The sequence below is a fragment of the Chelonia mydas genome, chromosome 1 (assembly GCF_015237465.2).
Source record: "Chelonia mydas isolate rCheMyd1 chromosome 1, rCheMyd1.pri.v2, whole genome shotgun sequence".
Lineage (NCBI taxonomy): Eukaryota > Metazoa > Chordata > Testudines > Cheloniidae > Chelonia > Chelonia mydas.
The window spans coordinates 237,206,029-237,261,343 of NC_057849.1; the positions used below are offsets into that span (position 1 = coordinate 237,206,029).

At 42.7% G+C, this 55,315-nt stretch overlaps 1 protein-coding gene and 1 pseudogene across 3 annotated transcripts; both read left to right on the plus strand.

Annotated features, from left to right (window-relative positions):
• Window positions 1–11,215: 11,215 nt before the first annotated feature.
• LOC102946053 (aldo-keto reductase family 1 member C3) lies at window positions 11,216–30,297 on the plus strand. Of its 3 annotated transcripts, none has more exons than XM_037877408.2 (10): window positions 11,216–11,349; window positions 12,558–12,717; window positions 16,849–17,016; window positions 18,418–18,534; window positions 19,814–19,891; window positions 22,605–22,727; window positions 26,186–26,295; window positions 26,534–26,699; window positions 27,652–27,734; window positions 30,011–30,297. In XM_037877408.2, the coding sequence occupies exons 1-10, from the start codon at window positions 11,291–11,293 to the stop codon at window positions 30,048–30,050; spliced, it is 1,104 nt and encodes a 367-aa protein (XP_037733336.1). In that variant the 5' UTR covers window positions 11,216–11,290; the 3' UTR covers window positions 30,051–30,297. The 3 variants fall into 3 exon arrangements, with proteins under 3 accessions (XP_037733336.1, XP_043395701.1, XP_043395712.1); XM_043539766.1 differs by having other exon boundaries at window positions 11,266–11,324; XM_043539777.1 differs by lacking the exon at window positions 11,216–11,349 and adding an exon at window positions 11,380–11,395.
• Window positions 30,298–33,213: 2,916 nt separating this feature from the next.
• LOC102945824 lies at window positions 33,214–54,906 on the plus strand (annotated as a pseudogene).
• The last annotated feature ends 409 nt before the right edge of the window (window positions 54,907–55,315 follow it).

Consider the following 55,315-nt stretch of genomic DNA (forward strand, 5'->3'; position numbering starts at 1 on the left):
AGTGACTGAGGAGTCCAGAGTCATCTTCGAACCTGAGGATCATTCATGGAGTTTGTGAGTGCACCATCATTTAGTTAGTCAGGGAATTTGTTCTGGGGACCCCCTACTCCCTGAACTGTGTCCTCAAGCCAGGGAGTAAGGGTTTGAGGATTTTATAACCTGCTGCATATTACACCTGTGGATGGATTTACCACCTTCTCCCACTTGTGAGTCCTTTGGGCTGTACTGAACCCAGTCAGCCACGCTGCTAAACCACTGCAGAGAAGAATTTTGTGGTTCTAGGTCATCAAGGGCCCCAGCAAAGTGTGCGTACCAACGGGACCCTAATTTTACATTTTGCTACATCAAGTCACGGGTATTTGCCGTGTGGGCACTGGTGACCCTAAAAATAGTGTTTTACCCTGTTATGTTGTATTTTTCTCCTGTTTAATATAATTATTGTGTTATTTCTTAGAAGTCTCCAACTATCTGGCAAGTAAGTGGGGATTAGTCTGTAGTTAGAATTTTCCGCCCAAGCTGCCCTGATGACCCTGCCAGGAAGCAATAAGGTGGGTGGAGGCACCGCCAAATAATTTCATAGGAAAAAAAGAAAGAAGATACACCCCGCTGAGTGGGTGGCGGGATCCAAAAGAACCCAGACCTGTCCATCAAAACCTGTAAGCGGATTGGCATTAAAGGAGGTAACCAGCTGGAGAGGGGGCGCTACACACACATCATTTGGAACAGGAAATATGCAATCAGGCAGCAGCAGAGGCAGGAAAAAAAGCAAATACAGTACAGAACTGTGTTAAACATAAACTACTGAAAAAAGAGAGAATTTTAAAAAGAAAAAGATTTGACAAGGTAAGAAAACAATTTGTTTGTTTCATTGAAATTAAGATGCTTAAAAGCAGTATTTTTCATCTGCATAGTGAAGGTTCAAAGCTGTATTAAATCAATGTTCAGTTGTAAATTTTTGAAAGAACAACCATAACATTTTGTTCAGAGTTACAAACAGCCTCCTTTTCAAGGTGATCATAACTCTGAGGTTCTACTGTATTAGGAATAGAGTTTAGCAAACAATTGATTTTTTTTTAGTTCAGGGCCTTACCCAAAAAATCTGAAAGAAAATTCTGGTTTGATTAGAATGGAAAACACATTTTTTGAAAAAATTTCTTCAAATCAAAAATTCAAATTTGAATTGACCAAAATATATTAAGTCCATTCAGTTTTTGATGCATTTTGAGTTCACCAAAATGATTTCCCTCAAAGCAACATGATTTTGTTGGTTTTTCTTTGAATTAGGCAGTTTGAGGTGTGCACCCTTTTTGTGTGTGAGCATTTTTTAAAAAAAAAAGTCAACTTTTTGATTTGAAAAGCTTTTATTTAAAATAAAATGTTTCAAATGAGAGAATTTTCAACTGAAACCATTCACTGAATTTGACCTGGATTCAACAAATAGTTTTGGGCTCCGAAAAATGCATTTTTCAATGAAAAACTAATTCATCAAAAAATCTTCACCTAGCTCTACTTAAGAGTATCTTACTCCCAAGAACCTCACCCATGCGCCCCCCAAATATATTACAGTACGAAAAACAAATTCAAAATGATTTGCCCTGCTGGAGAATATAGATCCATCTTTAAGAATTTTTTGAAAAAAATTCTTACTATTGCCAGCACCAATTCAGACCCTCAGCTGTTAGCAACGTTGGAAGCCATATCGTAACCCACCTGTCAGCTGCCACCATCCACATGTTCAACAAGGAAGGAGAGAATTTGGTGCTCTTTAACTTCCTGTCTGCATATAGTAACATAATATTAATCTGATGCAGATATTTGACTCGCACTTTGAGAGGATCAAATGCCCTCTCTATACCCATTGTGGTGGATCTGCGAGCGCTTTTTTATTTGTCCTGAGTCTTTGTTTGATTTATAATGGAAGAGAACAGCCAGATTTACAAGAGTATGTTCTGATAAACAAAGATTTATCAAGGTATTTTCCCTGTTAATCCATGACTGGTGTTCAGAAAAGATGTACGCTGTGAATATTAGTTTTTTCTTTTTGCCTCTCAGCAGAGATGAATCCAGATTCAGTGGTTCACTCTGAACCTGTCCTGGGTGGAATAAGATATTGAGTTGCAGGAAGTGGCAGAAACCAAGAAACATTGCTACCAAGGCTGTAAATTGCAGTTTAGAGTCACAGACTCATGTTGTGCTCAGGGCTTAAGTAAATGTGTTTGCTATTCTGGTATGCAGTATTATCCACTCTGAGAGCTCTCATGGGGATTGATGTCCCTCAGCCTACCATCCGGACTACTTGAGTTTGGATGCTTCTGTCCACAGGGAAGGAGACACATTGCTCTCCTCATTAAAATCCTGGGACCTTTGCGAGGCAACAGATTTGGTGAGGTTCAAGGTGTCCCTGATACGTCTCTGAAAGGATCCAAAACAGGTAAATCCAGGATACTTTGGACGCTGACAGCAGTTGAGAGGCTGTGTGTATCATCCTCTCAAAATCACCCGTTGGCTTTTCACAGAGCTGCATGAAGACTTCTGGGGTGAGCATGTATTGCTGGATTTGCTGTGATTCAGTGGGGCTAAGGACAATCCTCTTTGGTTCATAGACTGTGTGTGTATTGTCTACTCCATCTCTGAGCCAAGGACAGCATGGCCCTCCTCCTTTCCCTCCTGTACCTCAGAGGAACAAATGTAGCATACCAGTGCTGTGCTTCAGCCAGTAGCTAATGTGCCAACCAGCTAATGTGCACTTCCCAGTTTAGTGGCCAGCCCCTTAATGATTGCCTGGCTCTGTCCTTTGGAAGCATTCACTTTCTCTCTACTGAAGTGCTCCAGGGAATTTTGTTTCAAATATCCCCCAAGCAACCAAACATATGCTGAGACCCAATCAGTGCACACAGCAGGCCACACTCACCTCGAAAGCCTTGGCAAGTGCTGGCATTCAACTTTATTCTAAAACCAATTACCTCAGAAATCCCTTTTTAAGGTCTCTTTGAAGTTCCTAATTTAATTTGTTGTTAAAAATTATGGGTTTTGACTGGACATTCTGTGGAGTCTGTGCTTATTATGAAGAAATTTACCTCAAAATCTTTCTAAAGACTGACTGAGGTGCCAAACTTAATATGGTATCAAAAATTCCTGTGTCACATTGGGTTCTCTGAGGAGTCTGTGCATTTTAATTCCTTTTCTGAAAAAGCTTTACATCAGAAAATCTCTTCTGAAGCCTGTTTGAGGCTCCTATTTGAATATGGTGGAAATGCAGCAAGCTTCTCCATTGGGCTCACGGGTAAGAAATGTGCCATCAAACAAAGAAAATGGTCTTGTACAAGAGGCCAGGACTGTCTTTTCAGCAAGGCACTGCACAGCTGCAGCTTTGATTCAGAGAAGGTTTTGATGAAGAGCCAAGTCCCTCTTAGCCAGTCAGATTGCTTTAGGAATGGAATTTGGAGGGCACCATCTTCTCTGGCCCTGAAAGGACAGAGGGGCGAGTTCTGACATTCAGCCTGGGGAAGGAATGGCTTAACTTAGGCCAGGATAAGAATCATCTCCCCTTGAAGAGGGGTGTTTCTTACTGATCTCCCTGTGAAGAGCAGCCCAAAAAGGGAGAGCTACAGGAAGGCTCCGAAGAACCCAGTTAAGGGCCAGAGAGAACCTCACTTCACAGGGTCAGAAGGGCAATAACTACAGTTGAGAGCCACCAGCCCAGCACATATCATCCTTAAAGACTTTAGAATCCCTGATACGGTTCTTCTGCAGAAATATATGGGGCCACAGGCAGTAGAACCCATCTAGACCCAAGGAGTTCTTGTGATCAGTAGTTATTATGCATATTGTTAATAGTGTTATGCCCTAATGTTGTTCACCGAGTTGGGTGGTGTTTGGTTAATGAGACTGTTTACACTAATGTCTTTTCACTGAGTGTAAAGGTCCTTTTTAATGTCTCATCTGTGCATCATTCTTGGGTGAATGCCCACAAGGCAAATCACTTAACAAGTCTGACTCTGTTTAATTTCAGAATCAGTTTAATTTATTAATCACCAAAAGAAGAAACTCTACAAAACTTTTCTCTTTAATAAATTAAAGTTGATAGTGTGATTTTGGGGGGGATGTTTTTTTTTACTGGCCAAACTTCAGCCTGAAATAAACATTTAATGTCCAAGTGATATTAAGCTGCTATAACGTATTCATGAATTACCCAATACTGACTCCATTAATGCCAAAATAACTCTTTCCTGTTTCCTTTACTGTTTCTTGGAACTGAAGAACATCTGAAATCTGAGGGTGAGGATCTCAGCCAGAGATCAAGCAATGGAATTAACATGGTTTGCTGTTTCTACCTCAGCACTTCTTTTCAGTGAGACTCGGAAATCTCAAGAGCAAGAGAGGGAAAAGAGAGGTTACCAGTGCCAGCAGCAAGTCTTCTATAACTCTGCTTTTGGCCTTTTCTGTTTGTTTTCTTGAAGGCCTTGCTGTCTGTGAGTGGCCGCATTCCTTGGTCTAGGTGAGAGCATGAATATATTTCTGCCTCATGCAGTGTGTGAAAATTCCTTTCCCCCCAAGATATAGCCTCAAGGAGACATCCTGTAACTTCCTGCAGAGGTATGGTTTTGTGGCTTTATTCCACACAAATCATGCTATTAGTCCAGTTCATATCAATGAGGGCTGTTTTAGATCGTCCTCAAATGTTACCAATCAAACACATTCCCATTGTATCTCACATTGAAAAAGATGCACGCTATCTGTCCTTTCTGCTGACCCTGTAGCAAAAACAGTTTCACTTCTGCATCTATGCTTCCTGGGTTTAGCAGGGCTGTGAATGCAGAAATACCAGGATCTGACTGTGCTGCATGAGAAAATATATCCTATCAATCAAAGGAGACACCAGCTACTTAAGCAGTAGTGTTGACAGGCTCCCTTATTGGCAGAGGTGAAAGTAAGCTGGTACGGCATATCGGCAAGAGCCGGTAAGCTGTGCTGGACCGGACCAGCTTCCCCAGGCTGGGGCTCCCTGCAGTGGCCAGAGCCCCGGGCCCTTTAAATTGCCACCCAAGCCCTGCTGCCGGAGCCCTGGGGTAGTCGCGGCAGGGCTCCAGTGGTGATTTAAAGGGCCAGGGGCTCCCAGCTGCTGCTACCGCAGCGGAGCCCCAGGCCCTTTAAATCTTCGAGCCCTGGGTTCGTGGCAGCAGCCGGGAGCCCCTGGGACTCCGGCGATTTAAAGGGCCCAGAGCCCTGCTGGGGTAGTGGCAGCTGGAGCCCCGGGCCCTTTAAATCGCTCCTGAACCCTGGGGCTCCCAGCTGCCTCTGCAGCTGGTAGCTCCGGTGGTGATTTAAAGGGCTGGGGCTCCCAACTGCTGCTAGTGCAGCTGGAGCTCAGGGGCCTTTAAAGGCCCCACCTCTTCTGGTTGAGGCCACGCCCCCTGCTCAGGACTCCGGTGTACCGGTAAATCGTTGAAGTTACTTTCACTCCTGCTTATTGACGAAAGTGATGATGTCCATAACCCAAAGAAGAGGCTCCATTGCAGGAAAAGTAGGTGAAGTGCATTCTTTGAGGTTTTGTGAGGGTAAATTGATCAATGCCTGTGAGGTGCTCCGATACCAACGTGATGGCAGCCATATAAGTAACTAATGGCATAGTTGTGGACAAACTAAGTACGTTGTTATGTGGACTCCATTTTATACCTAGGCAGTGAAGAATGTCATTAATGCTGTTTGTCCTAGTATTTAGCAAGTCTATTATCTTTGTACATTAGTTTACATACAGTGTTGCGTACAACCACCTTACAGTATGACCCTTTTGATAAATAGGCAAAGATGGCGGCATTACAAAGATATTTTAGAAAAACTGTCCTTAGATGTTCAGCCTTGGAGAAAGAACAGATCTGGTGACATTCTATTTTGTTTAATTCTTGGCATATTTTTCACCACCCTGAGCTAGCCTGGAAGTCCGGGAACAATAAATGCTTGACTCTTAAGTTTGACTCTATTGATCTCCTCATTATCCACACTCCCTGTTCTCTAACAGTAAATATTTATATCCTAAAACATACTCCAGAAAACAAAGTCCAACTTCCTTCTTGAAGAATTAGCCTATGATGACTGACTGCTTTGAGGAACCCAAAAAACAAATGACAAACTAATGTATATAGTACAATACAATATTTTGAGGGGAAATTCTTCCTGTCCCGAGTTGGTAATCAGTTTATATTCTGCTTCATCTGGATTAATAGCCTTGTAGATTTAATTATTGCTAGTAAAACAATAGATGCTACCTGTTCTTTATACTATTTTGGAAATTATATTCCTTTAAGGTAAGCCATCCACTAAGGGCCTGATCCAAAGCCCATTGGAATCAATGGAGTTATTTTTATTGACTTCTTTGGGCTTTAATTCAGACCCTAAGGTGCCAAATATTTTAAACTTTCTCACATAAAATATCATGAATGCAGTAAAATAGAACAGGAAATTATTCTCACTGATGGTTTTTATTCCTAAATTAAAAGGTGATAGAAAAAACCTAATTGTCATTGTTTTATGGTTTGCATTCCTCATTGCCTCTCCAAATAATGTCTTATCCAAGACCATTTTTTGCACATGAACACAAACATTATATATTAAACCCAAGTGTGCGCTTTGATTCAAAGCTAACCCTAGTGCCTCAGAAAATTCAATAGTAGATATAACAAGTAGTTTATAAATCTTATCTTGGCTTACTATATTTAAGCCCATGTGTAGGCTTTTTTTAACTTAGATATATACTTTCTGAAAAGTGTTGAACTTATATTAGCCAAACTTTCACTTGAGTAGAAGGCTATAGAGGTATACAGTTCCTTGTGTAGATAAATTCTCCAACTTGGTTTGAAAATTTGCAATAACTAGTATCGGGAGAAGCAGAAACTTCAGTTCAGTTCAAGGTAGCTTTTGATTCAGGTGAAATGTCTTGTTACAATGGAGAAGAAATTTAATAAATAATTTAATCTTCAATAACTCTTAGGTGTTATCAGTAGGGAGAACTCTTCATAGTGAATGCCCTAGTGCAAACAAATGTACCTGGGAGTATAACAATGAGGGTTGGAACAGGACTTTGCAGGTCATCTATTCAGTTGTCCACTGTGTGGCAGGATTGAGTTAAATAAATCAAATTCTGCTCTACATTACTCTAACATAAATCCACAAGAAATGACTGCAACTGAGTTACTTTGGACTTAAACACGTGTAACTCTTATGGAGCATATGTAACACGTAAGCTCCCGTGTAATTCCTTCCCTTAGCATTGCTCAGCAGCTATTGGGCACAATGCAGAACTGAATCTTCTACATCCTAACATTCCTGTGGGGAAGTTTGCGTCTAGTTTCAAAATTGTCAACTGGCCCTTTTGTCTATAAATGGTGGAAACAAATTCCCAATTTCTGGAGAAGTTTGGATCCAAATCTGGAGCTGAATTTAGAGTTTGAATCATATGTGTGTTAAACGTAAATAATTCCAGCTGCATCCAAAATCCATTATTCTAGGTTCAATGTTTACTAAGAATAAACATCCCCTGTAACAGCCTTCTACTTTCTGTGCCTACAGACAGTTATAGGTATGACCCAATTCAGCTTTATATGTTTATAAATAAATGTTTCTTTGTTTATATATAAGCTTTATATAATGTTTGACAATTATTATATTCTGAGTCTATTTTACTTCCAAGTGAATAAAGCTATTGGTTATAAACTCTGCTGCAATGTACAGTATAGTTTACAGTATACAATATACAGTAGGGTTTATTATTATTGTATTTATTAGTTGTATTACCACAGTGTCAGGAGACCTTGTCATGGAGTAGAACCCCATTGCACTAGGTGCCATGCAAACACAAAAGAAAAAGGTGCTCCGTTTCTTATGAAGTACTAGACAAGAGACAACAGATGGATACAGGAAGACCATGGAGAACAAGGAAACAGTGTACCCCCCAGGCTGGGAGAATCGTGGCCAGCACTCTCAAGAGAAATCAAAGGGTGGTGGTGGTTAGTGACTCCCTTCTAAAGGGGACAGAGGCATCCATCTGCATGCCTGATCTGGTATGCTGGGAGGTGTGCTAACCCAGTGAGGTGGCTATAAACTAGGTCTGATGGGCAGGAGGCAAAAGTCCACAGGTGAGTCCAAAACACAGAGACCAGGGTGAAAGGTCAGAATCTAGGGGGAACATTGAAAATTGCAGCATGGACAAAGGAGAGACAAGAAAATGTAGTGGAGAAATCTAATAAACATTTTAGATGTCTGTATACTACTGCAGGAAGTATGGTGAATAAACAGGAAGAAGTAGAAATACTAGTGGATAATCACAAATACCTCGGGCCCTACTAAATTCATGGCCATGAAAACAGTGTCACGGACTGTGAAATCTGGTGTCGTTCCCCCCCCCCCCCCTTGCAAAATATGGTCTTTTGTGTGCTTTTACCCTATACTATACCAGAGACCAGCGTTACTCAAGTTGGGGATCCTGACCCAAAAGGGAGTTGCAGGGGGAGTCACAGGGTTATTTTAGGCGGGTTGCAGAATTGCCACCCTTATTTCTGCATTGCCTTCAGTGCTGGGTGGCTGGAAAGTGGAAGCTGTGTGACAGCACCAGCTCTGAAGGCAGCACCCCACCAGCAGCAAAGCAGAAGTAAGGGTAGCAACACCATACCCTGCCATCCTTACTTCTGCACTGCTGATGGCGGTGGCTCTGTCCTCAGAGCTGGGCTCCCTGCCAACAGCCACTGCTCTCTAGCTGTCCAGCTCTGAAGGCAGCGCCGCTGCCAGCAGCAGCACAGAAGTAAGGGTAACAGTACCGCAATCTCCCTTACAATAACCTTGTGACTCCAACCCCCCCAACTCCTTTTTGGGTCAGGACCCCTACAATTACAACACCATGAACATTCAGATTTAAGTAGCTCAAATTATGAAATTTACCATTTTTAAAATCCTATGACTCTGACCAAAATGGACCATGAATTTGGTAGGGCCCGATAAAGACGACATAATTGGCATCATAGAAACTTAGTGAAATAATTCACATGATGGAATATTGGCATAGAAGGGTACAGCTAGTTCAGGAAAGATGGGCTGGGAAAAAAGGGAGGAGATGTTGCCTTGTATATCAAAGATGTATACGCTTCCACTGAGGTTGAGACAAAAGTGGGAGGCAGACCTCTTGCTAGTCTCAGGATAAGGATAAAAAACGGGGGGAAGGGTGATGTCATGGTAGGGGTGTACTATAGACCAGATAACCAGGAAAAGGGGGTGGATGAGACTTTTTTAAAAAACTAATAAAATGGGTGGTGATGGGGGACTTCAACCCAACAGATGTCTGGTTAGAAAATAATACAGCAGGGCATAAATTATTCAGCAAGTTCTTGGTATGCACTGGAGACAGCTCATTATTACAGAAGGTGGAGAAAAAGAGTATGGAAGAGGCTATTTTGGATTTGATGCTGACAAACTGAGAGGAAGTAATTAAGAATCTAAAGGTGAAAGGCAGCTTAGGTGAAAGTAGAATGAAATGATAGAGTTAATGATTCTAAGGAATAGTAGGAGGGAAAACAGCAGAATAAAGACAAAGGTCTTCAAGAAGGCAGAGTTTATTACTCAGAAAATTGTTAGTTAAGAGCCCCTGGGAAGCAAGTCTGAGGGGAAAAGAGAGTTCAGGAGAGTTGGTAGTTTTTTTTAAAGGGACATTTTTAAAAGCACGAGCAAACTGTACCAATGCAGAGGAAGATAGGAAATGTGGTAGGAAGCCACCCTGGCTTAACCAGGAGATCTTCAATGACCTAAAACTTAAAAAAGAATTATACAAGAATAGGAAAATAGGTCAAATTACAAAGGATGAATATAAAAAAAAAACCTACAAGCATGTAGGAACAAAATTAGAAAGGTAAAGGCACAAAATTAGATTAAACTAGCTAGAATAAGAAAGCATTTTCTAAATACATGGGACGCAAGAGGAGGACTAGGGACAAGTTAGGCTCACTTTTAAATGAGGAGGGAAAGACAACGACAGAAAATGCAGCAATGGCCGAAGTGTTAAATACCCTTTTTGTTTCAGTTTTCACCAAAAAGTTAGCAATGATCAGCTGGCTAACATAGAGAACAACAGTGTAAATGGGATAGGCTCTGAGGCTAAAGAAGGAAAAGAACGTGTTAACAATTACTTTGACAAGTTAGATGTCTTCACGTCTCAGGGCTTGATGAAGTACATCCTAGAATGCTTAAGGAACTGGCTGAAGAGATCTCTAAGCCGTTAGCGATTATATTTGAGAACTCATGGAGGACAAAAGAGGTACCTGAGGACAGGAAAAGGGCAAATATAGTACCTATCTATAAAAAGGCAAATAAAGACAATCCAGGGAATTATCACTCATCTTAGCTTCGGTCCTGGGAAAGATAATGGAGCAAATAATCTGTAAGCACCTAGAAGATAATAAGTAACAGTCAATATACATTTGTCAAGAACAAACCATGTCAAACCAAGCTGTAGCCTTCTTTGACAGAGTAATAAACCTTGCAGATAACTGCTACTGCTTCCCCTATCAGTGGCTCACAATTGAGCTGGAAGGGCATTTAGAGTGGGGTCCTGGAAGAATCTGTCCTGGGTCTGGTTCTAATCAATATCTTTGTAAATGAATTAGATGGTGGCATAAAGGGTACATGTATAAAATTTGTGGACGATACCAAGCTGGGAGGGGTTGCAAGCACTTTGGAAGACAGGAATAAAATTCAAAATAATCTTGACAAACTGGAAAAATGGTTTGAATTAAATAGGATGAAATTCAATGAGGACAGATGGAAAGTACTACCCTTAGGAAGGAATAATCAATTGCACAAGTACAAAATGAAAAATGACTGCCTAGGCAGGAGTACTGCAGAAAAGGATCTGGAGATTATAGTGGATCACAAACGAAATATGGGTCAACAATATAATATTGTTGGGGAAAAAAAAAGCAAACATCATTCTGGGATTTATCAGCAGGAATGTTGTAAGCAAGACACAAGAAGTAATTGATAAGACTGATAAGACCTCAGCTGAAGTATTGTGTCAATTTCTGGACGTCACACTTCAAGAAGGATGTGGACAAATTGGAGAAAATCCTGAGGAACGCAACAACAGTGATTAAATGAAAGCCATGGGGGAGTGGCAAAAGGAGGATGGGGAGGGGAAATGTTACCAAGTATGCTTCTGCAGCTGCCCCTGCCAGCTACCTGGAGTTTATCTTCATTCCCACTTATAGAGGAGAAGAGTAAGCAGCCAGGCTGTACCAATGGATGCCTGTAGATGGGGAGTATCTCAGGAGTGGAGCAGCTCACAGGTGCTTTTGCAGCAGACCCTGCCAGGTAGCTGGGGTTCATTGTCACTCCCTGTTCAGGGGGAAGAGTAAGGGTACGTCTACACTGACTTTTAAAACCCACAGCAGTGAATCTGAGTCTGGGCCCAGAGACTCAGGTTTGTGCTACAATGCTAAAAACAGTAGTGTAGACATTCAGGCTCAGCCCCTGAGGCCTGAGCTCCAGCCCAAGCCACAATGTCTATCTTGCTGTTTATAGCGCCCAGCCCTTGTCTGTAGACCCAGGCTCTGAGAGCCCTGCAGCTTTTGCCGACTTATCCTGAGTGGCCTGGCTGTGCCACTGAATGCTATGGTCATGGGCTGTATTTAAAAAAATTTAGTAGAAAGCATTGCATGTCTGCTCTTTGAGAGACCTGCAGCATGTATTCCATTGTTCTAGCCATACAGTTGCACTTGGATATTTGTGGTCCACCCCAAGTATTCATTTAAAGATGTATATTAAAAAGGATCCTTTCACTATTCCTGATTTTTTTCTTCCACATAATAAAGAATCAGACCCACATTTCTTCTCCTTTTTGCATTACTGGGGTTATTCCAAGAAGAACACACTGCTCTGGGAGCCCAGAGCACACTGGTGAAGTCAAGAGATCTATATTGTACATTTTAAATAGAAATTCAGAACAACTTCTTTTATCATGGTTCTAGATTATTGGGAAGGAATTTGTAATGCAGTTATCGAGTCTTGTTACTGGTTTTGATAAAAGTTTCTTATCTTTATTCCCTGAGCCAATAGATCAGGGCCACTCAAGTTTGTAATTTATAGGAGCAATTAAACAGTAGGCAATTTTCTTGTACTATTTTCACAGGTAACTTAATTTTTATTTGCTTCTTCTGAGTGTAAAAATTTAGTAACATGTGATAAGTGTTCTAAAATGCTTTGTTAAAGGTTATAACAGTTTTCCTAATTATATTTTGCTGGAATGCTTTGCCTCCATTGTAGAGTGACTGTGAATTTGAAGGGAGATCTTTTGTACGCTTTTCTTCTGTGTCACATGGAAGCAATATTAAGTCAATAGAGTTTGAGGAAAGAGACCGATCTTTGAACCTGTTGATAGTGAGTTTTCTGAGAGCTTTGTCATTTTGCATTTATACTTTTTTTCCCTTTATGCCTGCTGCACCAAACTTGGCTACTCCTTTTGGTACACATCATAGAAAAATACAACTAAAATAGAAATTCCTACTGTTTTCTTTCTGAAGCTCTTGCTGGCTCATACAGCAGTGCTGCAAAATTTCAGCATTCAGAATAGAATCGAGGAAATACTGTAAAGAGATGGAATTTGAGAAGGACCACTGTATTAGGATGAATGATGGGAACAAAATTCCTGCAGTGGGTTTTGGTACCTATTCCCCTGATGCAGTAAGTAAATCTTTCATGGATTTCTTTGTCCTTAACCTGTTGATTAACATTGCTGGGCATGGCTATAACCATTACCTGTAGCACTCCAGAAAGGGCTGCAGGATGAGATCCCTGTATATCTAATTTATAAAACTATTGACAATGTCCGAAAAGTGCTTTGGAGGTTTGAATGAAAGATGATGCCTGTATATAAGCGTAAGAATATCATTCTGTAAGAAATTATTTTTGTTTTTTATTATTTGAGTGAATCTCATGCTGATTCATGACTCCTTGACCTAGCTTTGCCAAAACACCTGATCAATAGCAACCCCAACCACTCACACCTTGAACCCTGACATGCATCTATCAATCCACCAATGTCCTGGCCTCCAGCACCCAGTTATGCTTGTCCAGAGTCACTACGTAACTACCTGCGCACCTTTGCCCTGACCTACAGCTTTTCCAGTTTTCAGCCCATATGACTCTGCCAATGCATTTTGGTCCCAACTTGAGCTAAATGGAAACCAATTTCCTTTAAAGAGAAGTTAGTTATTTTTAGCCCTTGTAGTGCTGCTCACTGAATTACACTGAGGGAAGGAAAATGAGTACATTTCCTTTTTCACCCTTTTCAGCAGTCCTGCTACTTGCTGATTCCAGTGTGGAGGGGACTGGTCTAGTGGTCAGAGCAGGGGACTTGGAGTCAGAAGATCTGATTCTACCTCTGAGTCACTTATGTAACCTTTGGGCATCTTACTTGACTCTTTGTGTTTTAGTTTCCCCATTCTCTAAAAGGATGATAAATACTTGAATGAACCTTTCTGGGTTTAGTTCATAAGGATAAAATTTTCAAAAGCACCTAAGTGACTTAGAAGCCTACGTCTCATTGAAAGGCACTTGGAAATGGCACTGCTTTTGAAGATTTTATCCTAAGAGTTTGTAAAATTGCATTGGGCCTCTCGGATGGAAAGTGCTAAAAAGTTATTAAATTCTATAGTCTTTATGCATTTTTCACTCCTTATTCCTATCCATGACTCAGGGAGAATTAAGCCTGACTAAGTACTGTGTTTAAAAAAAAAAAAAGTAAGGGTCCCTCTGAAGAGGACAGCTGCGTGTGGCTCTTTTTCCTTCTACCTGGTACGTATAAGCCTTGTGGCACCATGACATGTATATTGTCCTAGGAATAAAGGTGAAGCATAGACATTTTCTGTAGAGCTCAGTGACTCAGCTCTTTCCAGTGAGTCCTACTAATCAGCAGAACTGATACAATCTTTCTTCTCCTCCTCCTCCTCCCAGAAAAGACCACCTCCTAAAATATGACTTTCCTACACACTGCAATCTGCGTCAACTGCAGCTGTTCACTCAGGCCTGTTTCTAAGTTATACTAAGGCACTTTAGGACCTCCACTCTAAAGTGGGTGTAATTTAAGGCCCCATCACACTGCCAGCAGAGGTGATGCATGGGATTTGAAAACCGCCTCCTGCCAGGAGCTGGTGGATTGGAAGCTGGTGGGAGCCGCCTGACCAGCTCGAGCCCTTGAGACTCTGCACTGTGGAAGCCGGCAGCCCTCCCTGCCCGTCTCCCTGAGCCAGGCCACCTATGTACAGCCAGGGGCTCCCCAGGCAGGGAGGGCGGCACAGATCCGAGCTGCATCCCTGATGCGCTCTCGCCTCTCTCCCAAAGGAGCCCGACGATGCAGCACGGAGCCCGGCTGCCATGAGGTACTCCCCAGGATGCTCGCTCACTGCTGCCCTGGTGCTCCTGGCTCTGCTGCTGCTCCTCAGCCCAGAAGCGACACATGGGTCAGTCAGATGCAACCCATCCCCCCCCCCAAAACTTTAAATGTTGTGCCCACCCACCATCAAGAGTTACGCATCATCTCTGACCGCCAGAGTGATGTAAAGGGCGTGACATTGCACTCCATATGTTTTATGGAAATATTCTTATGAGTGTGAATGTGATATAACTGGATTATGCTTTATGCAAAAAAGCTCTTGTAAGGTATCATAACAAAGTTTATAACATACTGAATATATTCATCCTATTTGTGTGCACGTATCATTCTTGTATCTGAAGCTAGAAATATGAAGTATAACTCTAAGGTCCTATTGTAATTATGCAAAGTGTGGGGCATTAATGGTGGTTTAGAATCTTGATGGCTCCCATTGATCAGAAACTATCAGTTGTAAGTGGCCTTAGTTACTTGAAAACCTTCCTGTGGTACGAGTGGGCCAGCCCATGGGGAATGGAGACAAGGGGTCTTACAGTGGCATGTGACCATGTTACCTGATGATGAAATCCATCTTAAGTGTGGTACTTTTCCATTTAGAAGGAGGGGTGGGGGACCCAGAGAGACAAAAGATCCCCACCTTGTGCCAAAGCTATAAAAGGGGGTGGAGCAGGACAAAGGGGCACCAGTCATGAGAGAACCCCTGCTTACCACCTGAGATGTCTTCTGAAACTAACAAGGACTCTACCAGGGGAAAGGATTGGGCCCAGACTAGGAAGCAGTCTAGTCTGTGAAAGAAGCTTATTGGAACATCTCTGAGAGTGAGATATTACCTCTAATCAGTTTCTTAATGGATTAGTCTTAGACTTGTGTGTTTTTGCTTTGTTTTGCTTGGTGACTTACTTTGTTCTGTCTGTTATTAGTTGAAACCACTTAAATCGTACTCTTTATACTTAATAAAATGACTTTTGTTTATTAATAAACCCGGAGTATGTGATTAATAGCTGGGGGAGCAAACAGCTGTGCATATCTCCCTATTGGTGTTATAGAGGACGAACAATTTACGCATTTAACCTGCATAAGCTTTATACAGTGTAAAATGGATTTATTTGGGGTTTGGATCTCACTGAGAGCTGGGTGTCTGGGTGGTGGAGACAGGTAACCTGCTGAGCTGTTTTTAATTAAAGTCTGTAGCTTTGAGGGCATGGTCCAGACCCGGGGTCTGTGTTGCAGTAGGGTAGCATGTCTGGCTCAACAAGGCAGGGTTCTGGAGTCCCAGGCTGGCAGGGAAAATGGGCTCAGAGGTAATTTCAGCACATCAGGTGACAGTCCCAAGGGGATCTCTGTGACCGAACCCATCACAAAAGGGCCTTAATGTAATGAGAATGTGGCCCACTTGTATTTATAAGGCCTGATTCTCCTTTCATACTAGGTTTTACGCCATTGTAACTTCATTGACTTCAATGAGAGCAGATTTCGGCCCACAAGCTAGATTCTCTTTGATAATGGGAGAAAAATTGTTCAACAAATCCCTAGCTGAAGCTTGAAAAATAAAATTTAAAAAAGGCAAATGGGAAATCAGAAACCTTCTGCCTCTACCAAATTTGGGAACTGGCTTTCTTTGCCTTCTCTAGTACTCCCCAAGAAGTTCATTAGCCCTTCACTTAGGTCTTGCTTATCATATTTTTTCTTTATCACACCAGATTTCTCCACTAGGAAGCATGGCTGTCGTCAGATTTTTTTTAATCATTAATCTCAACAGAGTCAATATGGACATAGCTGTAAGAAAGCTGAGTCATTATCAAGAACCAGCAGGGGTTCATAAAATCACAGTTCTCACCAAGCAGTTCTAATAGCTGCCTTTGTTACAACTACTCATGAAAGGAATGTGGTCCTGTCAAACCAAGAGTTCAAAACCATAATCAGGTTTGGCAAAATCATGAGTTTGACTTACAAATCATGAGATTCTTTTTAAATAGGCAATAGCTCAGCCAGACTGGGGGTTCTAATCCATAGTGAATGTTGATATTTGATTCTTACAGCTCCTGGTCTCAAGGTCCTGTACTAATTGTCCTTTGAATCTTGTAAAAAGGAAAGCTGAAATTATGGGCCTGATTCTCTGTTGCCCTGCATTTTAAGGAGTCATTTACTTCTGTGCACAGTGAGAGCAAAAAAACCTGCTATATCTGAATAGTAGCTTTTTACACCTACATTCCCTTTACTTTGTTGTGGTGTAAATGATAACACAAGATGCAGGGTAACAGAGGACCTGGCCCAGAATCCTTGAATTTCCTTTAAGGTAAATTCAAACTTCTAAATGTGCCACTCTACTCTGAAGTGTTTCTGGTGGGCATCAAAGCTCTAAATCACTGGCGTAAAATATCCCTAATCCAGAGATATTGACATCATACCTTCTTAACTGGTAGGTTCAAAAAAGTAAATGTGAGGAGGCTACAAAGGTGGCTATTGAAGTTGGCTTCCGCCATATTGATGGAGCCTTTGTATATGGGACTGAGGAGGAGGTTGGGCGAGCCATTCATGAGAAGATTGCAGATGGGACAGTCAAAAGAGAGGACATATTTTACACAGGAAAGGTAGGTGGGTTTTGTTTTAACACAGATATTTTTACTCTACTGCTTCCAGTGCTAATTTTTTTTCTAATTTATGAAGAATGGTGTAACCTACTCAAGGCCAGTATTGAAAGGATTCCCTGGGGGGGGGGGGTGTATTATTCACAGACTTGGGAAATTGCTTTCTATAAAAAATTACCGGCTCATCTCTACATGTGTGAATGCGAAGCTAAAACGGCCTCTTCATGCCCCTCAAAGTACAGATCACCAGACAGAACATTTTATTTTATTTAGCCACAATGAGCCTTTTTAAGCTTCCTGTGCACAATGGTGACTCTGCTTGATAGACCATTTCTGTTTCTTTTAAAGTGTAGATTTATTTTGAAAAGTGATTGTGTAAAAATGGCACCTTCTTATTCAACCAACCTGCTCCCTGTGTGCATTCACAGTTCTATCTGTGTCTTCAGTGGAAGAAAAATTAAGCTGTCACTCCTTTCAGCTCTACAGAGACAACATGACTAAGGGAGAGTAAGGTGGATTTTATTCCTCCTCAGGTCTCATCAACAAAATTGTTTACTAATTGCCAATCAGTTACACTTCCACAAGACAATTAAAAGGAAGAGATTATCACTGAGCAAGATTTTTAGATATTGGGGTTGCAAAGATGTCACAGAGAGCATAATTAGTTCTCTGGCGTCTTTATTGCTGGAGATGATGGACAAGAAGCGAAGAACCCAGCTTGATCCAGACTGAGTTTGTGGAACTGTCAGTTGGAAAAGCATCCTTTTACTTGTAAATGGGGCACATCTGTATTGACTGAGAGTCAATATTTAACACCAAACTCTCATTTTTACAGAGTCACTTTTCAGAGCAGAACCACACAGTACGTGGAGAATCCACGGCAAAAAAGGAGAAAGGGCTTCTTGGGGTGGGATTCTTTCCACATTAGAACTGACGTCTTGTTAGAAATGGCATTTGTATGAACTCCCATGTCCTGGTTCCCAGAGACAGACCAGAATTGTGTACAGGACTCAGTCACGTACCAAGGGACATCTTCCATTCCATTCTTCCAAGGGTCAGCTAGTTAAGTCAGACAACAGAGTGACTCCTAATAGCCAAGGAGAACAAATTTAGCCAAAAAGATTTTAACCTTGAAAGTGGCTTCACATAGGGTTCCTGTACTGATCAAATGCACTTCTGACATCCTGGCTGCATTTCAGCCCCTCGCCCTGCTTCTTCAGGAAACATTCACTTCTCACTCTCATGTGCATCTTTGCACACAACCACCTCACAACACAACCCTTCTGCTAAAAAGGCAAAGCCAATGGCATGTCATGAATAAAACAATTTAGAAAAGTGTTTTTTACAGAAAGAAGAGATGAGAAAACTTCTTCAGAAAAAACAGTTGTTTTTGAATCATTACAGCTTTGGAGTACCTTTCACCGTCCTGAACTTGTCCGAAGCTGCCTGGAACAATCACTGAAGAAACTTAAGTTTGACTATCTTGATCTCTTCATTATCCATAACCCTATGTCTCTAAAGGTAAACATTTCTTTAAAAAATATACACAGGAAAACAAATGTTTGGTAGCATATCCAGAGCAGAGCTGTTTTTTAAAAAAGACCCATAGTCCATCTAGTCGTATGTCCAGCCTACAAAAGTGGCCTATGATGGGTGCTCGAGGGGAAGGCAAAAGACAAAAGAAAAACTAATGCATGAGGCACACTCTATAATGCAAAAAATGTTTTGGGGGGGAACTCATATTGTGTCTCATTCGCAGCTGATATATAGTAATCATGTAGGTTAACAGTTTTATACTTTTCATTCTTGCTATTAAAACATCATATGCTACCTGGGTTCACACTAGGCCACTAAATATATATATATCTTAGTGCATTGGCAAATTTACAAACTGTCTGGGAAACTCTCTAAATTCTAATATACACTTAATGATCAAAAGCTAACTAATTACTCCGGAAACTCACCAGTAATCTATAAAACTAATCTGAGGTTACTGTGATTTCTTGTGGGGTTTTTTAATCAGCTATAACCTCTTTTAGTTCATTACGTCAAGCTTCTTTCTCTTTGTCAATGAATATGTCATTTCATGTGATACCATATCATGATTTATCTGTACTATCTCTAGGCCCTAATTGCTTTCCACATGCATGCTTTGTTTTCACGGCGTATAAACATGATTTCTTATGAAAATAGTGTTTCACTGAGCAAATTAATTTTCCAGTATTAACATTTATTGTCTTACTTACTCAAAATTATTTCGAGGCATCTAGGGTGAAATTTGCTCACGGAATACAAGGTACGCTCTATATTTCAGTCATGTATAGGCCTTTTACTCAAAAGTGGTGTGTAGATCAATTCTGTAGCTCAGTTTGACAATTTACGTTGTCTGCTCTTCCTCCAGAGAAGTAGAAAATTCAGTTCAGTTCAAAGTAGTTTTAATGCAGATGATACCGGTTTTGTTCTGGTGCTGCTGGAGTCTTCCATTAGGGACTTAAAAGAAAAGGAATTAATAAGATAAGATAACTCTTATTATCTTATTATCTTAGGTGTTACTGGTCAGGAAATTCTTGGTGACTGGGCAATGATCCAGCTCTCAGTCTCTCATCCAAATGTTTTTAGCTTGTGGGAATCCAAATGGTTTAGATAAAACCATTCTATTATTTTTACCAGCTTTAGAGTTCGACGCTTTGCCTCCCCCCCACTCCTCCTGGTTACAACTCCTTCCTTGGTCACAAAATAGTTAAAATCCACTTGTGTAAAACACATCATGACCAAGGGGGATTTTCCTTTTGTTTTTAAGCCTGGGCCAGATTTATCACCAATGGATGAAAACGGAAAACTCATTCTCGATATTGTAGATCTGCGTCAAACTTGGGAGGTGAGTGACATGAATAACACAGAGTTAATTAAGAGCCCATCCAGTTTCCTTAGGCAGCCACTCTGACTGTTACCCAGAGAGTGTTCAGAGTTCTATCTGCTTTTTTGTCGTATGACCTTTTTAGAGGGCTAGGGAGAATGTAATTGTTATGTTTGTGGGAGGCTGGGATTGTTAGTACGATATGTTGTTGAACTGCCTATTGATAAAATGCAGATTCACATCAGCAAGTAACTGTACACAAACTATATACAAACGGCACCATCACACTTAACAGGTCTGCCCCTTGTGTGTATTGAGCATCATTGCTTTAGTGACAAAAATAAGCTTGGCTGCTTTTTGCTCCAGTTAGCCCAGCAGCACCAACCAGCGGTGCTCCTTCTTGTGAATCATCAACAGGTTTTCTTACTAAAATCAAATCAGTGACACCCGCGTTAAGAAAATGATGTTGCTCAAGTGTCACTGAGGGTATAATCTGAAGATGTTGGGGCTGCAGAGGTGCAATTGAACCGTTCTTATTAGTATTGATGCCCAAGTTGGAAAGAGTCCAGCTCAACTGTCAGGCTTCAGTCAGATCTGCATACAGTTTTCATCCCACTTTAACTATTTCATTTAGGGGTGTGATTTTTTTTTTTTAACAAAACAGTTGAATTGGTGCAACCCCTAGAGGGTTTTACCAGTACAGTGGTACCTTGCACTGGGGTATTTTATTTCCCTACATTTATGGGAATAAACTATACCACTATAGGCTCCTTTATAGCAGCATGACTGTACCCACTGGGATAAATTATACCTTTCTGGCACACACACACACACACACACACCCCGCGGCAAGAAGGGGCATCTCTCTTGTCTCAGACATCCTTTTCTGGACAATTACATTACTATAGTTCTAGTTCCAAGTGCGGAGTATGGCCCTCTGCGTACACCTGATAGACAGCCTGTCCCCTTCTAGGGGTATAAAATAGACCAAATGAAGAAAAGGGCACAGTAATTCTGCAGCCCTCAAAAAAGGCCTTGTCCCTGCAGTCTCACACAGAGTGAAGGTTTACAGTCCCTTGGCAGCAGATCTGGACTACTTGTCCCCTATGTGCCCAAGCAACCAAGGCAAAGTCCCAGGGCTCCAAAAAGAGAAGTATAGAAAAGCCAGTCCTCTACTTTCTCAGAGGCCCCAGGAGGCCAATGTGCTCAAGCAATTTCCCCAGGAGACAACCCCTGCCCTCTGGGGAGCTCTAGCTGGGATCATGCCAGAGTCCTACTCAGACTGAGCCATTATCCTCCCTTTTAAGCACTTGCCGTTCGCCAGGCTTGACAAGCCTCATAGTTGCGGTGGATTGTGTGCAGAGAAGCTCTTTAACCCTTTCTGACTGCTGTGGGAGCTTCCCCATCATACTAGGAGAGGTCTACTACATCAGCATCAGACTGATATACAGTAGTTAAAGCAGCACAATGACTGTGCATAGACCAGACCTTCAATGAGTGTTCACTGAGACACAACAAACATGAAACCTCACATGTCATTTTTACAGAATCACTTTACAGATCAGAGCCACACCTGTTCTGAGGGCAGGGATATTGTCAAAGGCATTGTCAGGGACAGAATTGTAGTCTGGGCTTTCCAGGTGATGTTTTCCACAGAGGAGGAATGAAATATTCTGCCCTAGAGTCAGCCAAGATGAGGACTCCCTGAGATCCGTAATTCTTTTGCTAATGCTCTTTGAGTAGCTCAGCATTGCAGCTTATTAGTGGGCCAGCCAGTCAACACTGAAGAGCTAAGTTCAAAGTCTGCCACGCTTACCCACATTACAAAGTCCACCACTCAGTTTAATATCATTGGTGCGTCTATATCAAGAGAGGCCAGAAATGAAATACAAAGGGATATCAGGTCAGAATCGAGGTGCATTGGCAGAGCTTTGGGGGAGGTTAGCATAGCGTATACTCACATTATCCCTGGTTCTAATTGGTGCTATTGGTTCCTCATTTTCATAAGTACTAACTTAAGTCCCTCATTTAAAAAGAGAAAGCTAAAACTTCCCCTGTGATATGTGCCTTCCCTTCAGTGGACTCTAGCAAGCTTTTTCTATTAAATGTAAAAAGTAAACTGAGTTTACAGTATCTGTTTTCATAGCACTGCTTGTGATCTGAGACTCCAGTCATTTCCTGGTGTGTCTCAGACACCACAGTATGGGCACTATCAGTAAATACAGACATTCTAATGGTGACCACTGCACTTGTCCATCTCCTCCAGTATTTCTTGTGTTTCCCCCTTAATTTTCATTCTCCATTTTTTTGTGCTATAAAGCTCTTAAACTGGTGTTCGTAGTCCCATATTTATGTGGTACCCTTATTTCTGTATTGTTCACTAGCAGTGATTGGGTATCGTTATGTCTTTGAGTTCTTTGTGTATGAAGGACAAACTAGAGAGGAAGCTACGGGGAGAGGTGGTGGCTAGATAGTCTACTTTCTACTGGGGGAAAAGATGATTTTATTTCACAGTGGATTGGACAGAGATCTGATGCCTAAGTGAACGGTTGGAAAATAACTGTCTGTCTCTAAATCAGAGTTTCTTTCTAGAACAAATCAAACTGTGTATGTAGTAATATTTTGGTGGAATAATTTTATATTGAGTGGGCCCAGTTGAGGTTAATTTTTCTAGTCTCTCAGAAATTATACTACCAGTAGTGATAATAGAACTGGCCGTTGTTGTTTTCCCCAGGCCATGGAGGCATGTAAAGATGCAGGCTTGGTGAAGTCCATTGGAGTGTCCAACTTCAACCGCAGACAGCTAGAAATGATCCTGAACAAACCAGGGCTCAAGTACAAACCTGTTCTCAACCAGGTAAAATGCTGACCTTTGGGTGGAGACGTAAAAGTACTGAGTTAGACATAGGCGGCAAGTTATATGGGCCCGTGGTGTCCATGCTCCAACAATATTCATGAAGGTGGGCCCCGCTCCACCAATGTTTGCGCCTCAGGCCCCGCGCTTTGGGGGGCCCCATGGCTTGGCAATGTGGGGTGCTCTCACCTCGGGGGGCAGCTCCCCCGCCTCCCCACAAGAAGCTCCCCCCATCCCCTGCATCCCTGCATGCTGCAGAGTCTCAGTAGAGGCAGGGTAGCTCCGCTTGCTGCTTCCGTCCTCCCTCTCCCTGCAGCACTGACCGGGCTCCCGGAGCTGCCTGGCCGCGCCTCCACAGCAGGGACAGGGAGGGAGCCACAGGCAGCGGCTCTCAGCCCCGGGCAGAAAGAGAGCAGCAGGAATCTGTCACTGTCAGACAGGTTTCAGAGTAGCAGCTGTGTTAGTCTGTATCTGTAAAAAGAACAGGAGGACTTGTGGCACCTTAGAGATTAACAAATTTATTAGAGCATAAGCTTTCGTGAGCTACAGCTCACTTCATTGTCAGACAGAGACACACAGACACAGTTGTGGGGACAGACAGATGGAACCAGGGGCGGGGGAAAGGAGCAGTGATGGGCACCCTGGGGCTGGCATAAAATACAGAGTACAGAGGGGGCTTCCTGGGTGGGGGGGCTATAGCAACATCCCCCACCCCCCAGAGCAGATCCGGGCTGCAGCTGGCGCTATCGCTGCCCTCCACTCCACAGACACCCACACAACCCTCTGCCCCCCCGAAAAACCCCCACTGGCCCCTGTGCCCCGGTCACCCCTCTCCAGAGAGCCCACCTTTTGTGCCTCCACAGACAGCTCCCCTCCCCACTGCCTCCCCTGCTCCTGAGCTCCCTACCATCTCCCCCTTTGCCTCCCCTCCCCTCCCCACCCCAGCCCATTGGCCGGGAGGCTCCCAGCCTGTTGGCCACTGCAGCCAATGGGAGCTGCACCTGAGGCAGCGTGCCTGCTTGCAGATGCAGACCTGCCTGGCTGTGCATCCATAGCACCGGGAGGGGGAGCCACAGGTGAGCAAGCCCTGGTCGTCGTCATCGCAGGCACAGCAATTCTCTGGGTATTTAATTTCACTGAGGCAAGTAATTCAATCTACTCTTCCTTTCCAAACAGTTTGTGGCTTTTCCTGTAAGAAAACTTACAATTTCTTTGCAAAGAAGTCCAGTTATAGTTTTTTCACTTGAGAAGTATATTTTCGGGTGGTTCATAAGCTCATTTATTTTGTTAATCAGTTTCACAGGCAATTTTAAAAGTCACTTGAATTGTACCTGTTTTTTCCCATCAGTCCAAAAATACATGGAAGAAGTGCAGATTTTTATTTCTGTGGGCCAAACCACACTGTGCAGAAATGTAAATGTCAGAGCTAGAAAAGCTCTGCAAGGGTAACAGTCCCTTCAGGAAATTGTCATTCTTCTGGGCATTCCATTCTATTGTTCCCTCCAGTAGCGATAGTGACCAGTGTCTCCACCCACAGGGGAGATGCAGAAGACTGTGTCAACCCTGCAGCGACGCCAGGGCTGGAGCACCCACAGGGAAAAATTAGTTGGTGCTCTGCACCCACCAGCAGCCAAGCTCCCCCTTCCTTACCTCCTTCTCCCCCCGCGCCCCAGCGCTCTGTTTCCCCGCTCCTCCCTCTCCCTCCCCCTCCCAGTGCTTCCCCCCCACCCCTGCCACCTAACAGCTGTTTGGCAGCGCTTAAGACTTTCCAGGAGGGAGGGGGAGGAGCGGGGATGCGGCGTGCTCAGGGGAGGAGGCAGAGAGGAGGCGGGGCAGGGGCAGGAACTTGGGGGAAGGGGGTGGAATGCAGTGGGGACTTTGGGGAATGGTTGGAATGGGGACGGGGCGAGGGGGGTGCAGGGGCAGGGCTGGCGTGGGGTCGAGCACCCACTGGGAATAGAGGAAGTTGGCACCCCCACATACATAACAATAAAAAACTTCAAAACCAGACTCCAACAAGAGACTGCTGAATTGGAATTAATTTGCAAACTGGATACAATTAACTTAGGCTTGAATAAAGACTGGGAGTGGATGGGTCATTACACAAAGTAAAACTATTTCCCCATGTTTATCCCCTACCACCCCACACTGTTCCTCAGACGTTCTTGTCAACTGCTGGAAATGGCCCACCTTCATTATCACTACAAAAGGTCGTCCCCACCCCCCGCTCTCCTGCTGGTAATAGCTCACCTTAAGTGATCACTCTCGTTACAACATGTATGGTAACACCCATTGTTTCATGTTCTCTGTGTATATAAATCTTCCCACTGTATTTTCCACTGAATGCATCCGATGAAGTGAGCTGTAGCTCACGAAAGCTGATGCTCAAATAAATTTGTTATTCTCTAAGGTGCCACAAGTCCTCCTTTTCTTTATACTCAGAAATGTGGCTTTCAGGTAGTAGGCTCAGAGGGAGATGATTCAGATGGACTATGTTGTTTTCTTCTTCATTTGCCTACCCTTCACATAGATATCCAGGTGTATTCAGTACGTGCTGGATAAAGAGAAAGAACTGAATTATATATGATAAGCAAAATAACCCAGGATATGCACAGCATCCCATAGTCAGCTTTTGAAAGTAATTTTGCCTCTCGACTAATTTTTTTTCAAACTTGGCAAAGAACAAGTTCTGTATGGAGGATACTATATTGGTAGGAGGTAATTTTAAAGTTTTAAATCTAAACTGTTTTAAAATTCCATTATTAAAATATACAAGGGAAAAAATGTCTTATCTGGTGAAAAACACAGTTGGACAACTCAAAAATGATTGAACTGTTGTTGTTTGAATTCCCTCCCCCAACCCAAAAATCATTTGTGAGTTGAGACCAAGCATGAGAAATTTGGACCAAGAGACCACTTTCGGGGAAGTGGTCAGCCACTGAAAATAAGGGCTTAGAATGAGAGTGCCATCTTGTCCATAACTGGTCCCAGTACAAACCCCTAGAACATCCACTAGTAACACACTCAATCTCTCTCTCCAACTAATGGTCATTGCTTTAATGGCAGTATTAGTCCAGGTGATGATTTTGATCCATACCCTAGCTATGTAACAATACACGATGGGCCAAAACTAGTATCAAAACAATTTACTGAGGTTTCAGTGGGACTAGACACATAAGTAAGGCAAGCAGGACTTGGTCCTGACTATAAATCCTTATTAAGCCTACCCTCTCACAACATGTCTTGGCTTCTGTCCTTTACTACATAAACTGATACTTGGGATTTATCAGCTAAACTGCACCCCAGGATCACTTGCACTGCCCGGCTATATTGTAATTGAAGATATTTAATATTTTAGTATACTGTGTCGCGTTAACGTAATGTCTGATGTTACTTTTGTCTTACTGCTGCTGCTCATATGATCTGAAATCTCAATTCTGGGTTGCGGGTTGATTCTGCAGGTTGAATGTCACCCTTACCTCAACCAAAGCAAACTGCTGGCCTTCTGCAAATCCAAGGATATCCTCCTCGAAGCCTATTATGCTCTGGGCTCACAGAGAGACAAGATGTGGTAAGGAAAGAAACTGGACTGTGCTCCCATGTTTAGAACCTCAATAATGGGTTAGAGGGTACTTTCCCCTCCTTCCATCTTCAAAGTTTCTGACATTTATAAAGTTATACAATAAAAATGAGAGCTGGAAAAGACCTAGTAGTTTATTTTCAGATTGCACAGGCATTGTCCTCACTAGGTTGAGATGACTGCATTCCTGATCCCCAAAATGCTCCCTGTTTCTCTGTTTCCCTTGTAGGATAGACCAAAGCACCCCAGTTCTGCTGGAGGACCCAGTATTGGGTGCAATTGCCAAAAAATACAACCGAAGCCCCGCTCTAGTAGCCCTGCGCTACCAGCTGCAGCATGGTATCGTGGTCCTCTTCAAGAGCTTCACCAGAAAGCGTATTGAAGAAAACTTCCAGGTAAAACAGGAGTGCAGAGAGAAGAGGATGAGGGGGACACCTCCCTATGTGCAGATTTATATGGGATATTATGGAGGATTGAGAACTTTTGTGCCCTTGTACAGTATGGCACTGCAGGATCCTGCCTGAGAACTATCAGACATTGTGTAGCGCAGTTCTCAGGCAGGTTCTCTATTCTTAGAGAAGGCTTTTGCCACTTTAATATTTGAACTGTATAACTTGGCACCCACTAGAGAACAAATAATAATATGGGGAGAAAAAACCCTGGAGTCTTCCTTGTCTCTCCCAAAGGAAACATTCTGAGGGAGCAATTGATTTGTGGAGCACTTTTCCAAAATGCTACTCTTGACATCAGATGGGAATATAGGCCCCTCTGAGCTTTGGAAAGACAAATGATCTTCCAATAGGAGTGTGCTCCTTTCCTGCCTTCAGCCTTTTGCCTAGACCATGCGTCCTCTCCAAACTCTGCTCTGTCCTCCCCTGCCCATTTTAGTCCAGAATCTTAAACATCCCAGGTAAATCAGGGTATAGCATCCCTCGTTCTACTTTCCATACCCAAGGAACAAACCATACAATATCAGACTGACAGATTTATTCTAGATTAAAGGAAACACAAACCAAGAAAGAACATCTATGTGAGAGAGCACCGTGTGTATCTCCTCCGTAACATGCCATTTATGTCTCAAAATGGCAGCTGCCGCTACAGACAGCAGATTGCTAAAAGTTCAAAGGTGAAATACACAGAAATTAAAATCACAACAGTTACGTATCTAGATACCCTTCACCTCTGAAATATGTAAAATACAGTGGAAAGAGCAGACCCAGATTAATATACTTATTTCATTTCCTTTTCACTTAACATGGGGCTTCTGTTAATGCACATCCATCCCACTATTAGAAGGGCTGTGCCGAGCAGGAATAACCCAATGTTTTATCCTGTCTTCTGTGTCAGGTTTTCGACTTCCAGCTCTCTGAGGAGGACATGAAAACCATTGATGGGCTGAACAAAAACCTTCGCTACCTGAACTTAATACAGTGAGTCACAATACTTTGTATTTTAGAACTCTGTGGAGAGGCAGGAGAAAGGCAGCAGTGGTCACCCCACAAAGAAATAAGGTTTTGTGTTATACTGACCCTCGTGATCACAAAGGATGTACTTAGGATCCTAGCTCTTAGGACTGGAATGGAGTCATAGACTTTAAGCCCAGAAGGGATGACCAGATTCATAGAATATCAGGGTTGGAAGGGACCACAAGAGGTCATCTAGTCCAACCCCCTGCTCAAAGCAGGGCCAATCCCCAATTTTGCCCCAGAACCCTACATGGCCCCCTCAAGGATTGAACTCACAACCCTGGGTTTAGCAGGCCAATGCTCAAACCACTGAGCTATCCCTCCCCCCATTTAGTTTGACCTGTATATCGCAGGCTATCAACACCACCCAGCACCCACTTGCTCAACCCAACAACCAAAACCAGACCGAAGCATTACAGCCCACAGGAGACCAGGACACAAGGTGGGTGAGGTAATATCTTTTATTGGACCAACTTCTGTTGATAGAGAAACAAGCTTACACAGAGAGCTCTTCTTCATGTCTGGGAAACTTGTCACAACTAAATACAAGATGGAACAGATTGTTTGGTATAAGTAGTTAACACACATTTCAAGGGGCCATTCAAGGTTACACCCCTTTAACACCCCTCCATTCAGAGGGGGGAAAGAAAGGAGGGAAAGGCAGCTGGGGGGGTTGTTAGATTATAGATTGTTGTAATAATCTATAAATCCAGAGTCTCTTTTCAGTCCATGATTTTTAGTGACTTGTAAAGTTATGAAGTTAAGCTCCCAGGTTCATATTTTGAAAATGTTGTGCAGGTTTCCTTTGAGGATGAGGACTGATAGGGTGTTTTTGTATTATCATTTTCCTGTGTGAGTTCATTTGGGAATTTAGTGGTTGTCTGCTTTCACCCATAGAGTTCTTGTTATTAAGGATTTAGTGCACTGGATGAGGTTTACCACATGTTGTGATAGGCATGTGTAAGATCCGTGGATCTTGAAAGGTGTATAGTGGGGGAAAAGGGAGTTCAGCTCACCAGAAGCAAGCTCCCTACAGACTGGAGCCTGTCCCTCTCACCCACAGAAGTTGGTTCAATAGAAAATATTACCTCACCCACCTTGTCTCTCTAATATCCTGTGACCAACAAAACTACAACAAGATTGCACGCAGCAGACTAGAAAATTATGTGCCACAGGCAGTGAATAGGAGAGACCGACGTGCATCAGTGCCTGAGGCCCCCACAATGACAGGATTTGGCCCATTATCCCAACACATTCCTAGTAGGTTATCTCGTTTACCCTTGCTCCAGTTTCAAGGCAAAATAACAACTTCCCTTGAATGCCAATGTCATTGTGTCATCATCCTAATGGTTATAAACGTTTCCAATGTTCTGGAAAATCTAGGATCAGGTCAGGGCCCCTCTGGGGCATCTGTTGTGTTCCAGTGGTATCAACATAGGGATCTCCCTGGTGGTGAAGAGCCCACAGAGCAAGGTCCTGTGCCATACCATCCAAGATGTTGGCATAGAGGATTCGCTGAAGGCACTTCTGGGGAGAGAGTGTGGCCAGAGTGCTGCTGTGCTCCAGCAGTCCCCAGCTAGGAGAGAGCATCTTAGGAATTAGCCCAAGGATCAGAGAGTTGCAAACTTTTCATTTGTGAATACACCCCTCTCCCCCCCACCCCAGCTCTGCACAGTGCCACAGGGTGCAAGGAGTTCAGTTCTCAGCGGCATCCAAACAACCCTGATCTTTGCAGAAGTGTAGGTCTAGGTTAAACGTTCTTTGATCTGGGTGGCCTTTACATCTGCAATGGGCTAAACCAAAACACACCCAAATTTTGGATCCAGATCGGGATCTTAACTTTACAGTTTGGGCCTGTCTGTATTTTAAAGACAATTTTTCCCCGCTTCATAAAAGCCCACTATTATTTGTTCTAGCCTCACTGTTTACTGAGAATAATCACCTCTTGTAACAGCATTCTGCCATAGGCAGTCACAGATAGTTATGAGACCATTCTGTCATGTTTTCTCCAAGCTTTATTAAATTCCAGGTGAACACAGGTATTAGTTATAATAGACTGTGCTGTAATGTAAAGTCCTCTCAATAGAGTCTATACATTAGAGTACAGTGACGGGGCTAAAGAAAACCCTAAAATGGATAGATAGCATTCCATATCTGCTCTTTGAGATTCCTGCATTTTGCACTCAGATGTCCTAGTAATGCAATTACGTGGGGATATTTAATAAATATTTTCTTTTTAGACTTGTGGACCACCCTCAGTTTCCATTTAAAGATGAATAATGGAAAGAATACTTTCAATGTTCCTGATTTTATTTCACATGTGAGGAATCAGACACACATTTCATCTCCTTGCTCCATTCCAGTGATTAGTCCCAGAGAAGCGCCCTGTTCTGGAAGCCCAGCTTGTCCTGGTGATATCAAGAGATCTATATGGTACATTTAAACAGAAATTCAAAACAACTCGGTCTCTGAATGGAATGGTTCTGGATTGCTAATGGGGAAAAAATAAAGGTGTCTGTGTAATGCATTTATTGAGTCTAGTCTCTGTTCTTTGATAATTGTTTCTTTTCTTCATTCTCAGAGCCAGCAGACCCAGGCCCCTTAAAAATGCTCTGTGTGAGGTGCTGTAGGTCCGCAAAGTGTGGTTGGCTGAGCTAGCTTGACAAATGTTAGGGTCAGTCCACTTTGGTGGGCACTGATGTCACTCAGCAGCTTGCAGCAGCTTGACTACTCCCTCAGTCTCCATACCTCAGTAAATAAAAGTAATACTCAGGGTCTGTATTTGCTCACTGGCTCAAGCAGGAGCGAAGCAATGTTACAAGCTTCAAGAAAGAACTGGCAAAAACCGTTCAGTGGAGGACAATGGAGCTCTGCAAAGATACATCTGTGGGGATGAATGATGGGCACAGAATGATCAACGCACTTTTTACAGATTATTCCAGAGTAGGAAGTTTGTGTTTATTGTATGAAGTTTGGTGCTGTGCATGAAAATGAGCGACTGACAGCACTAAGATCTAGATAGTGAGGGTAGGCACTGTACAGTTTCCTCCACAGAGCTCTCCATCCCGGCATGCAGCACTTTCTGCAGTTCCAACAATGGGCCCCATGCAGTTCTGCAGTGCACTTCATCTCTGACTTGCCATCAGGTTAGCTGTTCCATTCATGGGCCCACAGCCTCTCTGCAACACACATCAGTCCTGACCTGCTGCTTGTTTTGCTATTCCAGTTCTTTCCTCATTTAACTGTCAATTTGTTCTATACCGGGTAGTTTTTATACACTTGCTAAGGATTTCTATACTGCGATATTTGGAAGGAAAAGGAGGCAACACAGCTTATTTTTGTTCATTCAGCTATTTGTTCACAGCTTGTTCTCTATTGCGTTATATCTTCTAAGTTCCTGTCTGACTATAAGAATATGTTTACAACTGCAGCTTCTATTGCTGTTTTTGGGAGTCCATTCCACACCTGAATTCCACATGCTGTGCTTAAAGGCGTGTCTACACAACTTTCAGATCCTTTCGGAGCTTTAGTTCATGTGCCATTGTTTTTCACCCTATTTATCTTGAGCAATTTTGTGGCGTCTGCTTTCTCTGGGCCGTTCAAAATGTTATACACCTCAATCAGGAGATATGTCCTCAGCACTACCCTGTATTTCTGGAAAAACCCTCCAACGATAACAGTAAGCTGATGATAGGTGAGTGTCACTTTTAATAAGCAGGCAGAAGAACTAGGTGATCTCATTTGTAACTTAATAACTACTTACAGTCTGCCAGCAGCAGCCTTTTTTCGCTAGCTCACTCACTCTCTGATTGTGTCGTACATGTTCTGTGCCAGATAAACAATAAATGTGCTGACGCCATTCAAAACTGTATTTGCTTCATGGGGTGAGCAAACAAAGACTGACCTTGAAAAGAATAGGGGACTTAGGTAATGCGATACAAAGCCTTTTATCTCTTTGTCACTCCCGGGTTCAGAGTCCACCCAACTTAGTAGTGACTAAGAATCACTGTGTTGTATTTATGGCTCTCTCACCCATAGATCCCAAGCACTTTGCAATGGAAGGTAAGTATCACCATCCTAATGTTATACATGGGGAAACTGCAGTAAAGAACTTGCCCATGGTCACCCATCAAGACCCAAATCCTGAAATCAGATCAGCATGGGCAGGCTCTTGAGCCCATGCAAAATCTCTTTGATGTCACACTCACTCATGTACATTTGGCTGCAGAATTAGCGACTGCTCCCTTTACTTTTTCAAAAAGAAAAGGAGTACTTGTGGCACCTTAGAGACTAACCAATTTATTTGAGCATGAGCTTTCGTGAGTGAGCTGTAGCTCACGAAAGCTCATGCTCAAATAAATTGGTTAGTCTCTAAGGTGCCACAAGTACTCCCTTTCTTTTTGCGAATACAGACTAACATGGCTGTTACTCTGAAACCTTTACTTTTTCAAGCAGTCCTTACTCGCTCAACTAGCCTCATGGACTTCAGTAATATTTCTTGTGTGAATAAGGTTTGCAAGAACAGGCCCTTCATTTTCAAATGCATTGCAGTCAATCAGTATGGGTCAAACCTTGAGCGCCTTACTCGATTGCTTGAAGGACTGAATTACAGAACTCTCATTGACTCAAATAAATAAGGACCTGAGGCCTTGACTCATTATGCAGATTATCAGTGCTCCAATGGTTCAACTTGTGATACTCTCTGCTGTACATCAAGGGCTGCTGAAATCAAGGGAGGTTGCACTGGTGTAAATGAGGACAGAACTTGCCCCCCCTCACACACACACACCCCCCACTTTTGGATAATTGCTGATTTAGTAACTTTTACAGAGTCCCTGTGTGGTTCCATATTTGTCTTTCAAGAGATTTCAAGAATAAATGTGTTCAGTTTACAACTGAAAAGATGTATTTACTGACTGCTAGCCCTGCAAAATTGACCTTCAACCTAAGAGGCAAGTTGTGTTCTTTTCTTCTTGGGTATCATCGTCAGTAAAAGGGTTGTGAAAGCCAAGTTCTGCTCTCAGTGACATCTGTGCCATCCCATTATCCTTAATGGGCTGACAGAGATTGGCCTATAGAATTTGATAGGGATTAAAGTAATAAAATTCTACAGAAATTCAACAGAGTTCTCTATACAGTCTCTAAAAGCTTTTTGAATGATCACTTTTCTGAAGCATTTTTAAACCAACTTGAGACCTTATTAGAGAATTACATCTGTTCTATAGACTCCTTTTAGATTGGTTTAAAAATTCTGTAGAACTATGGTCATTGTCTATTAAATTTTTTGGACTTTTCCATAATGGAAAATTTCCTTTTTTCACTAACGTAAGCAGAGGTGAGTGTGAATACACGCAGAGAAAGCATCTGAGTAAGAAGGTGACATTTTTACACAGTCACTTTTCATACTGGAACCACACTTTAAAATATCGTCCCTGAGCCAGACATGTTTGAGGCTTTTTGTCTTTCTGTTTTTAATTCATGGGTTCTAAAAAGTAAGTGTGAGGAGGCTGTAAAGATGGCTATTGAAGTTGGCTACCGCCATATAGATGGAGCCTATTTCTATGAGAATGAGGAGGAGGTTGGGCGAGCCATTCGAGAGAAGATTGCAGATGGAATGGTCAAGAGCGAAGAAATATTTTACACAGGAAAGGTAAGTTGGTTTTGTTCTAAATACCATCACTTGTTCATAGAATCATAGAATATCAGGGTTGGAAGGGACCTCAAGAGGTCATCTAGTCTAACCCCCTGCTCAAAGCAGGACCGATCCCCAATTAAATCATCCCAGACAGGGCTTTGTCAAGCCTGACCTTAAAAACTTCTAAGGAAGGAGATTCCACCACCTCCCTAGGTAACGCATACCAGTGTTTCACCACCCTCCTAGTGAAAAAGTTTTTCCTAATATCCAACCTAAACCTTCCCCATTATTCCTTGTCCTGTCATCCGCTACCACTGAGAATAGTCTAGCTCCATCCTCTTTGAAACCACCTTTCAGGTAGTTGAAAGCAGCTATCAAATCCCCCCTCATTCTTCCCTTCTGTAGACTAAACAATCCCAGTTCCTTCAGCCTCTCCTCATAAGTCATGTGTTCCAGTCCCCTAATCATTTTTGTTGCCCTCCGCTGGACTCTCTCCAAATTTTCCACATCCTTCTTGTAGTGTGGGGCCCAAAACTGGACACAGTACTCCAGATGAGGCCTCACCAATGTCGAATAGAGGGGAACGATCACGTCCCTCGATCTGCTGCTGTTCTCTGCTTCTTTCTGTGCTGCTTTTCAGCAGCAAGAAAACAGTGGCTTTAGTGAAGGGGTTAGTATAAGTTGTAGCAGGCTGACAGGATTTGCCTGAAACACCCTTCTTGTTACCAGGTGCTAATCCTGTGGGGAAAGTGTTATATGCATTTAGTGCCAGCTGGACCTTTAGCAGGCATGGTGCCTAGATACAGTTACCAGATAAAAACTACATTGAACTGAAATTAAGGGAGAGTAGATGGAGGAGTTAAGGGAGAGAGAGTACCTAAGGGTAAAAGCATTACAGGGATGCTGTGATTATCCCAAAATTAAGCATTACAGACCAGGAGTTAGAGATTTAAGGTTACACCTCAAAGAAATCCAGATACGTTAGGCTATGTAAATGCACAGGTTAGGCACCTAAACAATCTTAATTCCTCCACCCGTAATTATGTACGCAACAGCCATAGAATTAGGTTTAGTTCATTGTTTGTGGTCCCAGACTGCACTAATTTGATTTGAAAGACACATTAGATGTTTCCATTTTCTACCCTTGTCAAGGTTCCTTCCCACTCTGAACTCTAGGGTACAGATGTGAGGACCTGCATGAAAACCTCCTAAGCTTACTTTCACCAGCTTAGGTTAAAACTTCCCCAAGGTACAAACTATTTTACCTTTTGCCCTTGGACTTTCGCTGCCACCACCAAACGTCTAACCGGTATATTACTAGGAAAGAGTCCGTTTGGAAACGTCTTTCCCCCCAAAATCCTCCCAACCCTTACACTCCCTTTCCTGGGGAAAGCTTGATAAAAATCCTCACCAATTTGCATAGGTGACCACAGACCCAAACCCTTGGATCTTAAGAACAATGAAAAAGCAATCAGATTCTTAAAAGAAGAATTTTAATAGAAGTAAAAAGAATCACCTCTGTAAAATCAGGATGGTAAATACCTTACAGGGTAATCAGATTCAAAACATAGAGAATCCCTCTAGGCAAAACCTTAAGTTACAAAAAGACACAAAAACAGGAATCTACATTCCATTCAGCACAGCTTCTTTTCTCAGCCATTTAAAGGAATCAGTATCTAACGCATATCTAGCTAGATTACTTACTAAATTCTAAGACTCCATTCCTGTTCTGTCCCCGGCAAAAGCATCACACAGAGAGAGGGAGAGGCTTTGTTTCTCCCTCCCCCCAGCTTTTGAAAGTATCTTGTCTCCTCATTGGTCATTTTGGTCAGGTGCCAGCAAGTTTATCTTAGCTTCTTAACCCTTTACAGGTGAAAGGGTTTTTCCTCTGGCCAGGAGGGATTTTAAAGGTGTTTACCCTTCCCTTTATATTTATGACAAACCTCATGGTATGAATGTTCACTTTTCAATGCTGCAGGGTATGATGATGCAACATTAATTGTCAGGGCATCTATAGACTTTGTATATAGGTGTCATTTTTATTATTTAAATTTAAATAAAATAATGCATACTATGCTGTATATCCAGTGACATTTCATGCCTGAGGTATAGTAGAATAAAGTTATTTAGGGAATCAGCCTTCTCAACATACAAATCTGATGGCAATTGTTCTCTCTTCACTCTTCACAGCTTTGGAGCACATTTAACGCTCCTGAGATGATCCGCTCAGCCCTGGAAAAGTCACTGAAGAGCCTGCAGTTTGACTACATTGACCTCTGTATTATTCATACACCTCTATCTTTAAAGGTAAAAAAGAGTTCTGTCTTAACACTGCAAAATCTCATCCCCACAGTTCCCCTTTTGCTTTAAGACAAGACCGTATGTTAACTGCTTGATTCAGAGACACTGCTGTAAGGAACAAGGAGCTCTACAATACTAAACAATTTTCCTACGTATGTTTCTTCCAGATCAGATGTAAAATGGGCTTTCACTTATATTAGGGATGTGGAGATAATCAAGAGAACTAATGGACTGAACATCAGGTTTCAGAAAGAACTTTGCACTTAATAATAAAGGTTAAATGTGCTGTGAATATTGAGTTACTGACATGTCACAATAGCTTAATATTTCTAGAATTTCTCCAGAAAGCAACTCATGTAAAACATCAAACTGAAGGGAAGTTTATCTAACGAATTTTTTTTGTTTTTAAGTCGAGATGATTTACTCCCAGAGGATGGAAATGGAAAATAGATTTTTTTACAATGTAGACCTGTGTGCCACTGGAAAGGTGGGTATCATGTATGAGTATAACATTAAAACACATTTGCAAAACTGTCATGAAAACTTACCAGGCCAGGCACAAAATCTACTTACCCATGAGTGTATCAGAAAACAATAATGAGATCTATATTTCAGGGCATAAACTAAACTCTAATAGGGGTTTAGGAAGAAACTTTTCCTGGAGGTAGGTTATTTCATAACTGTCCACTGTGGGTTTCTTGTATCTTCCTCTGAAGCAGATGGTAGAGGTCACTCTTGAAAAGAGGACTAATTGGGCCACTAGTTTTCTCCAGTTTGGCAGTTCCTATGATCCCACTAACCCACAGAAAAATGTTACTCACCTGGGAGAATGGGAGCATGGAATATTGTAAGTCTATATTAAGATACAAGGCAGTGCTTTATTCGTCCAGTAATGATGGCTAAGGTGTGTTGCAAGAGTGCTTCCTGATGCTGTTTTTCTTAAAGAAACAAAGAACTTCTCTAAACACAAATGTTGTACTGCTTATTTCCCTTCTGGGGGAAATAACCTATATCTGATTCGCAGGTGCAGTCAGGTATTTCAATTTCTCAATTAATGCAGTTATAGGCACCAATCAATGTGCCTGCCTTTAACTACAGGCATGGACCTAGAGGCCATTTTGGACATGTAATGTAGAGATAATGATGTTGCAGGTCTTGAATCCAGACCCAGAACTCCCCACTAAGCTGCCATATTCGGGCCTCCACCCAATGGTTACTGAACCTAGGTGGGCTGAGAAACTACTAGGGCTATAGCACCAGCCAATGCACCACCCACGAGCTCTGATTGGAGGATTGCCCAGCTTCACCGATTGCCAGCAGGAGCAACAGGTAGTTTGTCTGAGCAACAAGATGGTTTCCTATTGTGGCTGCATTGGACCCTGCTTGAGCCTGCCTCCTGCACTCAACCCTGTTAATGATTCCTGCTCAGCTCCTGCTTTATCCTAGCCTTCGCGCCTACTCCTGCCATGCACCTGCTCCATGATTGATCCTTTCCTGCCCTTATGCCTCATCTCCAATCCCCAGTGACCAGTCTTGACTCTGACCCTGGCCTCATTATTTCTGACCCTGACTCCATCTTGACCCTTGTCTCTGGCATTTGGCATCTGACCTCGGCTCTGACCAGCAGCTTCAATTCCTGGTTCTGACTTGTCTCCTGGCTCTGGTAACTGGCAGTTGACTGGGAACTCCAAAGCCTGGGTTCAAGACCCGGGACATCACAGTAGTAAGGAAATCATAGTTATTTGAATTTTTACCCTTCTGGCTCTGATATATGTGATTGGCCTTCAGATAAGGAGTCCTGTATGTCCTTGTAACATTAATATTTAAAGTTTGTCAGGTTACCTAAAGGATCGTATTTTATTTCAAAGGAAGTTTTTTGATATTTTAATATAATTTATCTTCTTAAAGTAGAAATGCATTTAGATGCTCTGCTGAAAGGCATATTATAAATACCTAAATAAATGCAGCAGATAATAGATATTTGTGGGGGAGTTGTGTGACTGTCACTGTTTGTACAAACTGAAATCTCCATTTTTCTAATGCTTTAGGTTGAATGTCATCCTTACCTCAACCAAAGGAAATTGCTGGAGTTCTGCAAATCCAAAAATATTGTGCTGGTGGCTTTTAGTGCCTTGGGATCTCACAGAGAGGAGAGATGGTAAGGAAAGAAGCTGACTGCATCACACAGGGAAAAAGAGTCTCATCAGTAAAAGAATGCATCTGATTCTCCACTGCCTTGATCTTGTGTGGCCATTTATGCAGGTGGAAAGTGGGCATAGCATGCTACCAAATTGGCATGGCTGTGTTTTGCACCCATTTGGCATAGATATAAATGACCACACAAGGAGACAGGAAGTGGAGAATTTGGCCTAATATGTTTGCTAAATATCTAATGATAAATGAGTATCGCCTCCAAGAGGCTCAGTTCTCACTGATCCCGAGATCAGATACGCTCACTCCGCGTCTGTATTCCCTTGCAGGGTGGAAAGCTCTCCACTTCTGCTGGAGGATCCAGTACTGAACGCTCTGGCCAAAAAATACAACCGAAGCCCAGCTCTAGTAGCCCTGCACTACCTAATAAACATCTTAGATGTCTGTATTCTAATGCAAGAAGTATGGGGAATAAACAGGAAGAACTAGAAATACTAGTGAATAATCACAAATACGATATAATTGTCATCATGGAAATTTAGTGAGTGACTGGAATATTGGTATAGAAGGGTACAGCTTGTTCAGGAAGGACAGGCCTGAACAAAGGGAGGAGGTATTGCCTTCTATATCAAAGATGCATCCACTTCCGCTGAGGTTGAGACAGAAGTAGAAGTCAGACCAGTTTCTAGTCTCTGAGTAAGAATAAAAGGGATAAAAAACCAGGGTGATTTAATGGTAGGGGTCTGTCACAGGTCACCTAACCAGGAAGAAGGGATGGATGAGACTTTTTTAAAACAACTAACAAAATCATCCAAAATGCAGGAATTGGTAGTGATGGGGGACCTCAACTAACCAGACATCAGCTGGGAAAATAATACAGCAGGGCACTGATTCTTCAGCAAGTTCTTAGAATGCACTGGAGACAACTCATTATTACAGACAGTGGAGCAAGTGAGTAGGGGAGAGGCTATTCTGGATTTGATTCTGATAAAGAGGGAGGAAGTAGTTGAGAATCCAAAGGTGGAAGGCAGTTTGGGTGAAAGGGAGCATGGAATGGTAGAGTTTATCATTCTAAGGAATAGTAGGAGGGAAAACAGCAGAATAAAGACAAAGGACTTCAAGAAAGCAGACTTACCTACCAATTCTCTGCGTTTGCTAATATCCCATGGGAAGCAAGTCTCAAGGAAAAAGAGTTCGGGGGTATCAGTTTTTTAAAGAGACATTATTAAGGGCATGGGAGCAAATTATACCAGTGCAGAGGAAAGATAGAAAGTATGGTAAGAGGCCACCCTGGCTTAACCAAGAGATCTTCAGGTGCCTGAGTTATACAAGAAGTGGGAACTCGGTCAAATTACATAGGATGAATATAAAGAAAACCACAAGCATGTAGGGACAAAATCAGAAAGGTCAAGGCCCAAAACGAGATTAAAGTAGCTAGGGATATAAAAGGTACCAAGCAAGCATTTTACAAATACATGGGAAGCCAGAGAAAGGCCAGGGACAGGGGAGGCCCATTTCTAAATGACAAGGGAAACACAAGAACAGAAAACACTGCAATGTCCGAAGTGTTAAATACCCTTTTTGTTTCAGTTTTCACCAAAAAGATAGCAATGGTCAGACAACCATCCTAGAGAACAACAATGTAAATGGGGTAGGCTCTGAGGCTAAAGTAGGAAAATATCAAGTTAAGAATGACTTAGACAAGTTAGATGTCTTCAGTTCAGCTGGGCCTGATGAAATACATCCCAGAATACTTAAGGAACTGGGTGAAGAGATCTCTGAGCCATTAGCAATTTAGCTTTGAGAACTGGTGGAGGGAAGGACTGGAAAAAGGCAAATATAGTGTCACACCCGCACTGCCCCCCCACTCAGGGGGTTCCCTGGGAAGGCAGATCAGCACTGCATGTTGCTAACGCTGTTGCAAGCATCACAAAGCATTTTGGGGAGGGTCAAAGGTGTGAATGTGGAGTGGAAGATTCCTTTGCAGGCTGTGAGATGCCAAAGGGGGAGGGAGGAAGAGAGCAGAGAACTCAATACTTCATCTAGCTCAGTCAGAAGATAAGACCCTGGCCCCCAGTCCAAGGTCACGGAGCCCGACGAGAAGTCTACAGCTGTATTCATATTTTAGCCAACCCCAGCCAGCCATAAGAAAAGGAGAACTAAGCTGAGCAGATTGCAGAGATTGCAAAAACGAACGAGACAGTGAAGGCCAACAGAAGGGGTGGGGAATGAAGTTTCACGTTCCTGGAACCGATGTGTTTTGGGAAAGCTGAGGAGGCCACAGAGACCCAGTTTGGACTGCTACAAAGAGCACGGGGAACAGAGGTCACTGAACAAAACGTCCCCAAAAGAAACCAGGACTTAAAAACCTTTCTGATAGCTGAGGCAAATCAGAGATCAATAGCGGATGCTGGACGACCTGTGCGCACAGGACAGAACTCCCGTCCACCCCTCCCCCTCTTCTTCTTACGTTACAGCCAGGCCTGGCCAGCTTCAGGTAATGCGTGTGTGAGTATGAAAGTGGGTTAGGGCTTGGGGCACTAATGCTTTCTTCCTTCCTCTGAGTGACGTGGGAAACCCTGCCCCCAGCACTCTCTGCTGTTATTTTATTATTTTATCAATAAAGCTTTAAAACTCAGTTACGTGGTGTGCTCCGTCATCATCTCCCTAAAGATTCTGCGGATTCAGCATGATCACCTGACGCCCCAGACAGATTGGTAACATAAATCTGTCAGAATAGTACCTATCTATAAAGATGAATAAGGACAATCCATGGAATTATACACCATTCATCTTAACTTTGGTATCCAGAAAGATAATGGAGCAAATGATCAAGCAAGCAATCTGTAAGTACCTAGAAGATGATAAGTTAATAAGTAACAGTCAACAAGAAACCATGTCAAACCAACCTAATAGTTAACAAGCCTTGTGGATGGGGAAAGCCGTAGATGTCATATATCTCGACTTTAGAAAGTCTTTTGATAGTGTCTCACATGACCTCTTGAGCAAACAAGAGGTCAGTAGCCTAGATGAACTTACTATAAGGTGGGAGCACAAATGGTTGGAAAACCATACTCGTAGTGGATATCAATGGTGTTCTGGGCCAAGGTGTTTGAAGCACCGCAGGCCGGCAGAGGTACTCTGAGAAAACGCAGCTAAGCAGTGAGTTATTGGCTTTATTGAAGGTTAGTGACACACCCGCAACGGGGACCTCAAGCGTTGCTGTCACGGAGGCAAAGAACCCAGCACACCGGAGCTTTGCCTGGGATGGAGTCCAACAAAGGGGTAAACAGCAAGCCCTAATAAGCAGTACACAGAAACAGCTCATGAATATATAATTACGTACTTTTTTAAAGGGGCTTTCCGCTACCTGGCGACAGGCCATGCAAGGCAGACAAAACCGGCCTAAAACCGGTTACAGTAGGTTCTTCATGTTTTACAGTGACCGGGCGGCTTTGAGAAAGCGGAAGTTCCCTAGTTAGGCCATAACAAAGTCTTCTGCAGTCCCTTACAAATGGCTTACAATCAAGCTGGAAGGGCTTATCGAATGGGGTCCTGCAGAGTTTTATTTAGCCACAATGACCCTTTCTAAGCTTCCTGTGCACAATGGTGACTCTGCTTAAAAGTGTAGATTTATTTTAAAAAGTGATTGTATAAAAATGGCACCTTCTTATTCAACCAACCTGTTCCCTGTGTGCATTCACAGTCCTATCTACTTCAGTGGGGAAAAAATTATCACTCCTTTCAGCCCTACAGAGAGAACACAGCTAAGGGAGAGTGAAGTGGATTTTATTCCTCCTGGGGTCTCATCGACAAAATTGTTTACTAATTTCCAATCAATTACACTTGTACTACAAACCCATTAAAAGCAAGGGATTATCACTGAGAGCAAGATTTTAAGAGAGTGGGATTGAAAGCTGTCAAAGACCATAATTTGTTCTCCAGCATCTTTATTGCTTGATCCAGATTGAGTTTGTAGAGCTATCAGTTAGAAAAGCATCCTTTTATTTGTCAATGGGGCACATTTGTATTGAATCTCTGACAGTCAATATCGAACACCAAGTTCTCATTTTTACAGAGTCACTTTTCAGAGCAGAACCACACTTTAAATGGAGAACTGATGGCAAAAGAAGAAGGGTGTTCTTGGGGGGGATTCTTTCCACATTAGAACTGATGTCCTGTTAGAAATGGCATTTGTATGAACTCCCATCTCCTGGATCCCAGAGACAGACCAGAATTGTGTACAGAACTCAGTCACATACCAAGGGACATCTTCCATTCCATTCTTCCAATGGCCAACTAGTTAAGTCAGACAACAGAATGACTCCTAATAACCAAGGAGAACAAATTTAGCCAGAAAGATTTTAACGTTGAAAGTGGCCTCACATAGGGTTCCTGTACTGAGCAAGTGCATTTCTCACATCCTGGCTGCATTTTGGCCCCTCGCCCTGCTTCTTCAGGAAACATTCACTTCTTGCTCTCATGTGCATCTTTGCACACTGCCACCCCATAACACAACCCTTCTGCCAAAAAAGTAAAGCCAGTGGTATGCCATGAATGAGGCATTTTAGAAAAGTGTTTTTTACAGAGTCAGCCTTTGAGAAAGAAGAGAAAAGAGAGAACTTCTTTAGAAAGAACAGTTGTTTTTGAATCATTACAGCTTTAGAGTGCCTTTCACCATCCTGAACTTGTCCGAAGCTGCCTGGAACAATCACTGAAGAAACTTGAGTTTGACTATCTTGATCTTTTCATTATCCATACCCCTGTGTCTCTAAAGGTAAACATTTCTTTAAAAAATATACACAGGAAAACAAATGTTTAGTAGTATATCCACGGGCCAGAGCAGAGCCGTTCTGAAAAAAAGACCCATAGTCCATCTTGTCGTACGTCCAGTCTGCAGAAGTAGCCTTAGATGGGTGCTCGAGGGGAAGGCAAAAGACAAAAGAAAAACTAATGCATGAAGCACATTCTTTAATTCAGTGTTCATATACTCTGAAGACGTTGGGGCTGCAGAGGTGTAATTGAACTGTTCTTATTAGTGATGATGCACAAGTTGGAAAGAGTCCAGCCAGGGCTGGATTACCCAATAGGCAGACTAAGCACGTGCTTAGGGCACAAGCAAAGCAGGGGGCACCAAAAAAATGAGATTTTTTTTTAAAAAATTTGATATTTCAAAAAAAGCATCGAAGTAGTCATCATGGGAAAAATCAGAACTTTGTTAGACTTCCTTACAGTCCACTACACACTCTTCCCCCGTTTTTCTGTTCTTTTTATTACTTATCCCCACCTAAACCAGGGGGGCGTCCTACTAACATAGATCGAAATAATGCGAGGAAATCAGATCCTGTCATGTATTGCAATAAATTTATGTTTTATTATTGATATATTCTTCTGAGTTATACGTACATGATTCATTTTTTTCTTTCTTTTATATATACATTATATATATACATAAAAATAGTGTACATTGTGTAATTTGTTGGGTTTTTTTTAAGTTCAGATAACTGAGATAAGGGGCAGGATGAAACGTAACCCACTGAGTGGAGCACAGAAACGTAAACTTGCAGAAGAAAAGAAACAAAAAACTCGTGAAATTTTCCAAAATCTTCCAAAGCTGATATTTTTCAAAGCGAATCCATCATAAGCAACATCTTCTCTCAGTAGCACAGACGTTGTTCCAAAACCTGTAGGTGTTTCAGAGATTGACCCTTCTTCTATTGGTGAAACAAACACCATTCCAGAACATGTGGATGTGTCAGAGACTGTAACTGATCATCCTACTCCTGGTGGTAAAACAGACATTGTTCTAGAAGGTGTGGATGTGTCAGAGACTGAACCTGCTCATGCTGTAAAGAGTAGGAAAAAAGATCCTGGTATGTGGGTTGATTTCAGTACCGATGATGTAGCTTACTGGATAGATTGTGGACCAAATGACTGTCAACACCACACTGGGCCATTTGAGAAATCACGTTGGACTTTTACCAATGGCAAACAAACAAGATATTGTCCACAAAAAATATTTTTCGACATGAAAGTGAATGGTGAGAAATACACTTAAGAATGGCTACTGTATTCCCCATCAACAGGGTCTATGTACTGTTTTGTTTGCAAACTTTTGCATATAAACCTTCAACATCCCAGTTTGCTGCAGATGGATTTAGTGACTGGCGGAATACTGTTTTAATTGAACAACATGAAAATAGCACTGCTCACAGAGATTCAATGTTGATATATTTAAATTGAAGACAGGGCTTTGCATTGACACAAAAATTGGAAGAACAAATTAAAGGGGAGCATGAATACTGGCAATATGTCTTGCAGCGTGTTATAGCTGTTATTCAAACATTAACTGAATGTGGTCTGCCTTTCCAGGGATCCAATGACACATTTGGATCATTGCAGAATGGAAATTTCTTGAGATTGTTGGAGCTTGTGGCTCAGTTTGATCCATTTTTAGCAGGCCATATCTCAAAATATGGGAATGCTGGCAAAGGTAACCCATCATACTTATCCAAGACAATATGTGAACTCATTGGTCTAATGAGTGACAAAGTTCGTTCAGCTATTGTGGATGAAATAAGTACTGCTGGGTACTACAGTTTATCTGTCGACTCTACATCTGATCTTTCACATATTGATCAATTGAGTATTGTACTAAGATATGTGTCTCCCACAGATGGAAAACCAGTTGAACAATTTATAACATTCCTCAACATTCCTCACTTCCTTCACTGGTGAAGAAATGGCAAATCAAGTACTGCATTATCTGTGCCAAGTTTGCAAACTAGATTTCTCAAAGTGCAGAGGTCAGTCTTATGACAACGCTGCCAACGTGTCAGGGCGTTATCAAGGAACGCAGAAGAAGCTTTTAGAACAGAACAAATATGCCATATTCATACTATGTGCTGCACACTCTCTCAATCTTGTTGGCCGCGGTGCTGTTGATTGTTGTCCGGTGGCAGTAAGATTTTTTGCAACAGTCCAGTTACTTTATACATTTTTCTCTGCCTCAACACACCAATGGGCAGTTCTTAAAACATATTTGGGCAATGATCGTATGTTGAAATCTCTTTCTAATCCTCGCTGGGAGGCACATGCAGTGGCAACAAGTGCAATTCTGGAGTCCAACTCAAAGATTGTGGATGCATTAGAATGTGATTAGATTGTGGATGCATACAGCTGAAGACCAATCACAAAAGGGAGAAACTATACGAGAGGTGGAAAACATTGCAAACAAGATGCAAGAACTAGAGTCTGTATTCATGTTGACCATGTGGAATGAAATTTTACAACACTTTTACCACACAAGTCAAGCTCTCCAAGAAAAAGAATTGGATTTGAAAACACGTGCAGACCTCTGTCAATCATTAGCAGACCACTTACACACTTTGAGGAATGATTTTGAAAGATTTGAAGACATATCAAAAGATATCTTGCCTGATACTAACTACAAAGAAGCCCAGTCCCGCAAGTGAATCAGGAAAAAACAAGCAAATGATAGCAGTGCAACAGAAACAGCATAGAATCCTAGAGACAAATTTCGCATATCTACTTACTATGCTATAATCGATACACTTGAAGCTCATATGAAGAGGAGAGGTGAAGTGTACAGAGAAGTATCAAGTAGATTTTCTTTTCTAAATTATATGGACTTATCTGATGAACAGTATTCACGAGGTTCCCAAAAGCTAGTTGACTCATACCCTGTTGACTTCTGTGGAGAAGAACTGCAGTTCCACTGTTATATGTGCTGTGACAAAGCTCTGTCCTTGTCTCCATGGGTCCTGCGTTTCCTGGCGGATTTTTCCTAGCCTCAGAGGCTCACTGTGACCCTCCACATAACCCTTCTCTCTCTGGAGACAAGGGTCACAGTCTACTGAGCCATTTTCATCATAAGCCAGCGAGGGAGGTTAGGAGAAGCTATCCTCCCTTGCACAGTCTCTGTTGTCTCCCAGTCTCAGTGATTAATCGGGGGGGGGGGGAGGAAGAGGATGAAAAAAGGGTGGAGCCCAGGCCCGCCCTCTACTCTGGGCTCCAGCCCAGGGACCCTAATAGTATCAGCTATGGTAGCTGACCTTTTAGAGACATGACATGTACAATTCCCTGGGCTACTTCCCCACAGCAGCCCTCACTTCCTCAAGCTCCACTTCACCCTTACCTCAGGGTCTCCTTCCTTGTGCATGATATGGTGTATACTGCTCAGTCTCTCCAACAGCACAACTTCCTCCCACAGCTCCTGACATCTGCCCCCACCTGACTGACTGGGAGGCTTTTAACTAGTTACAGCCAGTCCCTGATTGGCTTCAGGTGTCTCAATCAACCTAGCATTCTCCCTGCCTTCTGGAAAGTTCTTAATTGGCCCCAGGTGTCTTAATTGACCTGAAGCAGCTGCCATTTAACTTATCCTGGTACCAGGGATTTGTTTAGCCTGGAGCTAATATATCTATCTCCCACTACTTTTCTATAGCCCTCTGGCCTTCCCCCATCACAGCACGCAAAGTTTAATGAAACAGGAAAAATGAAATTCAATCACATTGATCTTCATGACACAATATTGAAAGATGGAATACAATGTGTATTTCCAAATGAAGAGATCGCACTACGTATTTTTCTAACATTGATGATTTACTAATTGCTCCACAGTACGCTCTTTTTTTCTCAGCTGAAAAGAATAAAAAACCCTCAGAGAACAACGTGTCAGGACAGACTTGATTCACTTTCCCTATTGTGTATGGAAGCGGACATGCTTCGTCGAGTCAGTTTCAATGAACTTATCCATAATTTTGCAATCAGAAAATCTAGAAAGAAGCTATTTTAATTTCAGCATACATGTAAGTTTTGTGTCATTTCGAAAAATAAAATTGTATTTTACGGTATAGTATTGTTTTTATTTTGAATTACATATGGGGGGGCACCATAATCTTTTCAGTGCTTAGGTCTAAAGGTCTTAATCCAGCCCTGAGTCCAGCTCAACTGTCAGACTTCAGCCAGGTCTGCATATAGTTTTGGTCCCACTTTAACTATGTCAGTTAAGGGTGTGATTTCTTTAACAAAATAGTTGAATTAGTGCAACCCGTAGAGTGAAGGCAGTTATACCAGTACAGTGGTGCCTTATACTGGTGTGTTTTATTCCCCTAATTTTTGGGAATAAACTACACTGCTATAAGAACTTTTATACCAGCACAACTGTATCCACTGGGATAAGTGATACCTCTCTGGCACTACCCTGGAGCAAGAAAGGGCATCTCTCTCATCTCAGACATCCAAGTGAAGAAAAAAAACAAAATACTTCTGCAGCCCACAAAAAAGACTAGGTCCCTGAAGTCTCACACAGAGTGAAGATCGATACTTGGGTGCAGATCTGGGCTCTTTATCCCCTATGAGCCCAAGCAGCCAAGGCAAAGTCCCAGGGCTCCAAAAACTAAAGTACAGAAAAGCCAGTCCTCTAATTCCTCAGGGGGCCCAGGAGGCCAGTGCACTCAAACAGTTTCCTGAGGGGACAACCCCTATATCATGGGAGCTCCAGAGTCCCACCCAGACTGAGCCGGCATTCTCCTTTCTAATCACGTGCCCTTCGCCAGGCTTGACAAGCCTCATAGGTGCGGTGGGTTGTGCTCAGAGAAGCTCTTTAACCCTTTCTTGACTGCTGTGGGAGCAGACCCATCATACTAGGAGAGGCCTACTACATCAGTGTCAGACTGATTGATAGAATTAAACTAGTACAACAACAGTGCATAATCCAGACCCTCAATGAGTGTTCAGGGCAGCTAGTTAAGTGAAATATATTTTTTTATGTGTGAACTGAGCAGATTTGAGGAGGAAATCACTGAGAGACAACAAACATGAAATCTCACATGCCCCTTTTTTTTTTTTTTTTTTTTTTTTTTTTTTACAGGATCACTTTGTAGAGGAGAACCACACTTTGAGATGCTTTGGACTTCCCTGTTCTTAGGACAGGGGTATTGCCAAAGCCATTGTCAGGGACAGTCTCGGCTTTACAGGTGATATTTTCCACAGAGGAGGAATGAAATATTCTGCCCTAGAGTCAGCCAAGATGAGGACTCCATCAGATGCAAAGCGCTGCCCCAAGATTGGCAGAAATGCCACCCCTTCACGGGGGCCATCCCAGGCACGTGCTTTGTTAGCTGGTGCCTAGAGCCGGCCCTGCTTACCCACATTACAAAATCCATCAGTCAGTTTAATATAATTGGTGCTTCTATATCAAGACAGGCCAGAAATGAAATCTAAAGGGGCATCAGGTCAGAATCAAGGTGCATTGACAGAGCTTTGGGGAAGTTAGCACAGTGTCTGTTCACATTATCCCTGGTTCTAATTGCTGCTGTTTGGTTCCTCATTTTCAGGAGCATTAACTAAACTCCCTCATTTAAAAGGAAAAAGCTAAAACTTCCCCTGTGACATGTGCCTTCCCTTCAGTGGACTCTAGCAAGCTTTTTTTATTAAATGTAAAAAGTAAACAGGATTTGGCTACAGCATCATTGTTATCATAGCACTCTTGTGATCTGAGACTCTGCAGTCATTTCCTATTATCAGAGCAGGGAAACACTGGCGTATCTTGGACACCACAGAATGGCTACTGTCAGTAAGTACAGACATTCTAACAGTGACCACTGTACCTGTCCATCTCCTTCAGTATTTCTTGTGTTTTCCCTTTAATTTTCATACTCAATTATTTTTTCACTATAAAACTCTTAAAGTGGTGTTCATAGTCCCATACTTATATGGTATCCTTATTTCTGTATTGTTCACCAGCAATGATTGGGTATCGCTATGTCTTTGAGGTTCTGTATGTGTAAGGGACAAATTAGAGAGAAAGCGACTGGGAGAGGCAGTGGCCAGATTGTCTACTTTCTACTGAGGGGAAAAGGTGACTATATTTCACTGGATTGGATGGAGATCTGATGCCTTAATGAATGGTTGGAAAATGACTGTCTCTAAATCAGAGTTTTCTTCTAGAACAAATCAAACTTCCCATACTGTACGTGTAATGATATTTTGGTGGAATAATTTTATATGGAGTGAGCCGAGTTGAGCATAATTTTTCTAGTCTCATGGAAATTATACTCCCAGCAGTGATAATGGAACTGGCCATTGTTGTTTTTCCCAGGCCATGGATGTATGTAAAGACACAGGCTTGGTGAAGTCCATTGGAGGGTCCAGCTTCAACATCAGACAGCTGGAAATGATCCTGAAAAAAAACCAGGTCTCAAGTACAAACCTGTTCTAAACCAGGTAAAACTCTGGCCTTTGAATGCAGACCTAAAAGTACTGAGTTAGAAGAAATTCAGAACTTGTAGTCAGTGAAGAGTTTCATTTATGGGGGAAGAACCTCAATCCTTAAAGGAAGCAGAAACTCCAGAATGTCTTTCTCAGCAGGAGCTAATGTCCAGCGTTTCTTTTAAATCAAAAAGGAAACTTCCTTATTGCTCCACTTCAAGTAGACACAAGCCACAACAGTTAGACCCTGATATTGAACTCTTCAGAATTTGTGGGTGTTGAGACCAGCTGACGTTAAAGACGGGGGCCATTAGCATATACAGATTCAGGTTCAAGTTCTGAAAAAAACCCATAATGCTATGGAGCTTGGAACAAGGGCTTTGTTTGTGCCCATCCCTAAATTCATGGAAAAACTTATGCAAATCAAGAAAGAATAAAGTAGAAAATACCTTTAAAGGAAACAGTGTTTGAGAGGGGCAGGAGAAAGAGAGACGCAGCTGCTTCCCTGAACATCCAGAGATCCTCTCCTGCTACCTCATTCCCCTGCTATGGGAATGGACTTTCAGAGCACCAGCCTCTCTCTACTTTGAATGTGAGGATGATTTATTACCAGGTTATCCAAACTCATACTCAGAAATGTGACTTTCTAATTGATTTGCCTACCTTTCACATAGTTACCTTGATGTATTCTATACATGCTGGATAAAGGGAAAGAATTGAGTTACATATAATAAGAAAAATGACACAGGATATGCACAGCATCCCATAGTCAGAAGTTGAAAGTAATTTTACCTCTCAAGTAATATTTTTTTAAACTTAGTATAGCACAATTTCTACACGGAGGATTATATATACGTACAAGGTAATTTTGAAGTTGTAAATCTAAATGCTTAAATTTCAGTATTAAAATATGTAAGAGTAAAATGTCTTATCTTGAGGAAAAATCTATTGTTTCACAGTTAGACAACTCAAAAATGACTGAACTGATTTTGATTCAATTTCTTCCCTCCCTGCCAAAAAATTCATTTGTGAGTTGAGACCAAGCATGAGACATTTTAGACCAAGAGACCACTTTAGAGGAAGTTATCAGCCCCTGAAAATAAGGGCTTAGAATGAGAGTGCCATCTCGTCCATATCGACAGTTACAACTGGTCCCAGTAAAGATCCATAGAACATCTATTAGTAATTATCTCACTACAACTAATAGGCATGGCTTTAATGGCAATGTTGGTCCAGGATATGATTTTGATCCCTATCCTAGCTGTGTAACAATACACAATGGGTCAAAACCTGCTTGTAGAAGACTTAATGAGGTGTCAGTGGGACTACACGCACGTGTAAGGCAAGCAGGATTTGGCCCTCAGTTTATAAATCTTCATTAAGCCCGTCCCCATACAGCGTGTATTGGCTTCACTGTCCTCTACTAGATAAACTGTTTCTTGGGATTTGTTATCATCTAAACTGCACCCCATGGTCACTTGCACTGCCAGGCTGTATTTTAATTGAAGGATATTTTATTGAAATTTACTTCGATATTTTAACATTCTGTATCCCCTTGACATAACATCTGCTGTTTCTTTTGTCTGACTGCTGCTGCTTATATGACCTGAAATCTCAATTTTGGGTTGGGGGCTGATTCTGCAGGTTGAGTGTCACCCTTACCTCACCAAAGCAAACTGCTGGCCTTCTGCAAATCCAAAGATATCCTCCTCGAAGCTTATTGTGCTCTGGGCTCAAAGAGAGACAAAAACTGGTACAGAAAGAAACTGAACTGTGCTCCTAGGTTTAGAACATCAAAAATGGGTTGGAGGGAGGGGAAGGTACCGTCTGTCTTCAAAATATCTGGTATTTATAGAGTTATAGAATAAAAATGAGAGCTGGAAAAGACCTAGTAGGTTATCTTCAGATTGCACAGGCATTGTTCTCAATAAGCTGAGATGACTGCATTCCTGATCCCCAAAATGCTCCCTGTTTCTCTGTTTCCCTTGTAGGATAGACCAAAGCACCCCAGTTCTGCTGGAGGACCCAGTATTGGGTGCAATTGCCAAAAAATATAACCGAAGCCCCGCTCTAGTAGCCCTGCGCTACCAGCTGCAGTGTGGTATCGTGGTCCTCTTCAAGAGCTTCACCAGAAAGCGTATTGAAGAAAACTTCCAGGTAAGGTAGGCGGGGAGAGAGAAGACGATGAGGGACACACCTCCCTCTGTGCAGATTTTGATGGGACACTGTAGAAGGCTGAGAACTTTTGTGCCCTTGTACAGTATGGCACTGCAGGATTCTGCCAGAGAACTATCAGACATTGTGTAGTGCAGTTCTCAGACAAGTTCTCTATTCTTAGAGAAGGCTTTTGCCACTTTAATATTTGAACTGTGTAACTTGGCATCCACTAGAGAACAAATAATAATATGGGGGGAGGGGAACCATGGAGTTCTCCTTGTGTCTCCCAAAGGCAAAATTCTGAGGGAACAACTGATTTGTGGAGCCCTTTCCCAAAATGACTAACGCTACTCTTGACATCAGATGGGAATATAGGCCCCTCTGAGCTTTGGAAAGACAAATGATCTTCCAATAGGCGTGTGCCCCTTTCCTGCCCTCAGCCTCTTGCCTAGACCATGGGTCCTCTCCAAACTGTTCTCTGCCCTTCTCTGTCCCCTTTAGTCGAGGATCTTAAACTTCTTTCCCAGGTAAATCAGCGTAAGGCATCCCTCGTTCTATTTTCCATACCCAAGGAGCAAACCATACAGTATCAGACTGACTGATTTATTCTACATTAAGGGAAAGAACAAGGAAGAACATCTACATGAGAGAGTACAGTGTGTGTATCCTCTGTAAGATGCCCTTTATTTCCCAAAATGGCAGCTGCCTCTGCAGACAGCAGATTCCTAGAAGTTTAAAGGTGAAATGCACAGAAAAGAAAATCACAACAGTTACATAGCTACATACCCTTTACCCAAGGTTGGATTACCGTATGGGCCAACAGGGCCTGTAAACAGGGGCCCTGGCCAATTTGGGGGGCCCACAGGAGCGGCCGGAACTCTAGCAGAGCCCTGTGCTCCTCCTCTCTCTCCCCTTCTCTGCTCCTCCTCTTCCCCCTGAGGTCCCGCCTCCACCCCAGCCAAAAGCCCGTGGAGGTGGTGTCTGGTGAACAATGCATAGTCCCCCACATTCTCAGGCAGAGTTGGCTGAGCACTGCTCACCCAAGCCCCACGCACAGCTAGCCCAAGCCCACTGAAGGCCCTCCCCGACCCCCACCCGGCACAGTGCTCGACCAAGCCCCTCTCCCTTTTCACCTTCCCCATGAGGCACTGAGCTCCCACGAGCACCTCTTCCCCTGTGCAGAGCTGGCCCTCTCCCCTCCCCCATGTGGGTTGGCCCAAGTCCTGCCACTCAACGCCCCTCCCCTGCTCCTTTTTGGCAAAACTGGGCATTTGTCCCATTTTCTCTTGCCAACTGATCAGTTGGCAAGAGCAAAAATGCCCCGTTTTGCTCAAAAAGTTGGGATGTCTCAAGCCAAAATGGGACATATGGTCACCCTAGGCCAGGGATCCCCAAACTTTTTCTGTCACGCCCCTCCTTACGTAGTCCGTGCCCCCTCCCCAGGAGCCAGGGCCAGGAGCGAGACTGGATCTGCTCTCGGGGCTGTGAGTGGGGGTGCAGCCAGGAGGAGAGCCATAGTTGGGGCTGGGTGCAGCCTCAGCATAGCTGGGGGGTAGGGCTGGGCCCTGCCGTGCCCCCCAACATTTCTCCATACCCCCTAGGCAGGTGGAGGCTTCCCAGGGCAGGTGGAGGGTCCAGGGCTCTCCACAGTTGCCCAGGCTCCCTGGGGAGCTCTTACCATGGCCCAGCTTCTGGCCAGGCCAGGGGGAGGGGCCTTGGGGGAAGGGGAGGAGCAGGGGGTGGGGCCCCATCACAGGAGCCGGGGCGGGGGGGGCAAATGTTCTTTGTGCCTGGGTCCCCAATATATCTTAATCTGCCTCTGTCTTCACCTCTGAAATATCTAAAATACAATGGAAAGAGCAGGCCAGGATTATTATACCTTTTTTCATTTCTTTTTGGCTCAGCATGAGGCTTATGGTTCTGTAAATGCACATGCATCCTGCAGGAATAACCCAATGTTTGATCCTGTCTTCAGGGTCAGGTTTTTGACCTCCAGCTCTCTGAGGAGGACATGAAAACCATTGATGGGATGAACAAAAACCGTCCCTATGTGCATTTAAAACAGTAAATCATAATACTTTGCAGTATTTTAGAACTCTGTGGAGAGGCAGAAGAAAGGCAGCAGTGGTCACCCCACGAAGAAATAAGGTTTTGTGATATATTGAGCTTAGTGATGACAAAGGATGTACTTAGCATCATAGCTATTAGGACTGGAATGGAGTCATGCAGTTTAAGGCCAGAAGGGACAACCAGATCATTTAGTCGGATCTCCTGTATATCACGGGCTACCACCACCACCCAGCACCTGCACACTGAACCCAACAACCAAAACCAGACCAAAGCATTAAAACCTACAGGAGACTAGACACTTATGTGCCACACACAGAGAATAGGAAGGACTCAGTACGCCCGTGCCTCCGGCCCTCACAATGACAGTGAAATGGACCTGGAGGGTCATTTATTCAAACCCCCACAGTTAGGCAGGAGTGATTTCATTGGCTCAAATTCTGCTCTTCATTACTCTGGTAAAAATCCACAGGAAATGACTGGGCCAGTATATTCCTCTGGATATACTGAACCCTGTATTTGGCCTCTTATCCCAACACATTCCTAGTGGTGGGTTACCTCATTTAGCCTTGAGTTTTTCCAGTTTGAAGGGAAAACCACAACTTCCCTTAGATGCCCATGTCATTGTCTTATCATCCTGATGGTTATAAAGATTTCCAAGGTTTTAAACTAGAGATGGACCTGAACTAAAACTCTGGGATCAGTCCAGAGCCCCTCTCTGGAGCCTCTGTTCTGTTCCAGTGGTATCCGCATAGGAATATCCCCAGCAGAGGAGAGCCCGATGGAGCCAGGTCCTTTGCCATACCCTCCAGGACCTTGGCATAAGGGATACACTGAAGGCATTTCTGGGGAGAGGGTTTGGCCAGAGTGCTGCTGTGCTCCAGCAATCCCCAGCTAGCAGAGAGCACCTTGGGGATTAGCCCAAGGCTCAGAAAGTTGCAAACTTCGCCTTTGTGGATACCCCCCCTCCAGATCTGCACAGTACCACTGGGTGCAGCTGAGAACTGAACTCCCTGTACCTTAATAATCCTGATCTTCACAGAAGTTTGTGTCTAGATGAAACATTGTTTGATCTTTACGTCTGCAATGCGCTAAACCAAAACACACCCACATTTTGGATCCAGATCAGGATCTCAACTTTACATTTTGGGCCTGTCTGCATCTTAAAGACAATTTTTCCATCTTCATCAAAGCCCACTATTACTTGTTCTAGTCTCACAGTTTACTGAGAATAATTATCTCTTGTAACAGCATTCTGCCATAGGCAGTCACAGACAGTTATGACCCAATGTTTTCTCCGACCTCCATTAACTTCCAGATAAACACGGGTATTAGGTATAAACTCTGCTGTAATGTAATGTCATCTCAATACCTACTGTACATTAGAGTACTCACCTGCTGAAATAGTGGAGTGATGGGCCTATAGAAAACCCTACGATAGGTAGAAAATATAACATCTCTACTCTTTGAGATTCCTGCATTTTGCACTCAGATGTCCTAGTAATGTAGTTACAGGTGGCTAGTTCATAAATGTTACCTTTTCTTTTTAGATTTGTGGGCCAGCCTCAGTTTCCATTTATTGATGAATAATGGAAAGGATCTTTTCACTGTTCCTGATTTTATTTCATGCATAAGGAAAACCAGACATACATTTCATCTCCTTGCCCCATTCCTGTGATTAGTCCTAGAGAAGCACCTTGTTCTGGAAGCCCAGCTTCTGCTGGTGATGTCAAGAGAACTACACTGTACATTTAAACAGAAATTCTAAACAACTCAGTCTCTGAATGGAATGGTACTTGATTGCTAGTGGGAAAAAATAAAAGTATCTGTGTAATGCACTAATGGAGTCTAGTCTCTATTCTTTGATAATTAGGTGGGGTTTTTTCATTCTCAGAGCCAGGAGACCCAGGCCCCTTAGAAGTGCTCTGTGTGAGGTGTTATAGGTCCCCAAAGTGTGGTTGGCTGAGCTGGCTTGAAAAATGAGGGGGGTCTGTCCGCT

Coding starts and splice junctions, on each gene's coding strand:
- LOC102946053 (XM_037877408.2), top strand. CDS start 11,291: ATGGGGAGTATCTCAGGAGTGGAGCAGCTCACAGGTGCTTTTGCAGCA. Junction 18,535..19,813: donor ATAACCCTATGTCTCTAAAG/GTAAACATTTCT, acceptor TTTGTTTTTAAG/CCTGGGCCAGATTTATCACC. Junction 27,735..30,010: donor CGCTACCTGAACTTAATACA/GTGAGTCACAAT, acceptor TTTTCTTTTTAG/ACTTGTGGACCACCCTCAGT.